Source organism: Kogia breviceps, chromosome 1, assembly GCF_026419965.1.
Source record: "Kogia breviceps isolate mKogBre1 chromosome 1, mKogBre1 haplotype 1, whole genome shotgun sequence".
In the NCBI taxonomy this organism is placed as follows: domain Eukaryota; kingdom Metazoa; phylum Chordata; class Mammalia; order Artiodactyla; family Physeteridae; genus Kogia; species Kogia breviceps.
This window is the reverse complement of record NC_081310.1, coordinates 127,831,129-127,898,734: the sequence shown is the minus strand read 5'-3', so window position 1 is coordinate 127,898,734 and position 67,606 is coordinate 127,831,129. Positions and strand designations below refer to the sequence as shown.

Sequence of the window (67,606 nt, the reverse complement as noted above, 5' to 3'; positions counted from 1 at the left end):
CAGGCAGAACATTTTCTGACGAACTCTAGGAGAAAATGCAGGCAGAAGAAGAGCTTTGGATAACTCCTTCCAAACCTCAATGGAAAGAATATTTTGTAACCTAGAGGCAGAAGTGATAAACTTCAACCTGTTTGCTGAGAACGAGTTCTGGAGCAAACCTGACCAATACCGGCAGCCCACTGGTAGCCTGAGATCAAGGGCTTTTAGGGGCTAGAGTTGCTTGCATCTCCGTCACCACAGTCTCTGCAGCGGTGGGCTCTAGGCTCCCACGGGATGGATTACCACAGTGGGTCTCCTCTTGAAAGCCATCTTGCTGCCCAGCAGGAATGGTGACATCCACATACACAGCACACACCCTTTGTGCTAGAAGTTAGCCTACACCCTTCTATTGCTCTCAAGAAACCTAAGGAAATGCAAGTACGTGGGAATGATAGTACAGATAAACTTAAATTTGCTCCAAATAACATTTGTAAAAGGAATTCATCTGCAAGCATTTATACTCTGTTGTAACTAATTTCTTGCCACATAGCTGTGGATGAGAACCACTGACCTGTCCCTGGGACTGGGTTTCTGCTCAGATGCCTTGGGGACTGGAGTCTGCCCATAGGCCTGGGGTCCTGACCACATCCATAGGCCTTGCCAACTCCTTCTCCCTGTGGGGCGGACCCCTTGCTCTGTATTTCCAACTACAGGTTGGCATCTTGTTCTGTTGAGGCACATTGCTAACACTTTTTCAGCACTTACATGAGTTGCCAAATTGTTTTGCCTAAGTCACTTCAAGTTGGGTTTCCATCATTTATAGACAGGATCAGACATGACTTTGCCATGATGCAACTGCTGGTTACACCCCTTGAGGACCAGTCTAGCAGCTGGGATGGTGATCCCAAACCTGGCCAAGCCCACTACTGTCTCCCTGAATAGAATATTCTGAGGCATGTAAAAATTAAATGAAATTCAATTTCAGTGACCATAACCTAAGTTTTATACTAACACCACCATTTTTATTCATTTATCCACCATTTATGACTGCTTCCATGCTAGCATGGCAGAGTCAAGGAGATGTGATGGGCCGTATGTGATGCCCTCGTCTCTTTGCATGGCTGCTCAGTCATAACTGGGCACAGCAGACTGCAGTCACACCTTGTCCACATTTCAAGTGGCACAGGTTACACCATACAGTGACATTTAAAAATTCTTTTTATTACCTGTGTATACTCATCACGACAAATTGAGACAAGAGGAGTGAACTTTGAATGTTGTATTCTTAACAGAATTTTGCTATCAAATTAGATATCAAAGCATGGTTTTAGACTCATAGACATAGAAAACAGACTTGTGGTTGCCAAGGGGGAGGGGTGATGGAGGATGGATGGATTGGGAGCTTGGGATTAGCAGATGCAAACTGTTATATATGGAACGGATAAACAACAAGGTCCTACTGTATAGCACAGGGAACTATATTCAATATCCTGTGATAAACCATAATGGAAAAGAATATAAAAAATAATGCATTTATGTGTATTACTGAGTCACTTAGCCGTACAGCAGAAATTAACACAACACTGTAAATCAACTATACTTCAATTTTAAAAAATATTTTTTAAAAAACCCTGGTTTTATTATGCAAGGGTATGAGCTGTGCTGAAGGAATATAATGTACGTTAACATTATTAGATAAACGTTCATCACAGGAAAGCAGTGATCAGAATTTTTTTTAAGTTTAAAATGGAATCTCTTATTATAGCAGAATTTCTTCACAAAAATGAAAACGAGTCTGCAAGCAAACTAAGTTTCCAAGGAGTTCATTTGTTATCCAAGCAAGAAGTGTTTACCAATGATGAGTTAATCAGATAGTATTTGATTACTGCAGCTGAAGACATGGGTCCAGACAAAATGAATTTGTTTAAGATTATTCGGTTTTGGCAAGAAGTTACTTAAAGAACTGAAGACATTATGAGAAACATCAACAGTAAATTTTAAAAACCAAGGCAAGTGATTTTCCTTGGCTCTTGATGAGTCAACAGATGTTACCAATACTGCCCAGTTGTTATTTGAGGGGTCAACAGCAAGTTTGAAGTGATGGAAGAATTAGCCTCTGAATAGTTGGCCTGGAACAATTACAGGTGAGGACATTTTCAAAGACATTGAGAAAACACGAATTCAGTACAATTCGAAGTGGAATCTGCTAAGACAAGTGATGGTAATGTGTGAAGCAGCAGGTACTTTGCAGAAAGATGTAAATCTGTTTGAATTTATTACGCAATGACACAAGAGCTGTTTGTTATAGAACCAGAGGTCCCATTGGTGAATTTCCTTCATTCACATGGACTTAAACATTGTCAATTCTGTGAATTTTTGTCGGCAATAGGAACTATCCCAACTTTCTTGGCCACACAGCAGTTTGGTGGCTTAGCAGGGATAAGTTTCATTGTGATTATTTGAGCACAGGACCAAGACTGAAACTTTTCAAAGCAGCACGAACCACCTTCATCCACTGTTATTGAATACTGAATGGCTTTGTAAATTCACTTTTGCTGAAGACTTGAGTTTTCTCAATGAATTCAACCTCTTTGCCTGAACTTCCTTAAAATTCTCTCCTTCCTAGGGATGGTCGATAACCAAACTCCCGGTTCTTCTGCTTACACACGTACCTTTTAGATGCCAGTGATATCCAAGACTCTACCTTCTGCCTTTCATTCTTTCTCCTTTTGGACCTCATCTGTGCCTATATGTTTTCTCAGAACTCAGTATCTAGCCCAGACCTATTTGTTGATTTCCAAACCCATATTTCCGGTTGCCAACTGGACACATGAACTTGGATGCTTCAGACACCTTAAATTCAGCATGACCAGAACAATTCATTATCCCTGCATCAGGGATCCTCAAGACCACTCTTCAGCTTGATGATTCACTAGGACTTGGAAGTTGAGAAAAGCTGTTAGACTCATGGCTATGATTTATTACAGCAAAAGGATACAGATTAAAATCAGCAGAGGGAAAAGGCACATGGGCAAAATCCAAAGGCACGGGAGAAATCAAGCACAAGCTTCCAGGTATCCTCTCCCAGTGGAGTCACATTGATGTGTGACAACACCTGTGAAGTGCTGCCAACCAGGGAAGCTCACGCAGGCCTTGGCATCCAGGGGTTTTATTGGGAGTCAGTCACATAGGCGTGGAGCACCCATGTGAATGACCTCAGCTACTCAGATGCCAGCCCCATGGGGCAAAAGCAGGCATTCACCATGAGTCACATTGTGAGAATGAACTTATGTGGTCACACCGTACAGCATGGCCCAAGGCTTCAGGCATATAAAAACATTCTTATTGGGCAGAATATTCCAAGGCCTCAGAGGTTATTTCCCAGGAGCCAGCCAAGGGCCAGTCCTAAAGACAGAACTTTCTTGGGAGTAATGTACAGGTAGCCCAGGGCTACTGAGTTAACTCTTTCCCACATGACCTCCCAAGGCTGTTCTCCTTTACACTCTATCATCTGCCATTACCTGAGTGGGAAATCAGCCTAGAGTGCTTTGTTTAACTCCAACATCCAATCAGATCTACCTGTAAATCCATCCCCTTTCTCAATCACTTCTCGCTTGGGTTACTGCAGACTGGCTTCATCTCCACTTTGCTTTCCTTCCAGCAATTCTCCATATTGCTTCCATCTGGAAATTAGGATCGTGATAAATCCTACGACGAGGTATGCACAATGAAGGCATTTGTAATAAATGCTACAATAGAGGAATGCTCATGGCGCTGTGACAAGGAGAGAGGAGGAACAGTCTGCTTGTGTCACGTTCCTGCTTGAGTTATTCAATTCAAGCCTTTAGGATAAATACAGAATCCCTTGTATCCAAGACCCTCTTAACCTGGCCCCTGCCTACTCTCCCACTGGTCTCCTATACTCTTTACTCTGTGCAAACAGAACCACTTGTAGTTTCAGTAAAAGTTCTGTGGTTTCACACCCTTGACCTTAACTGTTCTGTTTCCTTTACGTGGAATGTCTACTCTTCAATATTTAGTTCAAACATCCTCTCTGATCTCCTACCTCCCAGTCAAATATGCTGCCCCCCCTTCTCTGATTTTCTGAGCGCTCTGACACCTCTATTGTAGCGCTTGTCCCACTGCCTTCAATAGTTCACTCACTTGTTTCCCCCTGGTAGATTGTTAGTTTCTGACAACAATGACCAAGTCACCTTCAATGTTACAGCCCCAGCACCTAGCACTGAAATCCTACTAGGAACTCAATAAACATTTGCTGAGAGAATAAAAGAAAGTTCAATTCTGAAAGCGGAGAGGTGACTGCCTGCTTATAGAATCAGGGAAAGCTTTATAGACATAACATTTAAGTTACTATTAAAGGAAAATCGATGTTATCAGATTGAGGAAATGCCATAAAATAATTTTAATATGATTCCTATGCTCAACTATAGCTCCACCATACATTAACTGTGTGGCAATGGGCAGATTGCTCTCTCCTTGCTTCAGTTTCCTCATCTGTCACGTGGGTATAACTATAGCTCCTACCTATAAAGTTGCTGGGAGAAATAAAAGAAATTGCTTATTATGGCTTTAGTGTGGTGTCTGGAACACAGTAAGGGCTGTTTGAAATGTGGTGTCTACCCACAAAAAGCAGTTTGATTGCATCACAGATGTGTAGATTGAGGGAAGTTGGCATGGAATTTTGAGAGGCTCTCCAGCAGCCTGAGTTATAAATGCGTCGACAGAAGGCTGCTCTTTTCTATCAGCTCTGCTCTCATACAACAAATGCACTCCTAAGACCACCATGTGCAAAATCGCACAGTAAATAACAGGGTGTTTGGAGAAAATAGGATTATGGGCACCACACTCAAAAACTTCACCAGTGACTCAAAAAAAAAAAAATCCTAATAAAACCAGCAGCAGAGTTTTATACATGTTAAATGGTTAAGAAACACATAAACACAACAAATACGGCACTTGACCTTGGAAAAGACTGGAAGTTTGCTTATGGAAGGGGTGTTGGAAGGTTGTAGCCTGTGAGTTATTGTAAAGTGGCGGCAGGAAGTTGTCTGAAATGGAAGGGGAAGTTGTAACACACATGGTAAACTGCAGTTGCTGGTGGATATTTGAGGTGTCTATGTGTTTTATGTGTCAGCTGGGGGTAGTTTTCCGTATCCATCTGGTGTTTCTCACAGACAGAATCATGCATTAGCAAATGCAAATTTTGCACTCTGCTTAAACCGTCCCCTAATGTATCAATCTCACTGGGACAAATTTGATTTTTTGCGTTGCACTTCTAAACCAAGTGTTTTAGGAGAACTGTACATTAAGATAGACTACATGGACTTCCCTGGTGGTGCAGTGGTTGAGAATCTGCCTGCTGATGCAGGGGACACGAGTTCGTGCCCCGATCCGGGAAGATCCCACATGCCGCGGAGCGGCTGGGCCTGTGAGCCACGGCCGCTGAGCCTGTGCATCCGGAGCCTGTGCTCCGCAACGGGAGAGGCCACAACAGTGAGAGGCCCGCGTACCGCAAAAAAAAAAAAAAAAATAGATAGACTACACAACTTGACTCCATCTTTTATTGAGAGAAACCGTACCTGAGGCATGAATTAAAGGTTAAAGGGAGTAGTTTTGAAGAGACTAGGGTTCAACAGTCGAAACTCAAGTTAAGAGTTCTGGTTACTTGGAGGAGCCTTCAGCCACAAGTAAGGTGACCGTTCATCCCACTTTACACCTCTGGTATGGGCCTCATTATGAACAGCTCCCCTTTCACTACTGAAAACTTCTCAGTTTGGACAATAATTTATAGATTTTAAATAAAAGCATGAATTGGTCATTTCCTCAAATCTTTGCCTTTGATAAAAATGAGCAATCCTGTGTCAGAAATAAAGGATCAAAGCTGAATTTTCTAATTCTAGTTAAAATTTTCCATGGTTTCTTTAAGGTCAAAATAGTTTCTTAGAACTAACATATGACATTGTTTTGTATGGCTAGTTGTGGATGGATTTCTATTTTTCTTTAGGGCATTAAGCCTAGAAGAAATAACTGTTTAGGAAAGTTTGATTTCACTAAATTCAAATAATCTATAGAGATTTTCACTATTGAATTCCTTTTGCTTAAAAAGGGCTGAAACTACCAAAAATAATCTATTAATTAGTTACTTTTCAAGGTAAAAGCGACTGATAAAGAAAAAGGCTAGGGCTTCCCTGGTGGCGCAGTGGTTGAGAATCCGCCCGCCAATGCAGGGGACACGGGTTCGTGCCCCGGTCCGGGAAGATCCCACATGCCGCGGAGCGGCTGGGCCCGTGAGCCATGGACGCTGAGCCTGTGCGTCTGGAGCCTGTGCTCCGCAATGGGAGGGGCCACAACAGTGAGAGGCCCGCGTAATGCAAAAAAAAAAGAAAAAGGCCAAAAGAATCCAGTTGATCCTCCATAAAAGCACTGCACTCCTGGGCAACTCTTTCAGAACTGTTTCATTGAACCTTTTCACTGATATAAAATCAGGAAAAAAGGTTATCCTGAAAGAGTTAGAGTTACAGATAGGTATTCGGGGTAAATTAATTATGATGTTGTAATCAAGTAATGACGACACTGAGGGGCTGGAGAGGACTAGGTGCAGACACTTGTTAGGGTTGAGAACAGCAGTGTCTGACCCCATCCCTAGCTGGACAGCTTCCACCTCAGCTTAGACACCAGGTATATTAGAGAATTGGGTCCAGAGAGCTGGAATGGAGGGCAGGTTCTAGGGCCTCAGTCTGAGGGCTTTAGGGAACGTGCAAAAGTCTGCTTTTTTCTAATCAGTACACTGGGCTGGGGCGTGGTTTGCTTTAATGGAGTCCTATAACCAGGAAACTGTCTTGACAGACCAGAAACAAGAAAACTAAGTATCTAAATGCAGACACAGCAGGGAAACTAGAAAATCTCCAGCTGCCCTGCAAGCAGCTGTTCTTTCTAAATTGAGTAAAAATATTCATACATGTTACTTAATTCTACTACTTTGACATTCATTTTTCATGGTGATATCTGCAAAAGATTACTGGACCATTGGACAAAACAATGTTTTTGGTCACCGTAACCGTAGTCACAGAGGGACATGGTGCACACACGAGAGAACAAATGACACGGCAGAAAAAGCAGGCTGTTTAGGTATATCTTGGTATTACTCAGTGACCTTTCGTTAGAGTATTATTTGCTATTAAATTAGCCACCTCAATTAGAACCTTAATGCCCTAAACTTGAAAAGGTAGAGAGATTCAGTTCTGAATAGGACTGCCATGGTCACCATTAACAAAAACAAGGGTGAGCCTTGTATGTGGATCAAACGATCAATACCTTTGGTGTAGAAGATGACAGGGTGACAGATTATGGGTTAAGAATTGAACAATTTCACTGAGAAAGCCATACCAAAAGGCACTATAGCAGTCTGGAATAAGTTGAAATTTAGGGATGAGAAGATCTGGGTTTTTCAGTTCTGATTTTGTCACTTATAGTTATGTGAGCTCGCATTTGTCCCTTGACATCTGAGTCTGTTACCAACTCTCTAAAAATAGGAAGGTTAATATTCTATTTTGCAGGGTTGTTGAATCAAAAGAAAATGTGTGTTCAGTATACTATATTTTAGTAAATGTGTAAAATTACCATTTAAACCTTTAAAAACTTTGTATTATGAAAAGGTTAGAGAAGGCAAGAGAAGCCTTCAAATACATTCCTTCCAAAAATTAAGACGACTTGAAGCTTTAATAAATAAATAATCAGTAAAAAATCCCTTGCACAGAGTAATATGTTTTGCTGTTTTTTTTTTTTTTTTTTAAGTAGGTAACACATCAAGCACGTTATGTAGCAGAGCTATCAGTGCTCACCAAATAGCCTCATTTTCTGCATCTCCCAGTCTTGTTTGTTGTTAGGTTGAGGCTGTTAAGTCTAGGTTGTGGACAAAGCAATGTGCGTGTCTCTTTCAGATCTGGTTCTTAATATCCACCATCACCTGCCAGTCTGCTCTTTCCCCAATTTGACAACATTGCAGGCCACGGAGCAGACCGCCCAATCCACGTTGGTCATTTCATGAGCAAGAATTCAATTTTTGTATTGAACCACACAAGTTTGGTGTTTTTCATTGTAGAATGGCCTACTCTATTCCAATTCTCTGTGTGAGGAACCAAGCTAGACAGGGCTGGAAATCAACCCCCAAAAAAGGCTACTAAACCCTCCTGAGAAAGAAGAGTTTCAGGATTTTGACCTGAAATTTAGTCCATTCATGCCAATGAAGTGATGTGCTACTTGTTTCATTAGTGTTTCATCTCTCTCATTAATAAATATCATGTGCTCACTATGGGTTAAGCATCATATGAGGTATAAGTATTTCTGAATCTAAAATATAAGAGGATCTCTACCAGGATCTTTATGTATCACTGGCATTACAGTACCTCCTAAGACCTCTGAAATCAGGTATTTGTAAATGTTAAAAAACAAAAGCAAAAAAACCAACCAGTCAAGTGAAGTATTTTTATATAAATCAAATAATTTAATCAGTCCATTCCACTTTAATCTACATCCAACCTGAAAAAAACATCATATTTAGAGAAATGACTAGAATAAACTATCTCATTAGCCTTATCTACATGGCCCAAAGCTTTGTAAATTCTTTTTCCGTTAGATAATAATACATGTTTTTGTGGGCAGAAATTCTTAATGCTGCTTTGCAGGTATTTTGATGGTAGAAAACAAAAACAAAACCCAACACCCAACAAAAACAAAACAGTAATATATTAATTAAATAGTTCTTCCCATAGGAAATAATGCAAAGACTCTTTAACTAGAAGCTTGCCACATCACTGTTAGGAGATGGATACGTGGTCCTGGGGCAGAACAATCAGTCCCAGTTTTATCACCAGACCGAATGTCTAAACAGCATCTCCCATTGTCTAGACAATGTAGGTTTATATAGCTGGTCTTCCACTCAACCCAGAGATTCTCAGTGGCAGGGAGCATGCTTAGTTGTCTTTCTCTCCCCAGTAACTAGAAGGTAGTAATAAGCCCTGACACACAGCAGCTACTTTATAAGCTTATGAAAAGAATGAAAAAAATTAAGGACAAACATAGGGAGAAGTATATTTACTAGACTTCCAAGACCCATACTTAATTTAAATCCAATCTAGAAATAAGAACATGATTTACATCAGGCAACAGGTGTTCAAGACTTTTACAATCGGGCAATCACATAAGGGCTTTGCTAGCTCACAGCATTCTGTGCGTACACACTGCAAAACCTCTCCTGGCATTCCGGGCGTTTTCAAATGCTCCACCAGGGCAGGTCAAAACTGGATTCTAGGGCGCTCTCCTTCTCACCATGTACCATGGAATATGTTTCCCCACAAAAAGTGTTACCACAGGCCTATGAACAAGTCTGGTCTGCAAAGGTACGAAAAATGCAACTCTAAGTAACGACGGTATTTTAATTATACCACGAGGAAAACAATTTGCCATGGATTGTTCCATGAATCTAAACATTTAATACACTGCTTCTACAAGAAAGTACCTATTTATTAAGTTTAATTTTAATCTTAATTTTCTGGTAGGATTGTTCTTCTATAAAGTTTCTCATCATAAATTGAAGATACACATATTTAAGAGTAGGAAATAAAATCTCTTAAATTTTCTTTGCCACTTTTATGCTTTGAAAATTCAAAATGGATAAAAACAAATAAGGCACAGAATGTTTCAGATCTGCATCCTGATAAACAAGAAAACAGAGTTTTGACGGTGAGGAAGACTTTCAAGCAAAAGGGAACATGGTGCTCTCTCACCTCATCGTGGCTAAATGCAAGACTGCAGCATGGCTGTATTACTAGTACACTGCAAACACCTAGAGAGGGAAGGGAAATAAAATCTAGGAGTTTATGTGTGGAGTCAGGAGTTATCCAGCATAGAAACCATTTCAACATTCTAGGAAGTTTAGCGTGACTAGGAATCATCATTGGAGCTGGAGTGTAAAGCAAACTCTACGCTGTTAAGTAAAACATACAACTACTGGCAGATCTTTTATCAAAAGCACAATGATCCTGGCTTTCATTTTACTGTTTCTTTCACACCTTAGATTTCAAAGTAAGTCTCAAGGGAATTTTTCTTTCCAATATGAGAATTCAACCAACTTTAAAATGAAAAACACAAAAAACTGATGCTGCTTTGTAGAAATTCATCATTGTGGAATGCAATATTCCTAAAATAAGAGATCACTCTAAAAATTAGAACACCGTTTCTAGCCAAGTATATCATGGAAAGCCCTGAAAAAAACCCCCAATTCTTGACAAATATATCACTGCCTATTTAGAAAATGTGATTGCTTTTCTTTGATCACGTTATTGCTCAATAGCAAAAGAACGATATCACAGCTGTTTCTTCCTTTGGAGTATGGTACTACTTCTGAAATTCTGCATCACTTCTAATATTTTTAAATGGTAAAGAAGGGGCATGCACCAAGCTGAATGTGGTGACTAATCTGCTTTTGCTCAAGAGCCAGCTTTTTGAGACTATAACTGTGGTACTTTCTCATGAGTGCTTTCACTAATGTCTTACAAGATACTCAATAATATGCTATTAACCCTGAAAAAATGGCTGCTGCTACGCAACTCCAAAGAGTTATATATATATAGTGAGTGAGTGGATGACAAAAGTACTTTTTTACATGACAAATTTAAATTGAACAGCCACAACCAGGTGAGTAAATACACATGGTTAAACTGCTAGAAAATGGGAAGGCAGATGGGCCTAAACTACAATACCTATAGCAAGGACTGGATATGTGTAGGCTTCTACATGCAGAGACAAATAGAGTTAGGTACTTAAAGCTTTCTGATGAAAATTCTAGGGAAGTGCGTGGGCCCACACTTACATTATTCTTAGTATCAATAATAATAACAATAACAACCATGAAGAAACATGCAATCAGTCCTGAAAATGAAGTGACAAGTTTGTCCAGAGTATCATATCTGGACTATAAAATCTGATGCTTTTATGTTATCAGATTTCCTTATCAGTAAATATCTCATTGAAAAATTATTAAGGAATTACTGGCAACTATACAAAGCCTTTGCTGGTATAGGTGTTACGGTATGGGTAACCATCTGGTAGAGAAAATATCACCATCCAAACATCTTAAATATCTTAATATCTTCTATCATACAAATATCCTAAGCCAATATTCTTCAATTGTTTCATCCAAAGGTACTCCTGTCTTACCTCTATTACACTAAAATCAATAATCCTTTGAAAAATTGTAATATCCTACATACTAAAAAAACCTAATGCTGTAGAAATCTCCAAAATGTAACATTAGTAATGTTAATGATCTAAAGAACTTGGCTTCATGGAATAGCTTTTCAGTATTTATTGCTCATATGGGTTCAAAAAATTCTTAAACATAAGGTGGCAATGGCTCTAATACATCTGTAAACAGAATATCACTAATAAAAATTTTATTGGCATGAAATACTATAATTATGGATGTGTAAAATCTTTAAATCTTAAAGCCTCTTAACATAATCATGTATATCTATATACAAAACATACATAAATTTCACTTTATTTAAAACATATGAAAGAGGGTATTTCAAATCACACTAAACATAATAAATATATAACTTGCTTTGTTAAAAAGCTACAGTATACATTCAAGGAAAGGCTAAACTTCCAATGCCAACTATATATGAGACAAAATTAAACATTTACAATAATCAGTTTCCTAAAAGTGCTATTTTTAATACCTATAAGAGGAAACTCATTCTAGTGCTTTGTTTCCATCCAAACGTTTATACATTCCTTTATTCACAGAACCAGGTGCTTCTGTTACTAAAAATACATATCCAAAGCTTTTATATCCTTTTAAATAGATTTAACATTTTAGCTCTTTGGGGGAGGAACAGGGAAGTCCAAACAAACAACACAGACCACTTTAAATTATTAGAGATGATTGACTTTATAACACACCCTGTTTCAACTCAGATGTGAAATTTGATGAACATGTTAATGAAAAAAAAAAAAAATCCCAGTTCACATGTCTAAGGTAAGTCATCCTTCTCTACGTGAGAATTTGCGTGGGCCGAGGAGCATCCACTATAGCAACCTTCCTGTGAATCAGGCCTTGATGCCACACTCCACTTCTGATTTGTACATTCTCTTCCAACCTGATTTGGCTTAGATTCTTCAGGGGTTGTATTTAGTACACTGATTGAACTGTTGGGGAAAGAAAAGGGAGATCTTAATCATCATCTCCTCCTCCTTTCATACCTTAGATATGCCTGAATGTCTAAAATCTGATTACTCCCTTGTCTCATGCTAAGTAAATTTTGAGGACACACTGGTCAAGAACACAGAAGTGTTTCAACATGGTCACTTTTATCTATCCATCTATTTATTTACCTGTTCAGTCTACCGTGAAGGATGCCACCCAACTAGAGCCTAAGGTAGGTAGAGAACATGTGAGTTTTGAAAGCTAATGTTCCCCATACCCCGTCTTTCTGTCACTAGTTTCTAATCTCTTTATAGTTTCTTTCTTCACTCATCCATTTGTTCATGCATGCTTTCATCTGCCATCCGTTCACTCATGCAGATATTTAATGAGTGCCTACAAAGGGGTTAGGAGTCCAGACCCTGAACAGATGGTTTATGTTCATATCCCAGCTGGACCACTTACTGCGTCACTTCTGGCAAGTTATCCCTCCCTGTTCTTCAGCTTCCTCAGCCCTAAAATGGAAATAATAATAGAACCTACACCTCACAGGGCTGGGGTGGGAACTAAATGAGTTAATACACACTAAGCACTTAACGATGATGCTCAATTAACTTTAAGTGTTGGACAGTAACAATCTAAGTGTCTGAACACAGACACAGTCCCTAGCTTCAGGGATACAGTCTGAGGTATGCTCTGCAACCAGCCTCAAAACAAGGAAATTTAGTTTAATGATTACTTGCAAATCATGGGACTGAACCAGTGAGCAATACATTTTTATCAACTGAATATCTTATGTAACTTTTTTCACAAAACTTCTTTTGCCTAAATGTTCATTTTTTGGTGTGACTTTGGTTAACTAACTCAACCTTATAATGTGACAATCCTAAAAAAAAATTAAGTTGCTTTAATTCTAAAACGCTAAACCAAAAACATAATTGACAATTTTACTTACACTTAATTGCTTAAAAAAAAAAAGGAACTTGCTTATAATTCAGATTCAGAATCCCTGCCGTCTCAGATAAGATGAGATCAATGATGAACTAAGTTCTCTACGTAACTTAGTACAAGAGGTACTTTGCACAGAATCCAGGCACAGCCCGTATGTAACATTCCACTCTATAGTGAAGGAGCAATGAGGATGTTGCTGTAGAAATTAGCTACAAATATTCCTAATTATTTTGTCATCATCTTATTACGAACCCAGATCCAAGGTGCTTTAGGAGCAGGAATCCAAAAATACCAAATAATTAAAAATTTCAAGAACGATGTCAAGCTGCACAGCTTCTCTCCTGATAACTAGTTACATGACTCTTTTGTTTTACCCTCAGTGGCCAGTATCTGTGAACAGCTTAATGAAATTTCTTTAAGCTCCAAAATTCTGTTTCTATGCCACTGACATTGTAGCTCTTGAACACAAGAAACAGAAAAGCATTTTTATAATCTACTTATGTTTACATATATTTTAATTTTTATAGCCTGTTACTGAAGGTTTACAATGGACCAAGCACTGTTTTAAGTGCTTTACATATATTGGTACTGAATCTCACAGTACCCTATGATGTAGGTACTAAATGTTGGACTTTTTATTAAACACAAAACAAAGGCTTCAAGGAATATTTATGTTAAATACTTTATAACTAAAAATAATTATGTAAAAAAGTAAAAATTTTAAATATACAAAAATAATTGAGGCAACTAAGCTATGTTCTCTTTTAGGTACAGAACGCATTACAAGCATACTTCATTTTATGACATTTCAACTTATTGCACTTTGCAGATACTGCATTTTTTTTTACAAACAGGATTATGGCAACCCTGGGTTGTCAGGCAAATTAGCATTTTTTAGTGATAAAGTATTTTTTAATTAAGGTACGTACATTGTTTTTTTAGACATAACGCTATTGCGCACTTCATAGATTACAGTACAGCGCACACATAACTTTTATATGCACTGGGAAACAAATAAGTTTGAGTATCTCGCTTTGTTGTGATACTTGCTTTATTGCAGTGGTCTGAAACTGAACCTGCAACATCTCTGAGGGCTGCCTGTATTTGTAAATGGTGAGCAGAATGTCTGTCTAAATCTATACACAGAGTTCTGATTGGTCAAATTTGGGGGCTTCAATGACATTCTATGTAAGAAAATACTCTGAGCTTATATTATCTTTTGATTGTAAATTAAACAAACTTTAACTTCCCATATTTCACACATCAGCCTATTGGCTCTAACTGCGAAACACAGCCTAAACCCAAGCAGTGTCGTCTAGGGTGCAAATTACCACATCTCTCACCTCAACTCCACTGATGTTTCTTAAATGGCTCTCCTGGCTTGTGCTCCTACAATCTGTTTCTCATAGAATAAAATGAAGTATTCTTTTTAAAACTTGGATTTTTAAAAAATCATTATCTCACTTAAAAGGTCTCCAATGCTTTTCCATTGCCCTTAGAACAATACCCGACTTACAAGTACAGACTAACCCAGTTGACAGATGCAACCTCAAGTGTGTGGTGGCAGCACAAGCAGAGCGGGGCTGTATATAAACAATGTTAGTTGTGAGTTGAGTTGATAACTGCTGAACCTGGGTGATGGGTACACAGGGTCCCTGACCTCATTCCCTCCACCTGTGTATATACATCAGAACTTTCACAGGACGTTACCTCCCACCCTCACACCTCCTGGCCGTGCTCACTAAGTACACTCGCCGTCCACAAACACACCCGTGTCCCGCCTCAGGGTTCTTACCCTCGCCTGGAGGACTCTTCCCCCAGCTCCTTTTTTGCCCTCCAGTGTTCACTTAGAGTCCGAATCCTTTTAAAGGCCAACTACAAATGAGAGTGCCTTGTCGTTTTTTAAAACTTCATATTTTTGTTTAAAAATTTATCTATTTCACAATTCTTGGTCCAAGGGCTAGCGGGTGTCTTCAGCACGCAGATCCACACCAGTCTCTCTCTCACTACAACAGGCCAACTGTGCTGCAGCCCTGGCTCCTGCTTTCTAAGGCACCTGGGAAGGCCCTTGTGCCACTGTCTCCTACGTTAATGAAGAGGAGAGCGATCACCACCACACTTTGCGACATGTCCCTTTGCTCTTTGCTACTCCTCTCTATCTCCCTAGGAATGTTCTATCTGCTTAGTTCAAAATCAATCCTGGAATAGGCTCTGAGGTAGAGTACTGATATTATACCTTAGAAAATGATGTAACAACTTAAGACAGAGGAAAATACCACAATGTATCAGTAAAAAGCAGTATCTGGCTCTCCTGGGGGTGGGGAGCAACTCTGTCTACCCTGTCATCCTTGGGCACAGATCCTCTTCACCAGTCAAGGGGAGGGGGCTTTTCTCGGGTCTTTGTCCTTCCACACCAATAAAATGGGCATACCACAAGAAACTCTAAAATAGGTACTCTACAGAAACTATCAAAACAATATCCTTCTATTCAGTTCAATTAAACTATTAAGTAACTCCTGAAATAAGATTGTATTTTACATGTGAAATAAAAAGAATCACATTATATGACTTAGCTCCCAGAAGACAGGGACCAGAGCTACCTTGTTCACTACTGTATTCCCAGCACCTAACAGGTGTCTACACATAATGGATAGCCAATAAATATTTGCACAATGAATGAGTCAATCTACTCAATTCCTCTCTAGAGTCTCTACTGTTGCTCATCCTAGACACGCCAACTTTTCCTTTGCAGCGCAACTCTAGCACTTCAACAAATATGCGAGAAGATCACCTATAGACCAGTACCTATGTTCAGATACACAGGAACGTGTCTGGCAAAAGTCTGAAGTAGAAGGAGAAGCAGGAAGAGATTTAGTAAGTTTAGACGTGCAAACTGGAGACCCACTAGGCGCACCGTGAGGCTTCTTCTGCCGTGGCCTCGAGTGTACTGTAGGGTTGTCCCGATCAGAACCTGTTTAAAAAAGAAAAAAAAGAAAACAAAAAAGGAAGGAAAAAAGGCACTACATATGGAAAAGCATTAAATACAGTGAAGGTAATTAACTAGGGTCCTAGACTAGATTCATTTGAAGTTCTAAGTGAGGTGTGAGAGAACACATTAATCTAAACATCCACTGTAGCCCTATGAGTCTAGTCTAGCTAATCCAGTGATCTTTGTTATGCACAGTCCACAAACATTTAGAAGGATCTAGTTTAAAAAATATTTCTAGACTGTGAATTTTCAAAACTTGACAGTATTACACTCACAACAAAAGTTGCTCTGGGGGCTTCCCTGGTGGTGCAGTGGTTGAGAGTCCGCCTGCCGATGCAAGGGACACGGGTTCGTGCCCCAGTCCGGGAGGGGAGGATCCCACATGCCACAGAGCGGCTGGGCCCATGAGCCATGGCCACTGAGCTTGCGCGTCCGGAGTCTGTGCTCCGCAACGGGAGAGGCCACAACAGTGAGAGGCCCGCGTACCACAAAAAAAAAAAAAAAAAAAAAAAAAAAAAAAAAAAAAAAAAAAAAAAAAACCACCAAAAAAAAGTTGCTTTGGGTATGCAAAGTCCTCCTGTCATTTCTATTTTGACTACAGTAAATAAAATATCAAAGTTAATTTTTAGTTCCAATTAGAGAGTTCTTACTGGTGACTGCTAAAGTTATATATTAATAATAATCTACAGTACTTTATTTACATGCATTTTCAGATTAAAGAGTTTATGAAGTACTCACTTCCTGAGAAGGCACTGAAAAGTTTCACATTTTCTGAGTTCTGGTGGTCAAAGGTAGTCATATTTAGGAACTGTTGCTTTAACCAACTGGCTCTTTCTTCTTCAAATGCCTTTCTCTACCGTCACAAGCAAACCGAAGAAATACTGATCAATACTTCAACTTTCACACAATTGCCATTTCATACGACTTCTCTAGCTATTTGTGTCTGCTCTCTGATTATCTCTATATATTTAGTCAAAGGAATTAACCCTAGAAAACTATGAAAAATTTCATTTAAGAAAATTATGTTTAAAAAATAAAAATTCACCTGTTTCTCCTGACAAGCCAACTACTATTTTCACATCAATTCTGAATAAATTCAAGTGTATAACACAAAATAATAAGCATGTTAGCATAACTTTAAACATATGGAATATGAGCATAACTTTTGAACACAAAAAAACATGGTAAATATAAGATTACAAACAACAGAAAAATTGACATTTACCCCACTGTAAACTAATCACTTGAGAAACAAAAAGAGATACGACTTCATCAAGCACTGCTCTCATCCTCCAACCATCACCCAGTACTAGCAGCCGTCACCACTAGACCACAGAGGGCCTATGTCAAACCACCTCCTTCTGAATAGCTAATTAGCAAATCCTAAATTCCCCCTCTCCCCTCGGTTCTCTCGTACTTCCTTCCCATCCTTCACTGGCCCCACTGTCCTCAGTGACCAGAGGCAGACAGAGTCTCAGGCAGAGAATGGGGAGTGGTATGCAAAGCAGCAAGAGTAGCTCTTGGAGTAGCGTCAGGGGTGGTGGGGGGATATGGGCTCAGAAACACAGGTTATCCCGTAAGACAGGAGGAAATGCTGGTGCAAACTGTTTTTGCCTCCTGAGGAAGATAGCTACTGATGACACAGACTTTCATAATTACAGAGGAAGGTCATGTCAGCTACTTAAGATAACGTATAGTCTTTTCATTCATACATATTAATACAAAATCATGGATCACCAGACATTTGAAGAAAACTAACAGCATAAAAGAAAACCGGCCAGGATAAATAAAGAGAACTGGCCAAGGGAAACAGTTCAAGATAAACTTTTTTTTCAAATAACACAAATTATCAGACAGATTTATGAATATCTGTAAAATATAATGGTATACCAAAAAAAAGCAAAAAATACGGACATTAGAAAACTTAAAAGATAAATTCTGAAATAACTCAGTGGATGAAGTGAATAATAAAACTGACCTTTGCTGAATACCAGGTTGGTGATGCCCAAGATAAGAGTGAGAAAATATTCCTGAATTCAGAACATAAAGTCAATCTATAGATGTAGTCAGAAGGCAAAACATTTGTCTAATAGAAGTTCCAGAATGCAAGAGAAGAAGGAAAAAATACAGAATTGAAGAAAATATCCCTAAACTGAAGAAATATAGTGTCTTCAGGCTGAAAGGACCTACCCAGACATATCCTGGTAAAATTGCAGAACTCTTAAGAACATAAAATTCCAAAAGCTTCCAGAGAGGGGGAAAAACAAAACACAGGTATCTACAAAGTAATACAGGTTACAATACAGCCAGGCTTCTCATGAGCAAAACAAAACACTGGAAGAAATGGAATAACTCAAGTTTTGAGGGGAAAAGTTGGAAAACTAAATTCTATATCCAGCCAAATCAATCAAATAAGAATGTATCTTTTGGATATTCCAAAATTCAGAATATTTTTCACTCACACACTACTTATGAAAAAATTACTCAAGAAAGTAATACAGCAAATTGGAAAAGGAACCAAAGAAAGAGAATATAACATGAGATGTAAGTTGAATCTGATTCAGGAAATCATAAAGGAAGCCACAAAGAAAGTCAAAGTATTTACTACATAGTGATACATGGAAGATTTTCTTCCATGTGGCAAAATCTTAATAACAGAGTATTTTGTATGTGCCCCAAAAAATTACTTGGCTATAGAATGAATAACATTTACATAATCACTATGTTACCACGTTCTTTCTGGTTTTTAATTCTTAAGTCTCAATCGTAGACAAAGTACTTACACCTGAATCGTATTAAAAGACAGAATATAAACGTGATAATCCTTGACAATGAAAACTAGTATCACAGACAGAAACTGGGGAGTCGAAGGGTAAGGGCAGTGCAACAAGGGTAACTACAGGATGTCCCCATCTTTCGCCTCAGGGATAAACCTATACTGTCTGAAGTTGAGCAAACCTGAAATGGCAGCATTAAACAAATTTACCTTAAAAAGTCAACCAGGAGAAATAATTCTTTAAAAAGTAGCTTAAAAAAGTAAAAATATTATGAAGAAATCATATGTAAATGAGAAAGTGTAGATGGGAGGTATGATAAAGACGCTAAACTCCTTATCTTTCATAGTGGGGGATCGACAGGCTTATATCGATCAAAACAGTACTTCTGCGAAGTACTATTTTAACTTGAAATCAAGTTCAAAAAAGGTTGAACTTGATTTCAAGTTAAAATAGTACTTCCCAGAAGAATCACAAACTTTTAACAGTGGATACTTCTGAGGAATGAAACTGGCAATAAGAATGGAGGATACTGTCTTACCTTGTAGCTTTTTGTATGGATTGAGTTTCTTTTTTAAAACCATTTTCAGACATTACTTCTCTAATTTTTGAAAAGGAAATATGTAGGTAATACACTGCTAAAGAAAAAAGCGACCTGTCGAAGTGTATACACATACAGTTCAAACTGTTAACTGCTAATGCATTCATCCCTGGGTAAGGGGATAGAGAGAGAGAGAGAACTTTATTTTTACTGTATTCTACCCCTAACCCCCTTTTTTAAAAACAAAAGACATGCTCTTGGTTGCACTCTCTTCTGACTCTACACCTACTGACAGTGGAGACATGACAGATGCCCAAAAGAAACCTCTTGTGTGAAGCTAAACCCTTAACAGTAGAAAGCCACCCAAAGGACTTTCCTGGCAGCGCAGTGGTTAAGAATCCGCCTGCCAATGCAGGAGACACAGGTTCGATCCCTGGTCCAGAAAGATCCCACACACCACAGAGCAACTAAGCCTGTGCACCACAACTACTGAGCCTGTGCTCTAGAGCCCATGAGCCACAAATACTGAGCCCACACACCTCAACTACTTGAGCCTGTGCCCCTAGAGTCCATGCTCTGCAAAAAGAGAAGCCACTGCAATGAGAAGCCCATGCACCGCAATGAAGAGTAGCCCCTGCTTGCTGCAATTAGAGAAAGCCTGCATGCAGCAACGTGGACCCAATGCAGCAAAAAAAATAACATAAAACAAAACAAAACAAAATAAAATAAAGAAAGCCGCCCAAAAGAGATGATAAATGCCTATTGTTTTTTCAATACAAAAATTTTTTTTCAATACAAAAATTTTTCAATTCCCTAATCTGGTAAAGGCAAAATGATATCCTTCTGTTATAGCTTCCATTTCAAGCTATTTGTGACATCACTGGTAAAATACTTGAGAAAAAAAATGGATAGCAAAGAAACAAGAAAAAGCAGAACTTAGGTGCATTCTACTGACCTCTCCAGGGCCTTCAAATGCTCTACAAGGAAAGCCAATTGCTTAAAATACCTCCAATCCTAGGCGAATAGCTGCTTCTGTAAAGCTTCGTCTTTCTTTCTCGAAATTCTTCTTTTGCTCTTTAAATAGGGACCATTCTTCTTTGAGGCGTTCCTTTTCTTCCAACAAGTAACAGTCTCGTAGCAGTGAAGTGGTGTCATCATCACATGCAGTAGCAAGCTGCTGCTATTAAATTTTAAAACATAGTAAGTTCCAGAGGGTCCCTGCAACACTCCAACAAGTTGAAATGAGCTCAAGGGAAAAAAGCAGGTCAAACTTTAGGGGAAGGAGAGAAATGATAAAGAATCAGAAAGTCAACTGAAATGAGGAGTCTCATTTCCCAAATGCTTCTAACTGGCAGAGCCCCTACTAAGGAGTGCTACGTGGTCTATCTCCGGGCAAGCACAGAACTTAGTTTAGACTGAAAAATGTCAAATGCTACAGATCTTATGAAATAAAGGAGTAAAAATATAGTAAGATTAAGTACAATTCTGACCCTTCACAGGGGAGAACAGCTTTAAAAGGTGCCTCGCATTTACCTGTAAAAGTTGCTGCTGAGTTTTAATCATTTCTTTACACTGTTGAATTTCTAACTCAAGTTTTTCAGTTTCTTGTTCATGGTCTTGTCGTGAGATTACATCTTCTTCATTAAAACCTTCCAGGTGTACCTTTGAAACTAACACAAAACCAGTAACTTGACATAAACCTTACAGTCATCATTTTAGTTTATGGTGTTTGGGGACATATATTTAAAAATCAAGGCTCACAGAACTTTTCCCTTTCTGGAATCTTGTAGGTTTTCTAAAAGGTAGGTATTTCCTTTGCCCTTTAAAAATTCCATAAGCTATACAATAAAATAAAATAAAATGTATATTATTTTAACACTAAAAAATTTTTTAAAGCACCAAGCAGCTCTAAGGAGTCCATGGCAACTATAAATTCATGCTATTTCTGGACTAAATGATATCCTTACTTACAGAGCTCTATTGTCAACATTTAATCTATAATTCATATTTATTCACGATTATGTCCTAATTAAAAATGTACAACCTATATTCACAGAAAAATTAACATTCATAAACTATGTTCTTTTGACACTTCCTCAAAGATCAGTGCACTGCTACAAATCTTGCTGTTATTAAATTCAAATATGAAGTCCAAAAAAATACTTGCTATTTACTAATAGACAATGATGACTGAAATCAATAAAATCTCATGTAAAGTAATTTTGATACTATAATTTTGCTGATTGCTCTTTACTTTTGGAGACAATCAGCACTGAGTTTGTCATTTTTGACCATTCAGAATAAATTTTCTTTAAATAGACTTCATTTACTTAGCAGAAATCTTAATTTTCTTGATTTAAAATCATGCAAATCTTAACAAATATAAAATAAGGATATATTCATCCATGTATATCTATTTATACTATCTATAATGACAAGAAGTAGCATCTAAAATAATAGACTGTTAAGTGAAAAAAGCACAGTGTAGGAAAAAGACATGTAATATTCAATTTTTGGTTTGTATACACTTAAAATAAATATTTTGCGAGCACACAGAGGAAGGTCTAGAAAGGTATGCACCAAACTACTAGGTGTTACTCATAGGGAATAGAGACCTGACTGTTCTACTTTATATATTGGGTTGGTCAAAAAGTTCGTTTGGTTTTTAAGTAAAAATAAAAGACATTTTTCATTTCCACCAAGAACAATATATTCATTAACCAAACGAACTTTCTGGCCAACCCAATACCTCCTAATTGATATTTTGCATCAAATGTCTATTGTTCTGTTTCTTTAAAAGAATTTTCTTTTTTTAAAAAAAATTAGTTATCTATTTTATACACATCAGTGCATACAGTCAATCCCAATCTCCCAATTCACCCCACCACCATCGCCCGCCCCCTGCTTTCCCCCGTTGGTGTCCGTATGTTCGTTCTCTACATCTCTGTCTCTATTTCTGCCTTGCAAACCAGTTCATCTGTACCATTTTTCTAGATTCCACATATATGAGTTAATATACGATATTTGTTTTTCTATTTCTGACTTACTTCACTCTGTATGACAGTCTCTAGGTCCATCCACATGTCTACAAGTGACCCAAGAACTTTACTGAACAATGTATTCCTTAACCTAATGAACTTTTTGGCCAACCCAACACTTCCTAATTGATACTTTGCAACAAGTGTCTATTATTTTGAAAATAATTTAGAAATGAATTATTAGCAACTTAGGAATAGGCAAGTATCTAGGAATAATAAGCAAAAGGTTCATATTTATACTATATTATGATTAATATTTTCCTGATTTCCATGATACAGTAAGAGACTCAGTTCACTTTATTCAATTGTCTTCTGCACTCAGAGCAGACAGACATATGATGTCCTCTTTTCGGAGACATTCTCTCTGAGAGCAAAGCATTTTTTTCTCAGTGAGGTTCAAACCGCATGTCTGGAAGTAGGCAGAGTTTTGCTTTTCAAACCACCAGACTGAGCTAAGGACTTCAGTCTGAGCCCGTAACTTGGCTTTCCAGGTGACTGACTGAAGTTAGCTTACTGAGTGTCACAGCTCAATCTACCTGTATTCAGGCAGTACTTACCTTGGTTATCAAGTTTTTCTACATGACTTTTCAAAATTCTCCACTGTTTTCTGATGCTGTTGGTAAGCTGCTCTCTCACAGTTTCACAGGAAAGGTCCCACGTACTCTCTCTACTCAGTTCCCCAGCATCTTCTTCAATATCAGAGATAACCTGCAAGTGGCCAGAGATGAGAGGGAAAGACCAGAATCTTAAAATGGCTTTAGACACTCAGGCAGTAGTCATCAGACTGATGGTCAGAGACACATAGCAAAATCATTTCTGTGCTGTATCTGAAGCATAAATGACCCAGTCCTTAACATAAATGTCTTGAGAAAAAGCAATTAATACTGAAGATAGAAATTCCCCAACTCAGGCCTCTTCAAAGCTGAATTTGAAGCCCAACATAGTTAGTGACAAAAGTCATGGAACTGTGTGAGGAAGAGGAACCTGCCTCATGCCGTGTTAGGTGCTTTCACATGTTAATTAGTCCTCAAATCATGTTACCACGTGGGGAAACGGAGGCTTAGAGAAGGAGACTAACTTTCCTGATGTCACACAGCTCCAGTCCAACTTGCCTCCAATTTTTGGTTGCTTTGACAAATAAACCTGTGAAATAATCTCCAAAGTAAAAGCAACTGTTAATCCTATTTTTCCTCATATAATTTTTTTTTTATAAAACTGGAGATATTTTTCTCTGTATTCTACCAAGACATTAAATCACAGGAAAATGTAGCAATCTTTACTGATATGATCAAATAAAGTCAAAGCAGGATAAAGAACATAGGGAAGCAATACTAAATGTATACAAGTCATAATAACCTGCATCTACATAAAGTGGTCCTAATTTGTTATTAATATCCAGGATAGTAGATACATATACTTAACTAATTTGAACAATATATCTTGCTGGGGAAAAAAAAAAAAGAAGAAAAGAGACGATGAAAAGAAAGAAGGGCTGATTAGACTGTTCCCACATGTACTGATAGATGCAGCAGGAGTGAGGGAGTGACTGAGTCTGAAGAACTGTATCAACAGTCTGAGGTCAGCAATGGGTTGGTAGAAGTCTAGGTCTCCCAGGGGGCGCAGGTGGGGAAAAACCCAGGGTGTGGTTCATTGTGACTCTGGTTCTTGCCAATCAACACTCTGGAGCTACCTGACAGTAATTCTTCCAAGGAGCTACACCTTCTCTGCTATACATTTCAAGGCATACCAGAACACTACATATTCATTATTAAAATTAACTGCTGCACATTAATAATTGCCAGATTGAGTGAAACTCTAAAACCACAAAAAAATTTAAAATTCATTTAACTTGAATTTTGGGTATATATTTTGGCTACAATTAAGCAAAATAATAAATGAAAATTTGGATGCTACCTAGGCATTCCAAGGTTATGTCTTAACTCTTCTTGCTATAATGGGCCAAAGTCTTTCCTTACAAGTAAGGAATGGGTGAATTACTTAAATTTTAAGAGATAACATATCTAGAAAAAGGATCTTTTTTTTTTTTTTTTTTTTTTTTTTTTTGCGGTACACGGGCCTCTCACTGTTGTGGCCTCTCCTGTTGCGGAGCGCAGGCTCCAGACGCACAGGCTCAGCGGCCATGGCTCACGGGCCCAGCCGCTCCGCGGCATGTGGGATCTTCCCGGACCCGGGCACAAACCCGTGTCCCCTGCGTCGGCAGGCGGATTCTCAACCACTGCGCCACCAGGGAAGCCCGAAAAAGGATCTTTTAAAAAACAGAAAATACACTTAAGATATTATTGTCTCTCCAAACTTCAACATTTGAATTATGAGAAATTATACAGGATACTATCATCTGAAAAAGATCTCCTTGATTTACTACCTACTTTTGCTGACTAAAAGCTGGTAATGAGACATTAGTAAAGGTTGGGTCCAAAGCTGAAGAAACCATAGGAGTTACAGAAACCATGCTAACCCTGGCGAGATATTAGTGAGTGTTAAGAACTGACCCAAAGTGATAGACTCTGAGAGAAAAGGTTAGTTAACTGAATATAAGATATGTCGAGCAGACCCCGAATTGGAGAGTCTAAAAAGAACATTCGGGTTCTTTTTTTAAAGAAGAAATAAAAAGGCAGGAGACGAGCTTATCAGTTGGACTGATTTGTGAAACCACAAAATAATCCTCAAATATAGGTTAATAAAACATGTTTGGTGACTTACTGGTAATTACTACTTCATCAACATTGTTATTTTCAGATTTTAGTTACTAATGTGAACTTGCTTGAATCCAGAATTTAAATTTATATGTAAAGAACTAAGTTTAAAAACCTTTTCACCATTATGTGACTTTTTTTTTCTGACCTCTACATGTTATGCCCTCATCATGATTTCCCCAGGCTTTCTACCTCAAAAAACACCTACTAAGGGCCAATTCAAATGTGACTTCCTCTGTGATGCCTTCCTTGATTGCCATAATTGTTTTATTTTACACACTGTACCACCCTATTATAGCTGTTAATGTGTATAATAATTACTTCTCTATATGCCTGTCTCTCTCAAAAAAGGTTCTTGTGGGATGTAATGGTCTGAATGTTTGTGTTCTCTCAAAATTCTTATGTTGAAATCCTAACCTCCAATGTGATGGCATTCAGAGGTGGGTGATCTCAGGGAAGTGATTAGGTCATGTGGGTGGAGCGCTCATAAATGGGACCCCAGTGAGCTCTCTCACCTTTTCCCACCATGGGAGGATGAAAGAAGTCAGCAATCCAACCAGTAAAAGGACCCTCACAGACACCAACCCTACTGGCATCCAGATTTTAGATTTCCAGCCTCCAGAATTGCGAGAAATAAATTTTTGTTTGTTTATAAGCCAACCAGTCTATGGTGCTTTGCTTTAGCAGCCTGAACTAAGGCAAAGGAAACAGTCAAAATCTTCTCAGCTTTTTCTCTCCAGGGACTAGAACATATAATGAACATTCAATAAATTTATGGACTAAGTGATTCTTTGGTTCCCAAAGTTAAATAAAAGTTTCACTCTCTGAAAAGTAGAGCCTGCTAAAGTTACTCAACATTTAAGCTACTTAAAGGATATTTGGCACAGTGGTTAAAAGCATGAGTTCTGGAGTGAGACAGACTTGGATTCAAATCCTAGTTCTGTCATGCGTGATTCTGAGACAGCTTTTGTGCCTCAATTTCCTCACCTATAAAATAGGGATAATCATAGTACCCAAAGCATCAATTATTGTAAGACTAAAATGAGACAATGCTTATAAAGTGCTTTTCATGGTGCTTGGGACAGATTAAGTCCCCAGAAAATCACCTCCATCATTTCCTAGGGCATGTCTGTAAACTTACAGGGACATTTTTTTTGGTTGTCAGAGTGACTGGGGGTAGCACAGCAGTGAGTGTCCTGTGCAAAATATCAACAGTGTCCCCATTTGAGAATACCTATCTACTGTTTTAATTGTTCTAATCAGCGATCTGAAGACTGTATTAGAGAGGAAAGAGCCACTTACAGTTCCTGTACTATCATCTGCTCTTTCTCTAGGTTTCTGCTTTTGGGGAGAAAGAAGAGAAATCATTTCCTTTTTCATTTGCTGAAGAACCTTCTTAAGTTCAGCATTTTCCATTAGGATTTGTTTCTGACGATATTCATAATCATTCAAGAGAATTTTATACATTTCATCTTCATTCCTGAGAAAGAAACTGTCAGTATGAAAATGCAGTATAGAAAGGGAAGTCTGATTAAATGTGTCAATTTCATTCGTGCCTTACCTGGCTTCAGTTTTACCCGTCCTCCAGGAGCCTCTTTTTCCATCAGCTCTCCCCACGTAATTTAAAACTTCCATAGCTACAAACATGAACACACAGAACAAAACCAATTCTTACCATACACGTTTAAGTGTTTAAAACCCTAACGGTCTATGTGCATTAGGGACGTAAGTCAACCTGGTATACAAATTAGGATTTAGGCTCATACAGCCCAGATTTTAAGTTCCAGTTCCATCACTCATAAGCCTGAGATCCTGGCAAGTTACTTAACTGCTAAGCCTGTTTCTTCATTAATCGGGTGGGAATAATGAAAGTATCTATCAAAGAGTTGTGAAGAGTGAAAGAAATGTTAAAGTACTGAACACAGTAAGCACTTAATAAGTATTCATTTAATTATCATTATTAATTTTATCATCGGGATTGGTAAACTATGGCCTGTGGGTAGCTGCCTGATTTTGTAAATAAAGTTTTATTAGAACATAGCCACACCATTTGTTCATCTCTTTTCTATAGTTACTTTTGCACTACAGTGGCAGAGTGACAAAAGACCAAAGAACCCACAAACCTCAAAATATTTACTATTTGGGTCACTACAGAAAAAGTTTGCCATGCCCTGTATCATGACCACCATCATACTCCTCATCAAAGGAGACAAGGCTCCTGACAGTATTAATGTCTCTTCTGCCCCAGGTAGAGATGAAAGCAGTTGGCATAAGAAGGAAAAAAGATGAGAATAAGTTATTATAATTTTAGAGCTGATAAAAATCATTACAGAACTGTCACTTCCAGTTGGGTCTGGACCAGGAAAAGAGCCAGACGACCATAATACAAGGGCTCTGCTATACGGTTAAATATTTAATAAACTTCTCTAACTGTTACATTTTATACTTCTAGCATTTCATCCTGCCCTTTAATTTTGCTATTCCCTTTATGAACGAACACAAGGTTAACCAATCTTAAAAACCAGTAAGTGTCCAAGTTTAAGATGTACAATCTCAAAATACTTAGATATCTAACCTTGTCTTAACTGCTAATTATCACACTTACATTTTTCAATAATTTTAAAATAAAATGTTCAAATAACTGCCACAGTGCTGCTGTACAGAATGACAGTGACACAGTGAACACTGAACTGCTTGCTGGTAACAGGCTTAGCCCACCATGTGACAGCTTGAAACATCTGCTCATCAGCTGTTGTATGCAAGTCCAAGTTCAGAATAATGTATAATGTAGGTTAGATGACAGCCTATAGCCCACTTGGAAACCACTCTTCAATAAATCAATGCACATACTTCCTGTTCCCTGAATCTTGGCAGGCCAGCAAAACTTTATCAGTGTAGCTCTACTTTTGTGTGTGTAGTTCTATTTTTTTTAATTGAATTAGTTAATTTACAGTGTTGTGCTAGTTTCTATTGTACAGCTAAATGACTCAGTTATTACACAATATATACATTCTTTATTTATATTCTTTCCCACTATGGTTTATCCCAGGAGATTGGATATAGTTGTCTTTGCCATACAGTAGGACCTTGTTGTTTATCCATTCTAAATGTAATAGTTTGCATCTATTAACCCCAAACTCCCAGTCTACCCCTCCTCCTTCCTCCCCTCCCCCATGGCAACCATAAGTCTGTTCTCTATGTCTGTGAGTCTGTTGCTGTTTTGTAGATAGGTTCATTTGTGCCCTATTTTAGATTCCACATATAAGTGATATCATATGGTATTTGTCTTTCTCCTTCTGACTTAACTTCACTTAGTATGATAATCTCTAGTTGCATTCATATTGCTGCAAATGGCATTATTTCGTTCTTTTCTATGGCTGAGTAGTGTAGTTCTACTTTTTAATCTACACTATTTACTTGAAATTATGCACAAACTTGAATGAAATAAGTTGTAAATTAAGTTTCAAAAGAATAATAGAAAAAAAGTATACTTTAACAAACAAAACTTTCGCAGTCAGCTGTGCTTCAAAAATGCACAGCTAAACCAATTTAAAAGAATTTAACCTGACATGAATGATTTGGCCTGATAAACCATTTTATGAAGTTAACTCAAAAATCACACTTTTGGTACTCAGAAACTGATCTTGATTTTTAATATAAGCAGTTCTTTGCTATGAAAGGTTAGAGCGTCCTCTGGCTTAGTTTTTCTCTGTGGATTAATCCTATATCTGTCATGTTAACAAATTTATATGCAACTAATGGAGCAAAGCAAAATTACTATTTTTCAACTAACCAGTTGTCTCAATTTCTAGTTTACATGGATATATACCGTCTAAAATCAATTGTATAAAGCATGAAAAGGACACTTCATGAATTATTGAGCTCAATCCCTCTACATTTATTTCTTAGTGTAATACTAGCTTATTTATTTCCTTTGCTTTATCTTAGCCAGCTGTTCCTTACCTATTTTTTTATCCTTCTTGTTCATAACAAGTTGATGCAGACGTTCCTTTAGTTTATTATATTCACGCTCTTTTCTCTTCATATCATGATTATATTGAGTAGCTCGACTTGCAATAATACTTTGTAATTTCTGCACCTAAAAAAAGCATTTTCTATTAAGTGAGTCCCTTTAGGACTGGTAAACCCAGTTAAAATTTACAAATTCAACAGAGAAAAGAAGTCCTAGAATTCAGCTCCTCATATAAATAGTTTAAGAATTCGAGGATTATTCCTCCTTCTCCGTAACCACTGGAAATCACTCTTTAAAATATCGTTAAATGAAGCACATAAAGTTTTTATGTTTTAATTATGAAATTTCCAGAGCTGCTAACTCTCTAAGTTATCATCTACACCTTTCACCCTACATACAGATTCTGATCATTTAGAAACCACAAACTCTTATGGAAGTACTAATGTGATTAAAGCTTCATTTGAAGCAAGTAGATTTCATCTGATCGTTTGTAATGACTTCCTTTTACTAATGACTTGAATCACTTTATTCTTTATCAATCTGCAACAAGGCCAATTAGTCATGACACGTGGCAGTAGATAAACAGTTTCATTTTTCTCTGATCAAAAACAGTTCTCAAATTAGAGTGACACAAACAGCAGAGAGAATCCAGTTCAGACATTTGCTGAGTACATATTATATGCCAAGCACTACTGGTCAATGTTTATACCTACTAAGACTTCTCAGGCAGCCCTGGAAAGGAAGGAAGTTCTATACCGACATTCTTTATCTCTGCTAAAGATGACCATGTTCAACTTAATCCTCACTGAGGAAGAACTATAGTCAAACCATTTCAAGTATAATCAACAGATTAAGTCAAAATTTTCTGTGAAATAACTCAAGGAAAAGTATAAGTAACCTTGTGGTTTGGTTAAGATACTTCTTACCCACTTACTAAATATACTACTAAATAATCCAATATGGTAAAACAAATCTGTCTAAATCACTACAAGGTCCTTAAAGAAATATGCTCCCTTAAAAGTCTTTAATTATAGTGGGCAACCTATACAACACTGAAAATGTTATGGTTTTATAGTTATCACGTGGTCAGAAATCAAACTGCAGAGCAATAAAAACATAATGATTTCTTCTTACATAAATTGAAAGATAATTTCAAATGCATTAACTCTACAGGTCCAAATACTAAGTAATCACTAAAGCAAAAATGAGATTAGAATTATGATGTCTTCAGCCTAAAAATGAGATTTTTAATCTGAATTTCTTTTTTTAAACAGTAACTTGAGTGTCCATTTTAGTCAAGTAATTGCCTGACTGGATGAACAATGCTGACATTTAAGACAGTGCAAGAAGAGGCATTCCAGATATAAGTAAAGGTATAGCAGAGAATGAAAGATCTGCATTTAAAGCATCCTTTTGTCTGACAAAAAGTTAACAGTGCATGTGAGTCCACAACAGATGGTACAGGGCACTGGGATGTCACGAGCTCTGGACTAACCGACTAGGGCAAACGGATGCAGCTGGGGAAGAGGGTGGTGGGGAGGGCTCCTGGCCTCTCAGTTAAATGCGATACGACACTATACACACAGTTCCTCCAGACCAGTGTGACACAGGGTGAACAAATGGTTCTTTCTTGTTTTAAAGTCGTGACCATTATGGTCACCTCAAATTCCAAAAAAATATACTTAAACTTTATCTGCAATAACTGACAACTCACCTCATCTTTCTCATTTTTCAGTAGCTGATGCAAATTCCTGTTCTTGCATTGTAACTGTCTGTCTCTTTCCTGAAGACCAACCATTTCTCTCCTGGAGGTTTCCAGTTGTTCCTAAAACATTCATATGCAATTTTGATTAAAATTAACATAGGATTCAGAGCAACTGAATCCTTAAAAGATTAGTAAAAACAAGTTACATAAACTAGGGTTTGTTACCTAAAATTGAAGTTTAGCAGCACATAAAATGTTTATTTAAAACAATTACTATAAAGCTTGATACTTGAGAAAGAGCCAGAAATGATTTGGAGCTAAGTATGAAGACAGGTGACCAAGCAAAGTAGAACACTTCAGGTCAAAAAGGATGGGACTACAGCATGACACGAGTTCTGCTTTGCAAGCAGTAAACTCAAGATTCTTCCTAGAGGGCATAGATGCCCTCAAGAATATTCTTGAAATTTACTGATGCAATCTCTCACAATAAGACTATTTTAAGTTAGGCATCTACTTTATTAAGCAAGACTGGACAGGGTGGGAGAATCCTTATTTTATTTTCCTCAGATATAAGTATTTCCTAATCTTGTTTCAGCAAGACACTAAGTTCATAAAATCATCACCTTAGATATAGATAGTATTAGGAAGCAGCAGAACTGATTTGTACAAATTACATTCAGTATTACTTTCCAGTTTAAAAAAATCCTAAAACTTAAAAAAAAACCCTAAAATGTGTTTGCTAAATAAATCCAATGAAAATTTATAGTTTCAAACTACATAACAATGGCACTGAAATACAAATTGAGATGTAATTTCTACCTTAAGTTTTGCATAGCAGTTCTGCAGATGGTCCATATCGCTTCCCAGTTTCAGATTCTGTGTTTCCACATTTTCCTGAGCTAGAAGGTTCTTGCGCTGAAGTACAAGTAGCTCATTCATACAATTTAAAACAGCAACTATATTTAATTCTCTCTTTGTCTCTTTACCTTTGGATTCTTCATATAATGAAGGAAAACCGAAAGTAGTCAATTCCTAGTAGGAGAAAATGTTTTCCTAAAAGTTGGTTACCGGACAACTTAATAAATAAACAAAAGACAGAAATATTTTCTGAGAAAGAAAACTATCCTGAGGTAGTTAAGAAAGTAGCACCTATGCCAAAGGACAAAGAATTAAGAGAACTGGGCTCTTTTAGCCTCTGCTCTACAATCACCTGTGATCTGGGGAAGGCACTTAGGTTTCTGCATCAGTAAAATAAGGGTAAGACTCCCCGTGGAGGGGCCCCTGTGGTGATGGGGGATCCAACCTGCTCCAGACAAAAACGTTTGCCTCGTGTATCTAGACTAGATGGTCACCAAGGTCCTCTGCAAATCTAATACAAGTCTCGGGCCAATATGTAACATACTTGTGCTTGACAAGTTTTTCTCATACCTTTGATATGTTCTATTATATAACATGATTTATGTTATTTATTGCTTCTTACAAAAACAAAACATGTTACCTGATCAAGATATGAAATACTTTGTTCAATATTCTCTTCTGTGCAGAAGGCACTAAAAAAACTGTGCACATTTTTTGATAAAGGTATTGAAGAGCATAGCACTTGCTGTGAGTATAAACTTGATGGAGACATCTTTGTTTCTGAGGTATATTGAGAGATATATTTGCTTTCTGAAAGAATCAGTAAAAGGCATTTATGTAAATAATTTGTAAAAATGCATACAAAGCTAACAACATAATCTCCATTACCAAAGATTTTGTTTGAATTATTGAAATATATTTAAGTTTTTTCAAATTAGGACAAAGCTGGTTTTTGTATGAAAACTATGTAATTTTTTCCAAAAAGATACAACTAATAAAGTGGTGCTCTTAGAAAAGGCATGTTAATCTACAATACACTATCTTAATTTACAATACGTTAGATTTATAAAATAGATAAAACCCACTTGTCTATGCACTCAAAGTTTATGTGATTAAAGAGATAAATCAGAGAAATGTACTGAAGTAGCCAATGAATTTATTTCAAATGCAGAAAAGTCTCCTCCTCAAGTAATCAACTATTCAGCCAAAGCACTTAACCCCACTGATTAGGCACAATACTTAGCTCTCCGTGATAATTTTACTGAAGATGAAAATTATATATTTTACAACTATTTATGTCTCTCTCTAGTTACATCTTCAATATTTTTGGTAATTACAGTGTCATTGAAAATTAACCTTTATAATTACTGCTTTTGCTTACAAATATTCTAAACTCAGTTACCTGAAGACAGACCTGGATCTGTAACAGTCATCCAATCTCCCATAGCAATCGCCAGAGCCAGGATACCTGAGGAACCAGTTCAGCAGTGAAACATTCAGCCTAGCTGCTGTCACTCTTCTATGTAGGCATCTCCTTAGAAAACAAATCACAGAATAATAGCATCTAATTAAAAATATGAACGCAAATATAAAGCCAATGTGTAAGAATTAGTTGTATGTACTTCAAAACAGATGGATTCTGCATTATTTACCTCCTGTACTCTCATACAGAACATAGTAGGGCTTAATAATAATAATTGTGTGGTGTGTATGCAAGAATCAAGGTAAATGGCTTCTCGGGTTATACTAAGGTATTCCCATTACTTCATACACAAAGTACATGGTACATGATCTGACTCACAATATAAGGTACAGAATTGTACTAAGTAATAAATATTTCCAAACTATACCCTTTAAAGTACAATTCCTACTTACATAGATGAAAAGATGAAAAATTTCTTGGCCAGCATTCCCATTTTTTGTTGTTTTTACTAACTATACTAACAAAACTTTTAATTACAATTCCTAGTGTTGGCATAGACTTGGTGAAATGAATACTCCCATACACTGCTCTCCAGAAAAATCAGATCAATTTATACTACTACCAAGCAATCTGGCAATATGTATCAAGTCTTAATAATGAAAATATATTTTGATCCAGAAATTCCACTTTTAAAATTTTATCCTAATAAAACAACAATTTTCACAAAGATTCACCTATATATTGTTCTTTACAATGCCCCCCCCAAAAAAAACCACCCAGAAATAACATATATGTTCCACAGTAGGAGACTGGTTACATAAATAATACATTTATATGCTGGAATACCATGTAACCTTTAAACACAGCCATGTAGAATGAGGGTGGCTAACAAATACACAAAAGGCAAGAAATGCATATGAATAAAGTAGACTAAGAAACACATAACCGTTTTAGTCTATTATTGATTCCTCTACTTTTTTACAGAGATAATGAAAGTAGTAACTATTTCTCCACCATAAAAAAATTCAAATGAGGGCTTCCCTGGTGGTGCAGTGGTTGAGAATCCGCCTGCCGATGTAGGAAACACGGGTTCGTGCCCTGGTCCAGGAAGATCCCACATGCCGCAGAGCAACTAAGCCCGTGAGCCATGGCCGCTAGGCCTGCGCGTCCGGAGCCTGTGCTCCGCAACGGGAGAGGCCACAACAGTGAGAGGCCCGCATACCGCAAAAAAAAAAAAAAAAAAAAAAAAAAAAAAGTTCAAATGAAATTATAAACAGCAAATGGAAATTGATTTCAAGGTCAGGGATATGAAGAGGAGAGGTGAAGACTACAGGCAAACTGGAGAACACATGTCAACACTTTGGACAAGCTGCTTCCCAGCCACAATAAATTGTGGCCAAAAGAGAAAGCAATTCCCGTGCTGATACATCTTTCCATTTTTTAAGAAATGTTGAAATTCTGGATTTCTATGTGAAATCTCCTAATTTTAAAATATTAGACGCTAATTAAAAAGAGTAACTACGCAAGCTATCCAGTGGAAGGGGGAACAGCTGGAAGGGGGAGATGAGAGCACCACCTACGCTTTGATCTGAGAGGTGGCTACTTCGGCACACACAACAGGATGATTCATGAAGCTGTACACTTACCGCCTGCACACTTGACTGAATGGCAATTATACCTCAAACACCACTACTGTTTAAAAAGCCAAATAAAATGCGTCTTTAGGCCAGATCTGGACTGTAGATCAAGAGTTTACCACCTCTCTTCTGAATATTTAAGACTGTGGGGAAATATTCACAATATAATGTTAAAGTGACATGAAATTTTTCATTCATTCAATAAAATTTTAATTGTGCTACTATGTGCCAGGCATGCTTTTCTAGGCATGGGAGAAGCCCTGCTCTCAAGAAGTCCACATTCAGGTAGGGAAAAAAACAGGTAAGAAGTAAGCAATAAATTACAGTAACATCACACTCAGAGTGATGAGAATAAAGAAAATAAAACACAGTAACGAGAGTATTAGGGTGGGGGAGTGGTATCTAGATCCGTCAAGGAACGCTGCGTTGAGATGCTGATATTTGAACTGAGAACTAAATGATACGGAATCAACTACAAGATGGTCAATGACCAGAGGAGTCCAGGTGGAGGAAACAGCATGTACAAAAATCCAAGATGGAAAGAACTTGGTACATATTAAAAATATACAAGTGGCCGGTACACCTGAAGCACAGAAAGCAAGAATAGATGTATAAAGCTGGATTTTCTCTAAATTGCAATGAAAAGCTCTTAAAATAGTTTAGGCAGGAAAGCAACGTGATCTCTTTTTAGGCTTTAAAAAAGATCAGTATGGCCACTCTATCTACCCTGTGAGATTATAGGTGGGCAATAGTGGGCACTGATGAAATCAGGCTACCGCAACTTCTTGTTCGGGCAAGAAGACCAGTGTTGCACTACGTCTCTGACAGTGGAAGCAGAGACATGTGGATAAATTAGGGATGTGTCCTGGAGATAGAACCTTCAGGATTTGCAGATGGAGTGAAACAAGGACAAAAGAGCAAAAGAGAGATGACAAATAATTCCTAGATTACAGAGCAACATAAAATATATACTCGTGCAAATGACTGTATGTGTCATATAATACATTATGATATCATACACACAGAAGGTTATCTAGTTTGGCACTGATCTTTTGCTACTCATGTGCCTTGAGAAGAGCACCTTGAACTCTTTGGCACTTCCCAGTGACCTCAAATGGGTACCTTCAGCAACAGGAAGAGCAGGATGAAGGTTGAATCTGCATCCAGAAAGACAAATGATCTTACTTTTAGTTTTCAGAGATATTAGCTATAAGCAAAACAGGACCCAAGGGACAATAAATCCAACTATTCTAACCCGGCTCTGCTTTGGGTAACTTACTTAACCTCTCCAAGCCCTAGTTTCCTCACTGGTAAATTGCCATTATCCCCTAAGGATTAAGTGAGATAATGTACATAAAGTATTTAGCACACTGCCTGGCATATGGGACACATGTAATTAATATCAGTTGTTACCATCATCACTTAGACACAGTTCTGACTGTTTGGTATAAATAACAGGATTCTAAAACCTGTAACAAAATGCATTGTTGCTCTTAATAAGGATTGAACATAAATCCTTTGAAGACCTGAGACAGACATCACTAGAAAATATAACAGTGTGCCTAAGTGCCTTTTCTCCTCATACAGAAAGATTATTAAACACCAATGTGTCTACTACATATCCATACTTTAAAACTGTAATTTAAGTCAGTTACTCTTAGTCTGTAAATTTAGTTCTCCAGTGTCTACAGGTTTCACCAGCAAGTTGTTCCCTGTCCTGTAAAAAATAAAAACAAAAAAACCTTGCAAAATATTCAGGTCTAGTTAAATGTTCAAAGTGAAAACCAAAACTCCATTCTGAAGTGCTATGAAACAAAACTTAGGAAGAGTATATAATTTCACACCATTTAAAAAGTTTCTATGTATCCTCTTCTGTTCAATGAGGCACCAAATTACACACAATGAGGCTTGTGATAAAAGAAAAGTTACCCAACCAGTCTTTCCAAGAACAGATACTTAACACTTATCAATATGCATCCCAAAACCAAGAGACTAATTTAAGCAAAGTATTCTATTCTAGCTTAATCATAGCTAAAATTTCATTGATGACGGTTACAAACTATTATGTTATATTAAAATAAGTCAATATTAATTTCAAAAGCAAAATAAGAAAGATAACAGAAGTATCTCTGCTTTGCATAAATCTAATACCATCACAAGTCCCTTTCAACTTGAAAGCTTTAAAAGCAGCCATAGAGAACTCCATTAAAGCTTGGTGCTGGAACACAGAATTAAGTTCCATATTTTATATAAAAATTATTATTATTACATATTAATCATGTCATAGCAAACCATTATATAGTGGACATGATTATCCACGACAAGTCATGTAAAGAACAAGGTTGGTTATGCTAGCACTGTTACTATAGGTTCATCACAGAAGAAGAAAGAAAAACAGTTAACAGTTAATTGTGCTTTGGTTCAAGTAATCTGTAACCCCCAATTCTCTCTATATACCATTAATTAGAGTAGCTGCCCAAATTCCCAAAATAATGAGTGAACTGTATGAGCGAAACCTGAAGATTAAAGAATTTAAACAACTTGTAAAAGTCATTTCATTCATCCAAGATTGAAGGGAAAAATCTTGAAATAAATTAAAGAAAAAAAATCTATAAAGTAATCCATAATTAAGAATTTTATCTCCTATTCGACACATCAGAAAGACATAGTTTTGTTCCCTCCTAGTGGATAACATGTATATAAGCATATAATAAACTTCCCTGTTCCAAGTATTTCTCTCAAGTACATTCCAGTAAATCTTCATAACAGAAAATCGTACTAATTTCAGTAAAACTGCAATTACTTCAGTAAAAATGTTATCTCACTATTTCTGAAGAACTACTTTGGCATGCCTCTATGTTGCTATAGGCCCCAAGTACAACATCACATACTTGAGTGTAAAATAAGCAAGGGTACTCTCGTCTTTTCTGAGTAAAATGATTATGCTGAACTTAAGAATTACCGAGTAGCATTTTCTAGGTTAGGATCCTGACAGAAAATTGGGAAGCAGTGTGACATTTGAACATAATTATACTGTTTCTGAAAGAAAATGAAGATTTTAGTAAGTTTCAAAAAAAAAAAAAAAAATCTATCACTCTTCGTGTCAAAGTATTTTCTTTCATATGTATTTATCTATATTACAGACAGGAAACTTGAGCTCAGGGAAGTCAACAGGATTGCCTGAGGTCACACTTCTAATTGGTTGTGAAGCCTGGACACAAATCTGCAGTCTTCAAAACCATGCTTCTTTTCTACCATTCAACCTTTCAACACCGTACACACAATCAATTAATCTAGCTATGTTAAAAGTAGAATATAATAAAAGACTGACATCAAGGTTCTTTAAAAGACTGAGTTCCTATAATTCATTCTAAATGATTCCACTCAGAACACACAATTCTTAAAGGACCTTACCTACTACTTAAATTGAGGTACACTTGTAAACTTCTCTGCTGTGCCACAAACAATAGTTTTTTTCTCTTTTATGAATACTTGGCTTTAAAAAGGCATAAAGGGCTTCCCTGGTGGCAGAGTGGTTAAGAATCCGCCTGCCAATGTAGGGGACACGGGCTCGAGCCCCGGTCCGGGAAGATCCCACATGCCACGGAGCAACCAGGCCCGTGAGCCACAACTACTGAGCCTGCGCCTCTGGAGCCTGTGCTCCGCAACAAGAGAGGCCGCGATAGTGAGGCCCGCGCACCGCGATGAAGAGTGGTCCCCGCTTGCCGCAACTAGAGAGAGCCCTCGCACAGAAACGAAGACCCAACACACCCAAAAATAAATATAAAAATTAAAAAAAAAAAGGCATAAAAACAACTCCCAGAAATGAGATCACTTCCACAGAAAGTTTGAGGGTGGAATTAACTCATTTTACCATTTATTCCTAGAATAAATATTAAGACAACATCAAAACTAAGTTTACAGATCTTTAGCAAAAACATTTGTGATTCAGGTTAATTATATGTTTTTTTCCAACAGAAAAGTTCCTTGCCTGGTTCTTCTTCTTCCTTCTACCCCAAAGACTCGGGGCTGCCCAATATATATGAACCGCTTATAGAATTTTGGGGCAGGCAGCCTTTAGGACGGCCCCCATTATTCCTGTACACCTTTAGGTCATTCTGCTCGAGTGTGGGCTGAATTTCGTGACTCACTTCTAACAAACAGAATAAAGCAGAAGGGACTGGATTTCACTTCCAAATTAGGTTATAAAAAGGGCATGCCTTCCATATGGGGTCATTTCTCACTCGCTCTATCTTAGATCCCTCTTTCCAGGGAAAGCAGGCTGTCACAGCTGTCATGTTGTGAGCAGCCCCATGAAAGGCTGATGTGGCAAGGAACCAATGTCTCCAGCCAGCAGCCAGTGAGGACCTGAGGCCGGCCAGGAGCCAGGCGAGTGAGTCTGGAAGTAGATCCTCTCCAGTCAAGCCTTGAGATGTCCACAGTCTTGGTCAACACCTACAGGCAGCCTAGTGAGAGACCCCGAGCCACAGGCACCCAGCTAAGTGGCACCCAGATTCCCAATGGACAAAAATTGGGAGATAAAGGCCTTAAGCAGCTAAACTCTGGAGTAATTTGTTATGCAGCAATAGATAACATCAGTTTTTAAATATATTTACATATATATGTTACATTTCTGAGTCCCTTCCATAATTACATGTTTCTTGCTGAAACATAACTAAAGCAATACCATGCACTACAAAAGCAACTCATCAGGTATATGACAATGGTATCATGCAGTATTACAACAAATCACTCCATATTATTATAGCTGGATGTCTCCCAAACTAGTTTATGAACTTCTACAAGGTGGGGAATGTATTCATCTTCGTATTCAACAGTTCCTGAAACACAGCAGGTGCTCAGCAGATGTTTATAAAATGAACTGAGTCCCACATATGGCACACTCACTCCAGCCTGTGTGCTCCACAGATGCTTTCTTCTTTTCACCTGCCTCTAAACTAACGCTTCTTCAAAGCACAGCTCACCCACCATCATCCCCTCCACACAGGCCATTAAACTCTATTCTCTAGGTCCTCCTAGTTTATTTCATCTTTCCTAGTTAGACTCTTCAGTCACATTCTCCATTTCTATATCCACCACCCCATCTTAACAGACAGAATAATCAACAAATACCCAAGTAAATAACTGATGGTAAATTAGCACATTCCTTCCAGCAAGCAAAAGTGGATAAATGAAACAGCAATGGAAGAGATGCACAAGATGTGAGTCCTTTAGAGAAAAGTACTACTCTTCATCATCCCCCAAATCTCTCCTAACACTTCTACCCACGGAAAGGAGAGCTTGGCAGAAACGTAAGCAATGTCTTGATTACAAGATTTCCTTCATACAGTACACTATTTTAAGTGTTCGTTTCAAGTTCACTTGAAGTTCAAACTTGAGAAGGCACAACTGCCTACCTAATCGGAATTCTAAAACAAACTTCAATCAAGTATCAGAAAATAATAGTTTTTTCATTATACAGGAAGGTAGTAACATGATACCATCTGGACTTCTAAATATTACACAGGATTTTTCACAAATAACCAACTAAAGTCTTTGCTAAATTCTCACAAAGTTAGAGTTACCCAACCGCTGGGTTAAGAAAATAAAATTGTTAAAACTAAGTCTTTAAACATTAGTCCTTACAAATTCAGTCATAAAACATAAGAATTTAGTTATCTGCATACTTTCATAGATGTTATTATTCTCAAAAACCAAATACATACCACCTTCTACTATAATTTTGTTCCAAAGGAGACTATAGCTTTCAATTCCATTACAAATACCTCTGCCATCTAATACAAAACCATTCGTCTATGGATATCAGTACAGATAACTACTAAATTCAACGTCTTAGAACCTACTTTTTACAAATTTAAAATCCAAATGATATCATCTGAGTGGCATAATAGTATAGATATTTTTCCACAGAAATAAATTCTTCTTCGTAAATTAAATTTTAATATATATCTGAATGGCTGAAACTGAAAATCTGGTATTCCTTTAATCATCTGCCCCCTTGCTGAGTTTGTGGCTCTGAGGAGGATTTAGAGTTGGGGAGCACAGTGCAAACCATGTGAGCCTCACAGGCCTGGGTCAGACAGGTCGTATCCTGACCGAGCTGGTCATATCCTCTCTGAGCTGGTTTCCTCACCTGGAAAACAGGGTGATACTATCTACTCTGTAGGGTGGTTATAGGTATTTAATGGGGTAAGGGGTGAAAAACTAAGTACAGAATACCTAGGGGGCTGATCTAATAAACACATGCCAGGTGCTGTTCTAAATGCTTTACATACTTCACGAAGGCAACCTTCACAACCCTACGAGTTATCACATTATTTCCTTTTCAGAGATAAGGGAACTGAGGCACAGAAAGGTTAGGTAATTTGCCCAGGGTCACGCAGCTGGCAAGTGGCAGAGCCAGGGGATATTCCCTACCCCACACCAGAGTCCATTCTCTTAACTATCATGTGTTGCTGCTTCATGGATGAGAGGCCCAGGAACAAGTATCTCCTACCACCACTCATGAGATCGTATCTCCCAATTGGGCAAAGACTGCACAAAATAGTGTGAAGATACAAATTGCAGCAAAATATTTCATGCGTTTCCCTTAGGGCTGAGGGATACAATCTCAGTGAAGTAGACCTGCATGTATAGCATGAAAAAAAAAGTTATGAAAAACAAGAATAGTTTGATAACCACTTTTTACTAAATCAAACTATCTAAATATATTTAGGAGAAAAGTGTGGAAAGGTTACAAACTGTTCCCAAGGACATTCCTGGGGAATGGGATGTTCGGGCGTAGTGAGAGGTGGGCCAGGGTTTTCACTTCTTCTACAGCACACCTTTATACCACTGTTATGTTCTAGGGCACTTCTTATTTTGTAAAACTTTTAGAGGCAGTGGATTCAGGCACAGTTACTAAGACAATGTGTGTGGATGCACTGCCACCTCCCCCACCTCCCCATCCCAGAGAGTAGCACCCCTGCCCTTTAGTGGAAATATCAGTGTAGACAAATAATAAATGTGCCCCCCCCATTGATCAATTACACTTCTAGCACCTAGCCTGCCCCTGCCCTGTGTTCACACATACGAGTGGGCAAGGGTGCTGCAGCCTTCACACTGACCCTGGCCATGTCAGAGCATGTCTGTGTGGAGTCAGCCCATCAGGGAGGCTTCCGCACCACTGACGCAAAGAGTGAAGACACAGAGTGCTGGCTGGCCTGGCAAAGGTGGACTCTTCTTCCAGCTCAGTTACAATTTAAACGCAGTGGGAAGAAAGAAGAGGGAGGCTGACTTTGATTTATAACTATTAAGATTCTTTTCAAAAAAGAATGCTCTCAATCTAGCAACCTTCTGTGACTCAAGCAACTACTAAAGTGTGTTTCTCTGCTTCAAGAGAGTAGCTGATGAAGTGAGACAGTATGTTCTTAGAGCCTACGCCACATCATCCGGCATTTCATTACACAATGACTTCTTACTGCTCATGTTTTCATCTGTTTTGGTCTTGGCTCTCCAATTAAACTCATTTTTTCAGGGCACTGCCACCTCAGGGAAGCTGCACAAGGCTCTGAAAGAGCCCCAGACAAGAGCCAGGGACCACAGTTCCCACAGCCACTTCCATCACACACTGAGCAACCTTGAGCAGGCCATGATTTCTTTGGTTTTCAGTTTCCACATCTGTAAAATCAGGAGGTCGAGCTACATGATCTTTAAAGAATCTTCAGTTCTATTAACTACGATTTTTACATTTCTCATGGGGCCTAATATGAGAATTGAATACAGCTATTTATATTAAAATGTTCTTCACATTTTTATAGCAGAATGTACACACACTGTCTTCACAACCACGTTTATCAAATGAGATTCTACCTAATTTTTTTTGATTCTACCTAATTTTAAGAATAATTAAGCATAAATGATTTACTTGAAACAAGTAAATTTAAAGCATTTTACACGTATTCACTGATTCAATATCACAATAACTCAAATAATCATTTCCCCCCATTACAGATGAGGAAACTGAGGCCCAGAGAGCTTTCTTGCCCAAGATCACATAGTTAGAATATGACAAAGTCAAGAATCAAACCATAAGAGTCCAGCACATTTAACTACACACCCTACTATCTTTGTTGTAGGAGAGGAAGGAATACACAATACGTGAGCTGCTTTTTCAAACCCAACACACATACAGGTTCTTGCTTCTCTACCACCTCGCCTTGAGACCAAAGTATAATCCAATAGTATTATTCCAACTGAGTAACTGGAATGTGAACTGTATAAAAGCAGACAAAATATTAAATGTTACAGAAATTCAAAAAAATTTTTGAAAAATCTAGTCAATATATACAGCCCAAATTGCCAGGCTTTCCCCAAACTGCCATCCCTTCTCTTTGTGCTTCCAGAACACTTTGCATTAACTCTGTAGTACAGATCTAACCATAATGAAACTTCTTTCCCACTACTAAGCTGCGTTCCTGGTCAGCAAGCCTGTCAGCATATTGTTTGTACCCTGCTTTGGTGTAAAAACAATACATTTGGTATCATAACTGACCCACTGTCAGTATGGAACCCAATAAAGTTTGCTGAATGAATGTCAACTAAGTTCAATGATGTATTAGTGTGAGGTATTCTACTGTAATATTATGACAGACAAGAATCAACACTTTAGTCATGCTGAGACTTAGAAAGGCTTTCAAATGAGTCTTAAGTGATGCCAGCTTGGAGAATCAGGAAGGCAATTAGATGTATGAATCAAGATCATGATAATTTAGAGACAGTATACCAACTTCAAATTCTTCCAGGGCAGAGGTAGGAATAGCAGCAATCATTCTTAAAAGAGGATTAAGAAAAAAAACAAAAAAAGCACATTAATCTAACTTTGTAAATTTGAAAGCTAAGAAGTCCAAATAAAATTTAAAAAACAATTGTCATTTATTGGTATTTCATTCTCAAAATTAGGTAAAAGGTAATGACTTTTACTAAAGGCAATGGAAATAACAAAGAAACTGAACACAATTCATGAATCTGTTCTGTGATAATGTAATCATGTATCTGTAACAGTTTTTTCAATGACTTAGCCCAAATTCAATCACTGGTTATAGGCCTCAACAATAGCACCTGAGAACTTGTTAAAAATGCACATTTTCAAGTCCCATTTCAGACCTACAGATTCCGAAACTTGGGGTGGGACCAAGAAATCACTCACTCACACACACACACAGTTCCTTAAATATTTCAAGCAATTCTAAATTCTACCCTGTCTGGCTATGAGGCATCAAGAGCCCTGGGGTTCTAGGCCTGACTACAGCCAACCCAGAGGTTGTTTTCGGTCACAGAATTCAAAGCCTCTGAGCCTCCCACTTAAAAGTACAAAAACAGGCAGTTTTAGCCACAGTTTCAGAGGATCCATGAAGCCATCCACAGATTTGCCAAGGATCTAGGACAGGGAATTAAGAACTTCTGTTCTAGCTAATTATGCGAAGCTGGTAGGAGAGAAGAACTGCTGCTCTGAGCCTTTACTACCCGCCAGAAGTATTCACCAGCTACGTCATTCACCCTTACAACAGCCCTAAGAAGGAATAGATAAAACACTACTTTATTGATGGAAAAACATGAAGCTCCGGGAGGTTAGATACCTTACCCAGTTGCAAACCTGGAAGATAGAAAGGAAAACCCAGCTGTTTTACCTGCAAGGTAAGAATAAAGATTAGTTACAGCCATACCTTGGAGATACTGTGGTTTGGTTCCAGATCACCGCAATAGAGCAAGTCACACAAAGGTTTTGGTTTCCCACTGCATATAAAAGTTATGTTTACATTACACTGTAGTTTATTACATGTACAACAACATTATGCCTGAAAAAACAATGTACATGCCTTACTTAAAAAATACTTCACTGGGCTTCCCTGGTGGTGCAGTGGTTGAGAGTCTGCCTGCCAATGCAGGGGACACGGGTTTGTGCCCCGGTCCGGGAAGATCCCACATGCCGCGGAGCGGCTGGGCCCGTGAGCCATAGACCCTGAGCCTGTGCGTCCGGAGCCTGTGCTCCGCAACGGGAGAGGCCACAACAGTGAGAGGCCCACGTACCACCAAAAAAACAAAAACAAACAAACAAAAAAAAAACAAACAAAAACAAAACAAACAAAAAAAAATACTTCACTGCTAAAAAATGTTAGCCATCATCTTACAACACAGGGTTGCCCAAGTGAAGCATAATAAAAAGAGGTATGTCTGTATTTGATTCTAAAGCCCAACAAACCCTGGCTTCCTCTTGATTCTCAAAAAGTGCCTGGAGGGACTTCCCTGGTGGGAAGTGATTAAGAATCCGCCTGCCAATGCAGGGGACATGGGTTGATCCCTGGTCCAGGAAGATCCCACGTGCCGCGGAGCAACTAAGCCCGTGTGCCACAACTGCTGAGTCTGCGCTCTAGAGCCCCCAAGCCACAACTACTGAGCCTGCAAGCCACAACTACTAAGCTCACATGCCACAACTACTGAAGCCCGTGTGCCTAGAGCTTGAGCTCTGCAACAAGAGAAGCCACCACAATTAGAAGCCCGCTCACCACAATAAAGAGTAGCCCGTTTGCCGCCAACTAGAGAAACTAGAGAAAGCCCACATACAGCAATGAAGACCCAACACAGCCAGAAATAAATAAGTAAATAAATAAACAATTCTTTTTAAAAAGTGCCTGGAGCAAATGATATAAATTCTGAGCCCATCTCCTCATTATAAAATAACACAGCTGATGATAGACTATTTATTGATGATTTCTAAAATGTCTTCTTGCTTTTACATGCTAGATCCTACATAGGAGGAGATTTCTAAAACTTGGATACTGAATACAAGCATACCACATTTTACTGTACTTTGCTTTACTGTGCTTTGCAGATATTGTGTTTACAAATTGAAGGTTTGTGGCAACTCTCCAAAAAGTCTATCTGTACCATTTTTCACAACAGTATTTGCTCATTTCATGTCTCTGTCCACATTTTGGTAATTCCTACAATATGTCAAACTTTTTCATTATTACTGTATTTGTATGGTGAACTGCAGTCAGTGATCCTTGATGTTACTACTGCAAAAAGATTAGGATTTGCTGAAGACTCAGATAATAGTTAGCATTTTTTAGCAATAAACTATTTTTTAATTAAGGTATGTACATTGTTTTTTAGCCATAATGCTACTGCATACTTAACAGACTATAATATAGTGTAAACATAACTTTTATATGCACTGGGAAACCAAAAAATTCATGTGACTCACTTTATTGCAATATTCACAAAACTGTGGTGGTCTGGAACCAAGCCCACTATTTCTCCGAGGGCACCTGTAGAAAGAATCATGCTGAAGGTGCCATCTTTTAGATAGGAAGCACAAACAACCAGATTAAAATCAACTGGCAAAAGACTGACAAACTCAAGACTGTGTCCTTTATAACCTAAACTACTTTATAACCTAAACAATACTCTTAGGTAAAAAGTACAGTCATCCCTCAGTTTCCAAAACGGATTGGTTCCAGGAGCCCCCGTGAATACCAAAATCTGAGGAGGCTCAAGTCCCTTATATAAAATGACAGTACAGTACAATGAATACAGTCGGCCCTCCTTATCCACAGGTTTCACAGCCAAGGATTCAACCAATCTGGGTTCAATTCAATTGACTGAATTCAATCCATGGTTGGTTGAATCCGTGGATATGGAGGGCCGAGTGTATATGCAATGGCGGGTTACAAATATCTACTAGCCACTCATTAAACTCAATTTTTTTTTTTTTTTTTTTTTTTGCGGTACGCGGGCCTCTCACTGTTGTGGCCTCTCCTGTTGTGGAGCGCAGGTTCCGGATGCGCAGGCTCAGCGGCCATGGCTCACGGGCCCAGCCGCTCCGCAGCATGTGGAATCCTCCAGGACCGGGGCACGAACCCGTGTCCCCTGCAACATCAGGCAGACTCTCAACCACTGCGCCACCACGGAAGCCCTAAACTCAATTCTTTTAGAATATTATTCTAGAAATCTCCTCCCACATTGTTTCCAAAATAGGTCCCATTTTCAGCAGGTCTGGCACAAAAATATTATGGAACAGAGCAATTAATGGTCAAGGGTTGGCTGGCTAACTTAGCCAGTGACAATGAGGACAATGAAGGACGGATATGAAATACTTCAAAGTTGGGCTGACAAACATGGTGACAATTATACAAAAGGAGGTATTTATTCTCTCATGTAAAAATCTGTCTTTGGTACTAAACAAATAACAGTGTCACACAGCTAAAGAGAACAGAGGACTAAGGTTACCAGTGGGTTTGGTTAAGTGAGTGGAGATATAAAGCTCCATGTAGAACTAACTGGGCTTATATATGCCCATATGAGACATTCAAATGGAGATAAACTCTAGGGCCTGGAGATCAAGACATCAGGGCAGATTTAGGAGTCATCAGCATACATGTGATAGCTGAATCTATACAGAAAAAAGGGGCAGCAGAAAGAACCCTAAAGAACATCAACATGTAACAGGTGAGTGCAGGTGACCTAGATGTAGGAGATAAAAATCCAGGGGTAGGGGGAGCTTTAGGAAAGCCGAGAAAAATAGTTTTAAAGAGGAGGAAATGATGAACAGCAACAAATGCCATAAAAAGGGCAAGAGCTAAATAGAATATTACATTGGATTTGGTAATTAGTGACTTTATGACAAAGTTGAGGGGTAAAAATGGACATTGGATTTCAGAAAAGTGATCAGCAAATAAGGAGATAATAAACAAAGGTCACTTGTTCGAGAAGCTGAGTTTAACAGAATATATTTAGCTTCTCTGAATGTAAAGGCTTCACCTGATACTCAGGGATAGATCCATGGGTGACTCTTAAAAAACACACAAAAAAATCCTGCCTTTAAGTTAGTTCTCATTCAGTTACAGCATTTTTATGTCAAATAGAAATATTAAGTGCTCAAAAGATGTAAAGTGTTTTTCCATGCACCATTCTGGATATTAACATGTTTTCTTATTTAATCCTTGCCAACCTATGAAGTAGGTATTACTATTACTAATTTACAAATAAGACAACTAAGGCACAGAGAAGATACGTTACTTGCTGAGGTCTCATAGCTAGCAGTATGGTAGTCAAGCCCAAAATTTCACACAAAAGAGTAAGAGGGAGGGTGGGCAATGTATGAAGTGAGGGTTAACAGATGAGAACTGTAAATGTTATAGTTAAGACTGTACTGACTGTTTAACCGGCCAAAGTTTAATATCTATTCAAGAACTTATTTTCAATTTGAAAGAATTTGTGTCTTCTCTCATCTCAGAATCTTACATTGCTAAGACCTGACATTTTTATGCCTCTTATGACACTCAGATTCAGCACTGCATTACAATTGTGTCATTTCTCCTACTGAAGTGCAAGTTACTTGAAAATGAGAGTGTATCTTATTTGTCTTTGTATCTCTATTCCCTCAATCTTAAAAGTAGAAGATACTACACTTACTGCAGTAACCATTTTGCAGTATACACAAATATCAAATTATGTTGTACACCTGAAACTAACACACCGTTACATGTCAATTATACCACAATTTAAAAAAGAAAGATTCTCAGTAAAGGTTGGTTGTACGAATAATCATTTTTACTTTTCTGAAGTTTCTGAGGGCTTCATTAACATATTTTTAAAGTCTTTAATCGCTGTGTAGACTGTTCTGCCTCAGATATTACTTGGATTGTCTATGGACCACGCAATTTACTGATTTTGGTGGAAATACCCTTCTGAAGTAAAAATCAAATATAATTCCCCTGGATAAAACCTTTTAAAGATTCCCTATCACCTACTAGTTAAAGGTCATAGCCCTGTTCTCCAACCTTAACCCTAACCCACTTTACCTGGTCCCAACTACCAAACCACCTATACTTCTTCAATGGTCCATTGCAACATATGTGTTCACTGGGTGAACGTCTCCTCCTCCAACAAGACAACTGAAATTCTTTTTTTAAATCATCATTACTTTTTAAAAAAATAAATTTATTTATTTATTTTGGCTGTGTCGGGTCTTCATTGCTGCGTGCGGGTTTTCTCTAGCTGCAGTTAGCAGGGGCTACTCTTCGTTGAGGTGCACGGGCTTCTCATTGCGATGGCTTCTCTTGTTGCGGAGCACGGGCTCTAGGCGCACGGGCTTCAGTAGCTGTGGCACACGGGCTCAGTAGTTGTGGCGCATGGGCTTAGTTGCTCCACGGCATGTGGGATCCTCCCAGATCAGGGCTCAAACCCATGTCCCCTGCATTGGCATGAGGATTCTTAACCACTGCGCCACCAGGGAAGTCCTGAAAGTCTTTTTTAAAGCCTTCTCATATTTGCAATTTTCATTTTCACTCTCTCCCTTACTACACTGTAAATTCCCTAAAAACAAACTCCACAAGGCAACACTGATCTTTTTCATCCTCAGATCTGGCAAGTAGAGGCTCAGTGAGTGTTTAATAAATGTTTATTAAAAGAGTAAATCATTGAAGCATAATTCAGTAAATCTGCAGGAACTATATAATACTGATCCATTATCAAAAGTAAAGCTTTTAGGTAGCTTTCCACTACTGATAAAGAATGGTGCACTTTTCTATTCTGTCTCTTTTTTTTTTTTTTTTTTTTTTTTTGTGATACGCGGGCCTCTCACTGTCGTGGCCTCTCCCGTTGAGGAGCACAGGCTCCAGACACGCAGGCTCAGGGGCCATGGCTCACGGGCCCAGCCGCTCCGCGGCATGTGGGATCTTCCTGGACCGGGGCACGAACCCGCGTCCCCTGCATCGGCAGGCGGACTCCCAACCACTGTGCCACCTGGGAAGCCCTCTATTCTGTCTCATCCCCAAAACTCGTGAATTCAAGATAACTTGTATCTCCATCACCAGCTAATCATGGGCACCATCACCGAACACACAAAAGAGACCCAAGGACTACCAAAACCTCTTTATGACCCAGTCAAACCAATAAGGCATGTTTACAACTATTGGTAAAAGATACGAAAAAACATCACTTAAAAGGCTTTGGAAGTGCTCCAATTTAAGTGCATGAAATGAACTAAAATGACACAATTCTGGGGCAGCATCTTTTTATCTCTAGGTGCATACCACATTGAAGGCACTCAAATATTTCACTTTTATAAAACCTGAGTCACAGCTAGCTTGGTCAAAGAGAAGTTATGTCAGGTTTTCAGGCAGCCCAAGAATATAATGTGTCAGCCTTGAGTCCTTAGGCAAATCATCTGAACTGTTAACATTTTCTTTTTCTCATACACTGCCTCAGCATGTCTGGAACGCAATGTGCTTTAACAAGTCCTGTCACAAGGTGCAATGTGTTAGGAGGAGATCTTCACATTTCATCCTAGAATAACTAAGTCTTCACAGTTATCTTCAAGCTGCTTCACCCATGTTACTTAATCCTGGGCCTTTATTATCTTCATTGTACAGATGGGGGAAGGAAGGATATAAAATGACTTGGCTGAAGAGGTCCAGCAAGTCACCAAAAGAGCCTTCATTTTAACTATCAGTTTCTCATCCTCTCTTCACAGAACCATTTTGTTTGAGAAACTTTCACTGACAGAAGGCAGAAGAGAGCATCAAACTAGTTACTACCTTTTACTTGTTTAATTTGAATGAATAACCTAAGCTCCCTAGACCTGTAGGTTATGATAGCTCTAGGACAGGAGATTTGATGGATTAAGTTTTGCTGGAATCCAGATTCATAAATCTACCTCAAACTTCTAAATTTCGAGATAGCTTGACTTAAAGGCATTTTTTTTTCTCTGTCCAGATCTCTAATTTTTTCAAATTTTGCTCAGTTTCCTAAATGTGTCAAGTCATACCTACCTTTTCAGTTCAGGATCAAGGCTACCAGAATTTTCTCCTACTTAAACAGTAAACCAATCCCTCCTGAGCCATGAAGGATTCCAAGGCACCCACTAATCACAGCCAACTCTAGATCTAGACTCTAATCTGAACTGTTAGGGGAGCCCAGAAATTTCGAATTCCAAGCAACCCCTCTTACACCTCTGAACCACCCTTGGGAGGAGTGCCTCTTCTAATCGTCGCCCCATTATGGGGTCCAGAAAAGGGATATGTCAATAGTCTTAGATTGACAAAAACTATTATCCCCGTTGCAAGTAATGGTAACTTGGCAATCACAACTACGGACCTTGAAATGGGGTAATAACTTAAAGATCCCCACATTATACGTGCTGAGAACAAATTATTTAGCAGATTCCATTTCCTGGGCCCAAGTGACTTGCATAACTGGGCGATCAGCATGGGCTCGAAAGAGAGCAGGGAGCTCACAATTCAGTTTACTGTACTTTACCACAAAATTCTACACCAAAATATTCTCACACATGCCTGCCTGTAGATGATGCAAATTCTTACCCTAGTCTTTTAACTAGACCGCTGGCGGGGTTCTCTTCCTCTGCAGTGGCCACGGGCCACCAGCAACTCATTCTAACGGCTGTCCCCTGCGGCTCGAGCTAACAATCCCCCCAGCCCGCGAGTCCCGCAGCCTCTGCTACGCGGACACCTCAGCCCCAAACTGGTCATCCCCTCCTCCCCCACGTCCCCGCGTCGCTCGTCATCCCACGCCAGGCGCCACCCTCTCTCCATCCCCGATAGGATTTGGGGCTTAGCGCTGCGACCGCCACCAGGAGCGGTTTCCGAGCTGGCACCTACCTCCCACCTCCTCCTCCAGGCGCGGCCGGGGGTCACCGCTCGCCTTCCTCCTCCAACGGCCCCAACGGACGCGTCGAGCCTCCCGCAGAGAAGCGGGGCGCCGCGCCAGGTGCCGGTGCTCACCTCCGCGCCCTCCCGCCCGCCCCCCGCCGGCGCCCACCCCCCGCCCGCCTGCCCCAGGCCCCAGGCCCCAGGCCCCGCCGGCGCCGTTGCCCCTCCCCAGGCGAGCGCGTCACAATCCCCGGAGCAGGGCGAGGCTCTCACCGTCACGGCCCCCGGGGGCGGCGGAGACGCACCGCTCAGCGTCCTAAACCAGCTCGCGCAGCCCCGAGGGCCCGCACAGGCGCGGCGGCACGCAGCGCCCGGGCCGGCGGCCCCGCCTCCACCTCCAGCTCCCGCCTTCCCTGCCTCCGGCCAGGCTCCGCCTCTCCCCTCGCTGCAGCCTCCCGGGCTCTGCAGGTTTGCAAGGTTCCCACCCCGCCCCCGCGCCGCCGGCGCCGCAGGCCAGCCTCCTCCCATTGGCTCCGCCTGTTGCTAGGCGATGAACAACCGCGGCCTGCATTGGTCCGGTGGGGGCCCCTGAGTCTCCTCCCCACCTCCAAAAAAACCCGGAGAAAAAGAAAACCTTATCCCTAGAGCCCGAGCGGGATGCTGGCGCAGCTGTAGCTGCGGCACCTGTTACGCCCTTTGATTCACCCTGCCGGGCCCTGCTCCCCACCCCCTCCTCACGCCCGCGGAGCTCGGGGCCCAAAGCTTCGTGGGGCTGGGGGCGGGGGGGGAGGTCGTGGCTGTTTTAAAGCACGTGTTCCGAGCCCCGGTGAACCCCAACACCCACCCTAGGAGCAAAGGTGAAGCGCCCAGAAAAGCCACGTGCGTCTGCAAAAGTGGGGAAATAAACCAAACAACAGCCGGCACCCAGAATTAGGTCAGGCCTAGGGGAAGGGAGGTTCAAGCGCCGGGAGTCGAGAATGCCAAGGAGAAAGTTCATGTAAAATTAGGGCAAGAAATGGACCTAGGCGGAAGACAGCGGAAAGACTAAGAAAAGGCACTTAAGAACTCGACGTTTATGCAAAAAGTCCCACACTCACTGATCAAAATATGCGCAAAGAAAATGTATGCCTGCTACACCCGTAGCCGGGGTCACGCAGGCTCCTCCCCTGTTCCACTGCAGCCTAAAATTCTCCAGGGAAGATGAGAGGCCAGAGAAAGGAAAGAGAGCAGATGGAAAAATCGCAGGCATGTGAGTTGAGTTATAAACAGAAGATGTACTTGGATAGATTTTTTTTAAGTGAAGCCAAGAAATTTACTCAAGAAAGGAAAAACAGGTTTGGTATTTTAAGGAGGCTCCTGAGAGCACTTTGAAACCAAAATAGTATGAGAGAAGGACAGGAAATATTAACACTGAAGAACAAGGGAGAGAGGAGTGCCCCCTTCCAATTTACACACACATATCCCCATTCCTGAATGAAAGATCAAGGCGAGAAAACGAACATGCCATGGCGGCAACTTCAGAAACCAAGGTAATCCTCCTGTTTGCCTTTGGTCCAAGCGATCAGGAGGCCTGGATTGATGCTGTTATGCTGTTAAGCATAAGTGAATGACAGCCGAATCTCCAGTTGGGGCCCTCATTGTAAGGATGCTAAGCGCAGGCTGGTAGGGAGGAAAGCCAGTTATTACCAATAATTACCTTAATCGCTAACCCAGACAACTGATGGGAGTAAAGGGGGTTACCCCTGCTCCCGAGAGGGGTTTTGAAATTTCAACAGTCCACCCCCCAAAATCCCACACCCCTTCCCATCTTAAGAAGCAACTTAGTGTGACAGTTTGAAGTCACACTTCCAGGTTCATTTTGACCATTTTAACCTCCTCACAGTCAAAAAGCGAGAGCTCACTCTCCGATTAGCTAGAAGCTTTGAGATCGGTTGATTCGATACGCAGCGTCTGGCACTCCCTGTTGTGACCTAACCACTTACAGTGCAGGATTTTAAGAAGGCTTGGGTCAGGCAGAGGTGAGCTCCGGGAATTTCGGCTCCGCCCCCAGCCGCAAGGATGAATCAGAGCTGTCTGATTAAACCAGTGCTTTAGAATCTTTTGCTCTACTCCTAAAAATTTTTGAGCGCCCCAAAGAGCTTTTGTTTATGTGGGTTATATCTATTGATATTTACTATACTAGAACTTAAAACAGACATTTTAAAATATTTATTTTAAAAAAATAATTACATCTTATCATAAATAGCAAATTTTTATGGAAAATAACTATATTTCCCCCTAACATAGTAAAAAGACTCATAGTACTTAAAAAATTTGCAAATATCTTCAGTGTCTGGCTTAATGGAAGGCAATTGGATCTTCAAATCTGCTGCATTTAATCTATTGCACTATTTCAGGTAGCCTTTAAAAGTCAGAATGGGAGAAAAAAAAGGTAAATAACAGTTTAGTATTATAATAATAGTTTTGACCTTGCAAACTCCCTGAAAGGGTCTTGGGGATCGCCTCCTAAAATCCCCGTGCCCCCCCCTTTCTCCAATTAATACTGTGAGAGCCACTGGTCTAGATGGGTCCTGATACTTTGTCCCCCTTTATCAATGACTGGTTTAGGAGCTAAGCATGTGACCTAATTCTGGTGAGTACATACTGGGAAGTGGGGGGAAGGGGACTTCAGGGGAGGGGTTTTATCCCTGAGAGCCCCTAAGAAGTCTTTTCCTTACTTCTTGCCTTGGCCACCCTCCAGTAAGCAAGACATGTTTGGAGCTGTGGTGGCACATCCCGCAACAATGAGCAAGAAGAATACAGGAAAGGTAACCCAGAACCTAGAAGTCACTAAGTGGCTAAGTTAACCTACCCTGGCTCTGCATACCTCCAGACTGCTCACATAATGAGATAGCAAGTGGTCTATCACCTAAGCCATTTGGGGTCAGGTATTTGGTTACTTGCAGCCAAGAAGATCCTGACTAATGTACAGGACAAGATAAAGAATTTGGCTACAGCCTGAAAATAGTCTAAGGACGCTTTTTGGCCCAGAGGTAAAGGAATTGGGCTTAATAGAACTTTGCTATGGTAAAGGAAATAAAGGGGAAAGACACAATCTAGAATGTTTTTTAATGCTTAACTGTGCCTACTTTCCCCCCCTTCTAGCAAAATTAAGGGAATGTGACTATCAAGTGTTGCTGTTTTCCAAAACACATCAAAACTTCCACCCTTGCTCCTCTGTAGTCTATATCACAGTGGTCAGAGTAATTCTTTAAAAATGTAATTCATATCGTGATGACTTTCTGTTTTGGTTCCCCTCAGCCAGTGTTAAAGCCAAATTTCTTTCTGTGGCTACAAGTTCCTTATGACCTTCCCTCCATCTCCTTACCTATCTGACCTCATATCCTACAATTCTCTCCATTAGCCACTGTTCTTCGTTCTTGCCAGGCAATTTCCTGCCTCAGGACCTTTGCACTATTCCCTCTGTTTGAATGTTCTTCCTCTTAAAATCTGTATTACTTATCTCTCCTCTTTCAGATATAACCAAAGTCACCCTCTTGTGAGGCCCAACCTAACAACATTATTTAGAACTGGAACCCCCTCCAGCTTCCTAAATATCTCTTACCTTGCTCTTATGTAATCTTCAACCATAGTACAGAGTTTACTTTTTTTCATTTGTTATTTGTTTAGTCTATTGCCCTTTACTAGAATGTAAGCCCAACAGGGACAGAGATTTTGTCTGATTGTTCCCTGATGTATGCCCAGTGCCTAAAACAGTGCCTGGTACTTAGTGATTAGTGCTCAATAATTATTTATGAATAAATGAATATAACTTCAAATGGATGTTTTTCATTTCAAATAAATCACTTTGGCAGGCTATATACATGTTCCAATGATGCTGCTCAAAAGTATCACATTAGGAGACACTGAATTTTTGAAAGGAATTCTCTCTTTGAGAAAAAATCTGATTTTTGGAACGATCCAAAAGTTATTCAGAGCCAAATCTGATGAACACATTCTGGAGTCATGTTAAAATGCCAAAACCTGTGTTTTCCAACTAAGTTACTGCATTTGGGTGGATAGGGAAAGGTCAAAAAACAAGATGTGTTTGATTTTCTAAGACAGTAAAGTGACTGTGAACATAATTTCAAAGAGGAATTCTAAAAATACATGCTAATAACAAGTTGAAGGAAAAGTATACATGTATTTTAAACTCTATATGTTTGTGTGTATGTGTGAATGAATCTCTTCCAACCTGTCTGCAGTCTTCCATTTTTGCCCCTACTTTTTTTTCAAAAATGAAGATCAGATACTCTCTGCTGCCATCCCCCACCCCCCACCCCGTCTTCAATTAAGAATCTTTCATGGCCTCTCATTGTATTTAGCATGAAATTGAACTTCCTACCCAGTCATGCATGCATAATCTGGCCCCTATACCCCCCTTAGAACTCTTACTTTGGTTATGCAAAGTGCCAGCCGTAGTGGCCCCCTTTTTTCTCCTCTGGTCCTTTGAACCTGCCATTCACGCTGCTGCAAGGCTCTTCCAAGAAGGTTTCAAGACTCTGATTCTTTTTCGTCATTCAGATCCCACTTCCATATGTAAAGCAACCTTCCCATGTCTGGTTTATTTGTCTACTTGTTTGCTTACTATGGCCTGTCTCCTCCCACCACTAGAATGTAAGCCCCCTGAAGGCAGGGACCTTGTTGGCCATGTTTGCATCTGTAGTCCCAGCTCCTTCATGCCTTCCCTGGAGGGTTGCTAACCATACTGTTAATGGTAAGATTGCTTTACATTTTATTAACTTCGGTGACATATGAATTTTTATAAGTATGTATTATTATAATTTTAAAATATTTTAATTTTGCTGAAATAAATAGGCTCTGATTTTAATAAATGTAGTAAGTTAATAATCCACCCCCTATTTACTCATATGTGTTCCTCAGAAAGCAGTGTTTCAAATACCCTAGCAAACATTCAGGTCACACTGGTTCTAATACCATGTATATTCAAATCTGGATAATAATGGGCCAACTTATAAAGGCTTTCTGCTGTAATTCATACCATCTGGATTATTTCAATAGCAGCAACAATTTCTGGATCTAGTGAAGACCGTTGCTTTTCAGGGCCTGTATGCTGTAACAGATGAGAAGAGGGGCTGGGTCACCTCTCCTTAATGGCCTCACTTTCATTAATTCTGTGTTCTGGCCAGGATTGTCTTTCCAGGCAGGGTTGGCAGGGTGGAGAAACAAAGTCTTGCTGGATTCTGTACTAGGAACTTTCATATCCGTAGCCTCATCTTATTCACAAGATCAATTTAAGCCTGTTTGTAATTAACTACAAAATGGTATAGGACAAATTCCAAGGGCCGTGAGACTTTAGAATCCTTGCTGAGGGCTGGAGTGGTCAGGGAGTACTCAGTGGAGGAGAGGGAACTGGAGTAGGGCCTTGGGGCAATCCTGACTCTGCAAGCCTAGCAGTAAGCAGAGACCAGACCACTAGGTCTGCTTCCGGGTCTAAAAGGTGGCCTTACACTTAGCTGGGCTTGGCTCCTCCAGCTATCTGAGCGAATCTCTGCATCATGCTGCATTTCCAAAGATGATTTCATTTCTGGCCAGTCCCTTTGGATTTGAGCCAGTAGTGGTTCAGCTTGAAATGACAGTCCTGTGCCATTTATAAAGTGTTGGCTGAGTCTGCAGAAAAAGCAGACCATTGTGGTTCCCCCTTCCTCCCACCTCCACCCAGGTGAAGATTCTCAGAAAACTATCCCTCCTCATTACCCGCCCTGCCGCCCTGCCCTACCCCACCTCCCATGCCCCACCACCATACACAAACACACAGAACAGCAGCCAAAATGCTTGATCATCTTCTAGGTGGTTCGCTCTTAGTGCTTTAGATTTTGTCAGGTCTGCTGAATGTTTTGCTCTACAATTTATTTAGAAAGTGTTTTTTGTTTGTTTGGTTAGTTGTTTTGGGGGGTTTGGGGTTTTTCTCTGAACCTGATGACTTTTACTAAGCTAACTCTTTGGTTTCCAACTCTCCGTTTGTCCCAAAATTGATTTATTAATTTAAAAATATTTCATAGAAAACTTGATTATGCATAAGTCACTCCAACAGTTAATAAGATGCTATCATAGAAAAGTGATCAGGTACCAACCAGAGTAGTTCCCAAACCCTGTATTTCCAAAGGAGAAGCATATCTCCTTTTGGAAATGCAATGAACATTCATGCAAAACATACACACACGCACACATGCACACACACAGAAACACTGCACAAAGCTTACCTTGCTGACCACAGTGGCCTCTAAACCTTCCTCATACGGAACAATTTGGCTCAGTCTACTCTTCTAAGCTTGCAAATTTAAATCCCAAGCATTGAGCGGACAGCAAAAGACCCTCCAAGGAAGTAGGGGGACTATAAATGACCCAAAATGCTTTTTAGTTATACTGAAATCTATGTAAAAACCACAGAGCACAAAGATCCAGCATTAACTTGAAGAGTTGTGATATAATTCTGCACCAAAGCACCCTTTTATTTCACATAGTCTTAGTTTCCCTGCTCTTATTTGAAAATTTCCTTAACAGTTTAATGAATATTTATTGAATGATTACTGTGTGAGAGATTGAGAGGTTTTAGGCCCCTGCTCACAACAGGAACTCAGAGTTTCCCAGAAACACTGAGTATTTCCATTGACACTTGAATAATCCATTGAGATTATAAACACTGAGAATAATCCATTGACACTTGAGTCTGACTGCCTGGGCTGAAATATTGGCTGGGCCACCTGGGTCCATGTTGACATCACTGAACTCCCAAAGCCACCTTTCCTCCTCTGGGCATTCTGTTTCGTAAACAATAAATGCTTCATGGTCTAAGTGACTTCTAGTTAGGTTGTTTGATAATTGCAGCCAAAAGCATCCTGATAATACATGGAAAAAAGAACTGTCATGATGTGACCTGATGGTGTGATATTTCATTTTATTGGCACAAATATACCCAAGTGCCACATGTGGAAACAGTCAAGTGAGCAAAAAAGTCAGTGAAAAATGAAGTATAGGAGTTATTTACAGAGGACTGAATGGAATAATTAGATGAGAAGCAGGGAAAATGTGGGACTGTGTCTATGCTTTGAATTATAAATATGTATCTTAGATATTAACATTTTTCTAAATTATATTTTCTTTCTTTACTAATTTAACTAGGCCAGAAAAATTAAGACACACTGATAAATATAACTTTGCACAAAATGATTTGCTCTTTTGAAAATTTCAGACCACAGCACTATGTTTTCTGGCTAGTACTTGCTTTATGTTATAGGTATATTCCAGCAAAAGTCATGTGTAAATAATGCATTTAGAAATCAAGTCATAATCTGAATGTACTAGTGAAACTAGATGTTTAAAATTACGATAAATCTATTTGCATGGTGAGTGACGCCTTCATAGAACAAATAATCTCATTATTTGTCCATTCTATATGATTATATTTTAATATGTTGGATTTTCTTAAAAGAGTTTCACCTTTCCTTATTTAAAACCCAGACTCTTGGGTAACTATTTTAATGAAGAGTTTTCTGTAATATGAATCTCAGTAGAGATGGCTGAGGTGTTGCAATCAACAAGACAGTTCTTATCTTTTTATTCTGCAACTGTCAATTCAATTTTATCTTAGTAATAAATTTCCATTTGATTTCATTATTTCTATTTCACTAGGCCAAGTTTCTCTTTCTGCATTCTCAGGGAAGAAGAAATCTGAAGGCTTGATTTCTGGTGGATTTTATTTCCTGCCTTGTAAACCTCTATAAATGATGTCATCAAATAATTGTTCAACTTGAAATATAGTGGAATACAATCCTCTATATACTGGGTAAAACACCCACATAAAAATTCAGAGTTGAAAAACTTAGATATCAATTAAAATACGGTATTGATTTAAAGCAACTGCTTAAGACTTAACAATCGTGTGTGAATCTGCCTGTCCCTTTAAAAAGAAAAGCAATTGCGTTCTGGTTGCTGAGCTCTCTTGGATTTATTTTATCTTAGCAGCTGTTCCTAAAGTCGATGTTATTCAAATGAGGGTTTTCAAGCTCTTTGTTGTGTTTTTCACGACTTATAGTATATGCTATCAAACATAAAACTCAAATTTAGAATGGCGTAGGGGTGGGGACAATTAGAAATACTGGAGAAATAAAATAATATTTTAAAAAACCTCTAATTTTCATTTAACAAAGATAGGACTGTTGAACATGATCTGCCTGAAGCCCCAGACAGTAGCAAGGCAAAACCCCTGAACCTCTAAGCACCAAAAGTGGTTGATATATTTAGTAATTAGTTTATGTGTAGGGGGAGGGAATGTCTTAAATCGAAATAATGGCACTTTCTGTGATTATAGAAGATGAGGAGAGAACACATCAAACATTTTTCTTGCCTCTCCAAAGTAAGCATATTATAAATTTTGCCTAACATAGGCTACCCTTTGACCTAGAAAGAATAACTACAACTCATACACCTTCTGTTCCATTTATTTTTGTTCCTTTTTTCTTTTTTTTTTTCAAGAGGCAGCAGAGCTTGATCATTAAGCATGCAAACTCTGGGCAAGGATCTTGGCTCTGCCCCATACTTTCTGTGGGTACTTATATTTTTCATTTAATTTACAAATTAAATGGGTTAGCTTTGCTAATAGCAAAGTATATATGGAATGTTAACTTATTTAGGAGTTAGTCATATATAACATTTTTAGTCATATGTAATCATTTCCTAGTATTAATGTTAATGATTTATTGAGTGATTATTTGTCCAGCAGTGTTCTAAGTGCTTTACATATTAATTAATTTAATCCTCACAACAATGCTATGAGGTAGGTATCATTATTGCTTTTATTTCTAGACTAGGAATTAAGAAGGCAGAGGTTATTTTGCCCAGAAATACCCAGCTAGTAAATTTCAGAGTTAGGGTTTACAGAGCTCTTCTCTTAACCACCCGTGTCATTCCCAGCCTATTTAGGACTGCCTTAATCTTTCTTGCTCTCCAATCATTTTTGTTCAAATGCCTTTCGATTAGTTAACAGAAATCTTCAAACTGGGATAACCACGTTCTGCCCACGTACATGAAGACTCTGTAGTGCTACACAGCATGGATAGTTTTAAGGGAATCAATTCCACATTCTCAACTTTCATTTCTACACTTTCCTAAAACTTATCTGCCTGAGAACATGCTTGCAGCCTCTTTTCCATCCCTTTTTTACAATCGCTATTTTTCCACTTAAAAAAAGAAAGTCATTCTTCTCACAAATTCCACATCGTAGCATGGTACATTCACCCCAGGTGCACAAAACATGGAAAATTAGAAGCCTGTGTTAGTGTTGAGAAAGGGAATGACTTTGATGACTGGGGAACAAAAGGGTCACCTGCTAGCGCACTAAAACAATTTTTAAATGGCTTTCATTCAGATTTGGCTTGAAGGAGGCCAAGGTGCAATTTTCTTCGGTCCTTTGAAATCCAGGTTTATCTGACACCAGCCACCTCACTATGTTGCCTAACTTTGAGCCCAAGGAGATCAAATTTGTATACCTGAGGTGCACCAGTGGGGAAGTCTGTGCCACGTCTGCCCTGGCCCCCAAGATTGGCCCCCTGGGTCTGTCTCCAAAAACGGTTGGTGATGACATTTCAAAGGCAACTGGGGAGTGGAAGGGTCTGAGGACTACAGTGAAACTGACCATTCAGAACACACAGGCCCAGACTGAGGTGGTACCTTGTGTCTCAGTCCTGATCATCGAAGCCTTCAAGGAACAACCAAAAGACAGAAAGAAGCAGAAAAACATTAAGCACGGTGGAACATCACTTTTGATGAGATCGTCAACATTGCCCAGCAGATGAGACACCAATCTTTAGCTAGAGAATACTCTGGAACCATTAAAGAGATCCTGGGGCCTGACAGGTCTGTGGTCTCTGATGTGGATTGCCGTCATCCTCATGACATCATAGATGAATGACAACAACAGTGGTGAGGTGGAATGCCCAGCTAGTTAAGAACTGCAAAGGAACATAATTCAATAAAGGGTCATTTGACAACCAACGGGAAGAAAAAATAGTTTAAATGAGAGGTCATCACATGGTTTTTGGCATATAATTGAAAGGAGTTAAAGGAATTGAGTAACACGGCTACAGCAAAAACCTTACATTCCCATCTACTTATTTTGTGAACAAAATGCTTCAACATTTATAAGAACCTTGTCAAACGCATGAATAGAATTGGGGTAGAACTCAATCTCACTCTATAATATTCATCTGCAAATCCACTGGAAAAGAAAAAGTCCCCTCCATTTTGTTAACAGATACATTTTCAATAAAATCTTATTTTTATGTTTAAAAATGGTTGTCAATTTGTAATATAGCTACTGTTTGATCAACAGTGTACTACTAATAATTTTAGCAATAACTCCATCCAGAGACATAACTCCTAGGACCTTAGAGTTACTGGAAAGTAAAATTAGGTAAGTATGTAGTTGAAAAGAATGATGTAATGATCAATACAAATTTTTCAAGCATGAAAATATGCAATAAGATAGCATTCTGTGGGAGAAATGGAAATATGGAAATGAAATGAAAATGAAAATATGAGTTCAAGAAGAAGAACAACAATGTAACTTTTCTGGCTGTTAAAGAAGAGCTAGGTCGCATATATTTAAAATTCATAATGTTGGGTAAAAAAGTACTGTGGGATTTAGATTCCTTGGGGTAACTTTTAAAAAGTGAGCTAACAGCTTTACTTTAAAATATCATGAATTGCACGCAATACTCTGGAAATGATACTCTTTGCAAACATGTTGAAAAATTATAGGTGGCAACATAAAAATATGGGAAGGATGCAAGTTTTTCAGAAATTTTTCAGGGAGTTTTGTGAGCAAAAAGTTTGAAGACCAGTGATCTTGAAGCCCACAGAAGACCTCCCCAGGGTACTTAAAATCTGGCTCAAATAATCGTTAACACTACCACTTTACACATTAAAAACATGGCTACTGTGTAAAATAAAATGCCCTTGGTCACTGCCGTGTGCCCTGCATATTCAGCAAATGCTAACAAATGAGAACTGAATACATCACTTTGAGTTGACACAGGCACTTTTCCCTGTGCTATTCTAGAATCTCTACAGAGAGCTACTGTGTGTAGCAATGCCCACCGCACTGCATGTGTTTCAGGAAAACAATAAAACAAAACACAGCTTTTAAGATAAACAAATGTGCCACAAGATTTTCCTGTGATTTCTCTGCAATATAAGCCTAGTCTATGAGGTCCTTAGAGTACATGTTTTCCAAACCCAAATTTAGAACCCATGATGTGATATGTGAAAGTATCCTTTGGAGGTTAACTGGGCAGCTTTCTGGAAACCAGAAATTTCTTGAAAATCCAGAAACTCAGGTCAAAATAAGTAAGTATAATCCACGTCATATCTGCTGTCTCAACGTGAAAGTTTTATAACTTATTCTAATGCCAAACTTGGACTCTAGAAAGCTTGGATTCTCATTTTATTCTGTTACCAATCCTTAATAAATCACCTCTCTGGGCCTCATTTTCTTCATCTGTAAGAGAAGCAGAATTGCTTACCTATCTTTTGTTTCCCTTCTGTGCAGATTTTTTTTCATTCATTAATTCAACAAGCCTTTACTGAGCACTTGCCATGTACTAGATTCAAAGGTGAATGAGACAGAGTAAGTCCCTTCCCTCAAGGTGCTTCCAGGCTATTAGGACATTAAGACTGTTAACTTGTTTACAGATAATTACAACGTAGACTGATAAATGCTATAATAGAGTAATGTGGAAGGCATGATGATGCCTCAGTGGATGGAAGCATCAAGTTAGTGAAGACTTCATGGAGGATGAAACACTGAAATGTATCTCTTTTTTCAGTCCATTTGACGCTTTAAAATTTTTTAAATTGCCATTACTTTTAAAAATGTGGCAATACATCCATATAATATAAAATTCAAAATGTATAAAAGAGCATGCTCTGAAAAGTTTCCCTTTACGCTCCCCAGTTTTCTTCTCAGAACAATCAGGACTACCAATTTCTTATATATTCTTCCAAAGACTTGAATTATAGCTTAAAAGAATGAGTGCAAGATAATAAAACGAGATGGAGCCCTGAGACAAAGAGAACAGCAACAGCTTGTGGTGGAGTCGGGGCCCTTGAGTCTGATGGGCAGGACAGGGCAGCTCTTTGAGGGCCCTTCCCATGCTAAGGAGTTTGGATTTGATCATGAAGCATTAGGACAGCCATCAGTAGTTTTAGAGCAGAGACGGTGCCTGATTAAATGAATGATTTAAAAAGAGCACTCTAGCAGAAACATGGAGGACGGATTGGAGAGAGGTGAGAGGATGAGAGAGACCAGTGAGGAGGCAATCGTAATAATCCAGGGAAGAACTGATGAGAAACTAAGGCAGGACAGAATCAGTAAGGATTGGAAAGGAGACCAACACAAGTTACTAAGGAAAAAGGATGAACAGCATTACTGGATCAGTTGAATTCCAATGGATTTTATTCCTGTTCTCACCTAAGAATTGCTTGAGTCAAGTTCTAAGAATAATTAGAATTAATTATTCCCTCTACTGAAGCAGCCACCAGGATACCCCATCTTGTCTTAGATGTTTATCTCAGTGACCTCAAGATATCCATGCTTCCCAGGTCAAATTTCATCACTCAAATCCTTATCCCCACACTGGTATGTCATCAGAAAAATCCCCTGTATCCACACCCTTCTCTGAACAGAACCTTCACTTTCTAGTCCTGAGAGAAAGCTGGCTTTCCCTGAGGACACTGAATTCCCTGCAGCCCTCATGAGTGGTGGCCAGTTTTCTCATGAGAGAGAACTGCACCACAGCATCAGAAGGGGATCCAGGTGTTTGGCTCCTCACTGCCACTTCCAAGCCATTGTCTCTTTCTTGCCCTCCCCCATCAGCTGCTTTGAAGCTCATGCTATCAGACTGCACCTTCTTGCTGTGTCTCCTCCTGTCTTCCCGGTCACTCCCACACATTCCTTGGAGATTTTAACACCAGGTTTACTGTGTTTCTCTCCTCCAGTCTCCTGTCATTATTCTTGGTGATTTCAATATCTACATGGCTGGTCCATCCAATCTCATGGCCTCTCTATTCCTCAATCCCTTTACTTCCAGTGATCTTTTCTTCTGCTACTTCAGCCACCAACCCCCACTGCTATCCTTAGTTCTTGTCATTTATAATAACTGCGTCCCCTCAATTATCTCAGTGTCAAGCATTTTACTTCTACATCCAGCTCATGCCCTAAGCTCAAAAAATTCTTCTACTCCACCAGGCACTTTGTTCATCTGACCCTACTTCCTTTTCACTGTTTATTTCCATCCCCCAGGCCCTCATTTCCTCCTTACCTAACTTCGATTCCATGGTCCTGAATTATAATTACTCCTTTAAATCTGCTCTTACCTCTTTTGACCCTTTATTGCTTCCATTATATTATCCTAAAAAAAAAAAAAATCCCAACTCTGGGAATAGTCCTGTCCCTACCTGCTCTGTTCCTGCCCCTAAGAATCTAAATCTACCTCAAGAAAAAGATGATTATGCTTACATCAGACCTTAAGTTGCTCCTTACTGCTGATTGACGATTCTTCTGCATATTCCTGGTCAATTTATTTGACTCTCCCAGGGCTATTTCATTCCTCAAAACTCCATCACCTTCCTCCTATTTCATCGACCATTCCTCTCGGACAAATGTAAGCAGCAGCAGAAACTCTCACCATCAAATCCTGCTTCCTGTGTCTGTCCCTTTGTACCCTCTTTTCCTTCTGTTGCAATGGATGAGCAGCTGAGCCTCCTGCCTACCATGCCCTTCACTGGTGCACTGGATTCCAACCCCTCCTACTCCCATGGTTGCCTCCCTGATTTCCTATATGTTCACATTTTTTTCTCTCTATTGAGTCATTCACATTAACAAACAAACAACACTTTCAAAAAAAATTCCCTCCTTGACTTCATATCTCCTCCAACTACCACCTCATTCTTCTGCTTCCCTTTACAGAAAAACTCCTTAAAAGAATTGTCTGTGCTCAGTGTCTCCACATCTCTACCTCCGTTTCCTTTTTGAATCGGCTTCTAATCAGGCTTACATTCAATCACTGAAACCTTTGCCAAGGTCACATCACCAAATCAGATAGTCATTTGTTCATCCTCATCTTCTCATCTTTCTCACCCTCTGGACAGCATATAACACAGTTGAAACAATTTCTTCACTTGATTTCCATACTCCGACAATCTCCTTTTTCCCCCTTTCCTCTTCTCACTTGCCATTCTTCTTGGTTTGCCTTGCTTATCCTTCTTTTTCTGACCTTTAAATCATGGAGTATATAGTAGACACACTCTAAGACGACCCCCCCAGTGAGTCACGCCTTATATAACACACTCCCCTTGGGTGTGGGTGGAACCTGTGTCTAGTTTTTAGCCAATAAAATATGCAACAGTGATAGCACTTTGTAGACATAATTAAGGTCCCAAATCAGTTGATTTTGAGTTGTCTAAAAGGGAGATTATCCTGACTGGGGCCTGGTTTAATCAGATGGAGGCCCTTAGAAGGTCAGAGATTCTCTTTCCTTCTGACCTTGAAGAAGCAAGTCACCATGAGCTCACAGAAATAAATTCTGCCAACAAGTTTAGGAAACATGAAAGACCTTTCCCCATGTGAGCCTCTAATGAGGACACAGCCCAGCTGACACCCAGATTGCAGCCTGTGGCCTCATTTAGCCACCCTGGACTCCTGACCCATAGGAAGGAAGTATGAGTTAGTAAACATGTGTCCTTGTAAGTCTCAAAGTTTGAGGTAATTTGTTATTGTAGCAATATAAAATGAATACAGTGTGTTTCAGGACTTAGGCCCCAGGCACTCTTCTTTTGAACTTGATATTGACAAATGGTTTCCATCTTCTCTACCTACCTCATTCTAGTGAGGGTCCTGACTGCAGAGACCTAAAAAAAACACATTATCCGAAACTCTTGCAGGTAAATCTTGGATGCAAATTAAAATCCACTAATTAGATATACTAGTGTGAGATTTGAAAGGAAAAATGAGGCACAGGTAATTCTTGTTACTGCTTTGACTATTTGCAAACATGGTTTGAGGATGACAGTGTTGAGTCTCTAGTTTGTGGATATTGTGAGGTAGTTGCAGTGGTAGCACTGACTGGACTCAGCTTTCCAACATCTAAGCACCAGTTTCCAGTTGTTAAGAGGAAGTTATGGTGACTGCAGAGACCAGAATCCACATCCCACTGTCTAGCCAATTGTGACGTGATGGCAGCAACTCCTGATCCCAGTTTCCTGGTCCTTCACCTGCAGCTATGACTGTGTATTTTTCATCCATTCAACAAATACTATTGAGTTCCTACTAATGTGCCAGGTACTATTCTAGATGCTGAGAACACACCAGTAAACAAACGGACCAAATCACTTCCTTGATAGAGCTTACACTCTAGTGACTTCAGTAGTTTCAATGAAAGGTTCCTGATTCTCCACTTTCTTAATTGTGATAAGTTCAGGTCTTTGGGTGACTAGCAACCCACTGCTGATTTCTGGACTTGAGGTGCATGCAGGGGTCTCTGTGTCATCTGTTGCCCATCCAAGTTTCAACCACAGTGATGCTTTCAGGCTACAGCACTTAGCTGTGGGTAGTGGTGGCAGGCATCCTTTACCCTGTGTGCTGCACCACTGGCACCCAGGGCAGTCACCCCATCTCCTCTTCAGTTTCCATACCATGTGTCATGCAGGGCTCTGAGGGTGGCCATGCCTCTCATCTGAGGGCTTTGAGACCATTGTTCTGCAAAGCCACTAGAGCCTTTTGATCACGTCCTCTCTTATTTTCAATTGATATGGTGATGTTGTGCTCTTCTAAGTCAATCTTAAGCCATGCTACACAAGGAACATACACTATTTGTGAAGGTGGGACCACTGTTACCTTCTCTCCCATGGGCCCACTGCCTATCCCTCTGGTGGAGGTACATGGATGTAGGGATATGGTCAATATGGAAAGAGATCACATGCTTTGAATGGATTGATTGTGAGTGATTGTAGCCTAAAGAATTAAATAAATGATGTGGTTGGAAGATATACTGTTCTATGTTAATGCTA

General features: G+C 39.2%; 1 protein-coding gene and 1 pseudogene across 23 annotated transcripts; one reads left to right on the top strand and one right to left on the bottom strand.

The window, feature by feature from the left end:
- Window positions 1-9,078: 9,078 nt before the first annotated feature.
- SSX2IP (SSX family member 2 interacting protein) lies at window positions 9,079-51,955 on the bottom strand. Of its 23 annotated transcripts, none has more exons than XM_067043480.1 (15): window positions 51,755-51,877; window positions 44,534-44,603; window positions 33,163-33,282; window positions 32,389-32,558; window positions 31,710-31,922; window positions 30,900-31,010; window positions 29,176-29,311; window positions 26,774-26,849; window positions 26,515-26,692; window positions 23,056-23,206; window positions 20,994-21,130; window positions 20,467-20,640; window positions 16,884-16,998; window positions 15,962-16,127; window positions 9,079-12,210 (listed from the first exon to the last, which is right to left on the bottom strand). In XM_067043480.1, the coding sequence occupies exons 3-15, from the start codon at window positions 33,191-33,193 to the stop codon at window positions 12,036-12,038; spliced, it is 1,833 nt and encodes a 610-aa protein (XP_066899581.1). In that variant the 5' UTR covers window positions 33,194-33,282; window positions 44,534-44,603; window positions 51,755-51,877; the 3' UTR covers window positions 9,079-12,035. The 23 variants fall into 23 exon arrangements, with proteins under 23 accessions (XP_066899581.1, XP_066899596.1, XP_066899516.1 ...); XM_067043495.1 differs by having other exon boundaries at window positions 20,467-20,637; window positions 51,755-51,873; XM_067043415.1 differs by having other exon boundaries at window positions 20,467-20,637; window positions 26,515-26,704; window positions 33,151-33,282; window positions 51,755-51,844.
- Window positions 51,956-60,925: 8,970 nt separating this feature from the next.
- LOC131754611 (large ribosomal subunit protein uL11-like) lies at window positions 60,926-61,488 on the top strand (annotated as a pseudogene).
- The last annotated feature ends 6,118 nt before the right edge of the window (window positions 61,489-67,606 follow it).

Bases quoted from the DNA above. Each gene is read 5' to 3' on its own strand.
- SSX2IP (XM_059060366.2), bottom strand. From the start codon at position 33,193: ATGGGAGATTGGATGACTGTTACAGATCCAGGTCTGTCTTCAG. The intron at 26,850-29,175 runs GTAAGGAACAGC...TCATGTTTGTAG, and splicing joins CAAGAAGGATAAAAAAATAG to CTATGGAAGTTTTAAATTAC. The intron at 12,211-15,961 runs GTACTGGTCTAT...TTTCCCCAACAG, and splicing joins TCCTGTGTATCTGAACATAG to TTCAATCAGTGTACTAAATA.